Source organism: Vigna angularis, chromosome 8 (assembly GCF_016808095.1).
Source record: "Vigna angularis cultivar LongXiaoDou No.4 chromosome 8, ASM1680809v1, whole genome shotgun sequence".
Classification (NCBI taxonomy): domain Eukaryota; kingdom Viridiplantae; phylum Streptophyta; class Magnoliopsida; order Fabales; family Fabaceae; genus Vigna; species Vigna angularis.
This window is the reverse complement of record NC_068977.1, coordinates 33867434-33938819: the sequence shown is the minus strand read 5'-3', so window position 1 is coordinate 33938819 and position 71386 is coordinate 33867434. Positions and strand designations below refer to the sequence as shown.

The window sequence follows — 71386 nt, the reverse complement described above, 5'->3', positions numbered from 1 at the left end:
AATACAGCAGAAATTAAATTACAGCAGTAAAATAGAAACAGTAAAACAGAATTGAAAATTCAGAAACAGTAAATGAAATCAAACTTTGAATTGAATTTAACTTGTTCACAAATTTATTACAGCAAAGAAAATAAAATTTGATACGTACATTGCTCAACCATATCCTTCCATCTTTGTACTGTGCTATTCTTCACTGTTCCAGCCCCTTTACTGTCCAGCCCTCTTGCTCTTTTCTAGACTGAAAATTCCAGCCCTTCTCTCCACTGTCCAGCCCTCTGCTGGTCTTCTTCCCCCCTCCCTTGAACCTCACGGCACTCCCCTTACTTATACTCCAAAACCAATCCATTTTCCATTTGGAAGCATGCCAACAAAATAAGTGATAGGGCCCTCCATAATTGTTGTCCGTGAGCTTCTCATCCTCTGGACCGTTCCATTCTCTTTATTCTCTCCATTCTCCAATTGCTCTATGTCACCATACACCATGCAGCAATATTAAAACAAAGAAAGCCCACTTTTAAGTTTTGTCCTTTTTTTCTTTTTGACTTTCTTATCACCACATATTTGTGATTCTACGTACTAAAAACACCAAAGGGACCCTCCAATTCTCATATTGCTCCAAAATGAAAGAAAAACCACATCATGCACGTAACAAAAGGAAGAAAGGGGGGCCCTCCATAATTTCACTTGCCAATGGGAATTGTACACATAGGACCATGCTATTCTCTTTCATTACTTAAAAGAAACCGTGAGCTCTTTCATTTTAAATCAAGTTACCAAATTGAGTTGGCAGTGTTGTGCTTATCTTCCGCATATATCTCTTGAAATTTTTCTTCAATTACTTTTGATCAAAACATGAAAAAGGAGGCCATGTGTCCGTGTGATTTGGTGGATGCTAGGATGTGATCAAATTCTTACTCAGTGCACACCAAAATAATTACTTTCGTAGTCCACATTCACGTGCATACCACACTTAGCACCCTTTCTCTCCATTGCTACCAAACATCAAAATGAAGGTCACTTGCTGCCATTGACAGTGATCAATTAAATGCTCTCCATACCCAAAATTACTGAAATGCAAATTCCTTTTAGTTTTAAAATAAAATTTATGTCACATTTATCTTGAAGTCCCAAAATATTATCCAACAATTTCCCTGCAACTAATAATGAAAATAATAAGTTCAGATAATTCGAATTAATCAAAATAAGAATTTTTGATCAAATTAAGCACAATCAGTAAAAACGGAAAAATACCGGACATTTAAGCACAATTCCCTGATTAATTATAGCACAATAAACTAAGTGAAGTGAAGTAAATAATGATTCATCAAAATAGACCACACTTAGTCTTTTGCACTCCTGGGCAAAATCAAGACGCAAATCAGGGAATAGGACATCAAAGGAGTGACACAAATGCAATCATACAGAAAATAAAGACTCACAAGAAAACAAAGATAATTTACAGAGTTCTCAAGAAGTATGGACCAATGAAAGAAGTAGAAATTTTCCAACACAAAATCAAGAAAAGCACATACTTACAGAAATCATCCAAGCAATTCACAGTATGGCAAAATAATTAATCAGCTCAAGAGGTGATTTAAAAATAACATAACCTCACAGATGCACTAATAGTGTTTCTCTCAAGTGTTTAAGGTAAATAATTTCAACTCAATGTACTCAAGAAAACAAACACAAGTAGACTTGGCAAGCTTCTAATATCAACACTTAAAACATATGCATGTTCAGATCCAAAGGTCTTTTAGGGTTGTAATGGGGCCAAGGACAATGAAGGATAAATATGGATAAGTAGGTATAGCCCAAAAGAAATAGAGGAGCAATGGGGAATAAGTGGAAATACAGTAAAATTTCGCCCAAACCTCTAATTCAATCCTCAGATCGACTCCATTCTTCACAAAATTATTTTTCATTTTTCTCTTTTTCTCATCATCATTTTTTTCCATCCTGTCTTTTTTTTTTCTTTATCACGCAACAGGATATAATTCATATTTTCAGCACAAGATGAGGAACCAACTAGCCAATTCATCATACTCCCCAATGAGACCACACTTATTCTCAAAATACTTCTATAGCTCCAGACTTTCCTAAGGTTAAGGTAATCATTTGTTTTTCACTTAGGATCAGTGTATGAGCTTCAACACAAATAAATATATACAGTATAGGCTCAAAGGGGTTATCAAAGGATAATAACAAGGTAGGCTTATTTGGCTAAAGAGGCTCAAGAACAAAAATGCCTTTATCACGTCTGAACATGCATATCAATCAAGTATATCAAAAAGAATCAAGCCAAGGCATATGTGCAAGCATTCAAGATACATATCACACACAAGAAAGAAAATTAAGTGGCTCAAATCTCACACAGGGCATTCGTTACAATCAAATCAACCTCTTAAACATTATAATCATCTTCCAAGCAGAGAAAAGCAAGGATTTCAAACCATAAGTATTAAGTAAGTGAAGGAAAAATCTACAACTTAAACATCATCCAGAAATCAAAAGAAAAATGTAAAATTTATTGCACACAAAACTCGATAAAAATAACTTAAAAGAGAAAAAATTTAACACTCAAAAACAAAAAATTTAACACATAAAATACAATCTAACAGAAAAATCAGAATTTCTCCCCAGTAGACCACACTTAAATCACACAATGTCCTCAGTGTGTTACAATCATCAGATGATCAAATTCAGAGCAGTCAAATAATATAGACAAGTGCAATAAAAAGTTAGGAAAAATGGGAAGAAATTTTTCAGTAACATCCATCAGTAGATGTTATCATTGACATCCATCAGCAGATGTCTAAATCACCTAGCACCCATCAGTAGATGCTAACTAATTTAATTAATTTTTTTTTTATTTTTAGAAAAAGGGGATGACCGGTACTGTGACAACAGTTTCGGTGGCAATGACCGGAACTGTTGCTACAGTGGAAAGCAATTCTGCTATAAAAGGGTCACTCCTCCGCCTCGAGCAACATTTCTGACTCTCACTCTCTCCTCTCTGCTTCTCTCTCAACTCTCTCTCTGCTCTCTTCTCTCTCTGCTCTCTCCTGAGCGTCTGGATCTGTGAGGAAGCTCTGTCCCCGCGCCTTCTGAAGATCTGAGGTCTGCGCAGAGCCCCTGTCCCTGCGTCTTCTGAAGAGTCTGAGTGAGATCCGCGAGGAGCCTCTGCAAGCCTACTTCCCCAGGTAAGTCCTTCTTCACTAAGGATCTCCCTCTCTTTCTGCTTGCTTGTTCTGCTTCTCTTTCCCTTGTCCATTTCTTTAAGCTTTCTGTTCTTTCATTTCAGTTCATCCTTCCTTTTCGCTTTCCCTGCTTGCTTGCTCATCTTTATTATTATATTTTTTTTTTTCTGCAATACTTGTCCTCTCCCCCTGCCCGATCTATCTTCTTTCTTCTCCTACAATTTGTTTTTCATTTTTTTTTAAACTTAAAACACTTAAAACACATAAAACACAATTGTCATAAAACTTAAGGGGTATATCGGCTGGAAACCAGACGTTAATCTCCCTTCGATTGAAGGTATGGCAGAGACAATCGGGTAGAACAACGCCACGTACCCCACTTAAAATTAAATAAAACACAGAAACATAAGAACAATATGGACAAGGACAACTGGACATAGATCCGTTTAGGACCCTTTGCAAGGACCGTGAAACAGATCTGAGACCAGACACAAAAACAATCAAAGACAGACAGGACAAAATAAATCTAAAAGGAAACAAGAACAAACAATTAAAGAAAATACTGAACTAAGAATCTAATATATTTTTACGCTTTTTTTTTTTATGTTTTGTTTTTCTTTTTTATGTTTTTGTTCTTTTTATTATTATTATTTTTTTTTTATTAAGTTTTAGAATATTTCAAGAGGAATGATGACGAGTGAGATGGAATCAGAGAGATACACTAGTCAGCGATGGCGTCCTACAGATGATCAGATCAAGATGATGACCAACATCTACAACTATGGGGTCACACACCCAAGCCGAGCGCAAGTCGTCGAGATCGCGTCTCGACTAAGGACCTTCGCAGATGCCACCGAATATAACGTGCACTGCTGGTTTAACAACCATGGCAATCGGGTCAGGCGCTGGCAAGCGGAGATAGACCCCACTGGCACTCTCTTTTCACAACTGCCGCTGTATATGTATGGTAAGAACTCTCATCATACCTCCATTTTTATTGAAATTTTTTTTTTTTCACTTCCTCTTCTATAATTAACACAAATTTTTTTTTTTGTTTGAAAGAAAACAACTGGGTGATAATGAGGGCACCGAGGCTGCTGGATTTGTTTCCAGTTCCGATCATTATCGATCCAGAAACAGAGTTTCCTCCGCCTCCGCTCGTGACTTTTCGAACCAGAGCTCCCTCAACGGAGCTCTCCCTTAGACCACCACAACCAGCTCGTGAATTCTTTCATTATTAATGTTTTTTTTTTATGTTTTCGTTGTGGTCTGTAATATTAACGATCAGAAATGATCGAACCCCGAACATCTTTGTTATGCTTTTTATGTATTTTATTTTTGTTATTATTATTTTTTTTTGTTGGACTGTAATCCTTAACGATCATTACTGATCGATCACTGCCCGAGTTTTATTATGTTTTTATGTATTTTTATGTATTTTTGTTATATTTGCTTTTTTTTATTATTATTAATAAATGCACTCAGATTAGTATCTGCTCAAACTACACATCTCTGCCCTATTACTGCAACTTTACTCTCTGATTTTTTTTTTTTTATTATTATAACAAAAAACTAAATAAATAAATAAAAACAGAACACATATTAACGAAACAAAAGACCTAATACTGAATCAAAATATCAAACCAAATAAAACACATATTTCAAAAATAGCAAACAAAACACATATTTACAAAATATAAATTAACAAAATAACAGACCTAAAACAGAACACAAAATTTTTTATTTTTTATTTTATTTTTATTTTATTTTTATTTTATTTTTTTTTATTTATTTTTTTTTTATAAAAAAAAAATCATAAACTAAGAAGATCAGAATTCTCCCCTAATTCGCAAACCAAGAAAATTAAGGGAAGAATGAACAGGAAAACTCCCCTGGTTATGGTGGCAGTTGCCAAACTTGGACGAGCAGGGAGATGTTCTTCGCCTTAGGATCCAGCAAAGGAAATTTGAGGAAGAACTGCTTCATCAGTATTTTTCTCGTAGCAATTTGTTTCAGCAGTATCTCTCCTTCCACTAGCATTTGTTGAGTGTGTGACACCGGAATAGCTATCTCTGGCTCGCTCAAAGAAGTAGCAGTATACTCTTCTTCATTAATCATGCATTCCTTAATGTCAGCACCTGCATTCTTTTTGAATTCTGCATCCTTGTCATCAAACTCACAATTAATAGTATCTGTTATAAACTTAGAGTCTGGGTGTAACGCATAATCAATTTCAGCACAAATGGAGCAAGAACCAGATTCACAGTCACATTCAAAATTTTCAGAAAACTGTGTTAAATCAAAGTTTAGTCCTAACTTTATAAAGTCATCAGATTGCACAGTTTCTCTTTCAAAATTAATATTGACGCTACTTTCACCAATGGGTTCAAAGGCTGACACTGAATTAAAAATTTTAGAATGGTCAATCAAATTTGTATTAGTATCAGTCATAAACCCTATAAAATCAGTGTGCGTCAAATCACATGCATTTGAATGTGTAGGTAAATCAGGCAAAATTGGAATCTCAGGTTCAGAATAAACCTGGTTTTGCTCACTGAAAAGTTTCTTACCAAACTCCAAGTTATCAGCTGCATCCTCAGGGCTATCAGTGTCAGAATCCAGAATAGGCTGCTCAGGTTCTTCCTTTGTTAACTCAATTGGACTTTCACCAGCCAGCTTGCAGAACAACTTCCTCGCTTCTGATGGGGTTATATCCATCAAACATCCACCAAAAGCTACATCCACAAGTATCCTTTCACTGTCCAGGAGCCCTTCATAAAAATAAATCAAGAGCAAATGCTATGGAATTTGGTGGTTTGGACAAGTTATGCAGAGCCTGTTAAACCTCTCCCAATAATCTGCTAGGCTTTCTTCTTGAAACTGCTCAATAGCAGTGATCTTCATCCTAATGCTGGTCACCTTTGCTGCTGGAAAAAACTTGTCGAAGAATTTTTGTTGTGTTTCCTGCCAACTATTAAAAGGATACTGGTATATGAACCAGTCTCTTGCTTCATCTTGAAGGGACATAGGAAACATTTTTGTCAACACTGTCTCCTTTGAAATACCAGCAGGTCTCATAGAAAAACACACCAAACAAAACTCCTTGAGGTGCCTATATGGATCTTCATGTGCCAACCCATGAAATCTGGGAAGACTCTTGACTATCTCATACATCCAGTCTTGAGAATCTGTCATCTCCTCTAGTCTAGTTCAAAACCTCTCTCAGACTTGGACTTCCTCTTCAAACAAAGATTGTATAGAAAGAAATATACAGAAACATAACATGGAGGGAAAACTAATATTTTTTTTATAGAAACAAGAGCTAAATACAACACCCAACACATGTTTTTTAAATTAACAAAACAAAACAAAACTCATACGACATGCATGCACAAAACAAAACATTACATCACAACACAAGATAAAACACAACAACAAATATTAACAAAACAAAAACTAAAACATATATCACATGTACACAAAAACACACATAACAGAAAATAACAAAAGACCCAAAACCGAACCGTTATTGGTCCCCGGCAGCGGCGCCATTTTGATACGACTATCGCGGTCATACAAATTGATTGCACGAAATTAATGCAGTATATTTTACTAGGAAGTGACTCCTAGGTCGTCTCTCAAGGACCAAATTTGGTTCAGTTTCAGATTAAACACGAAAGGGGGGGTTGTGAATGTTTTTGTTTTTATGCGAAAAAATTAAAACGAACTGGAATTTAAATAACACCAAATTAAATACGGTGAAGTAAAATGCAGTACAGTAAAAACCCAATGGTAAAAGACATCAAAATAAAATAAACGCGGGAACATTAAACGTATAAAAAACGTTAAACATTAAACACAAAAATAAAAGCATAATTAAAAACAATACGTAAAATTTAAAACTAAAATGGTAAAAACGAAATTAAAACAGTAAAACAAATTTAAAACAGTAAAAATGATTTTGCTACAGTAAAAACGAAAATACAGTAAGGTAAAATAGTAAAAAATAAATCTGGAACAGAAAACTAAAATACAGAAATCGAAAATACAGAAAAACGAAAATACAGTACATAGTAAATACAGAATACAGTAGAAAGAGTAAAACAGTAAATTTTAGAAACAGAAAACGAAAATACAGTAACATGAAACAGTGAAAATAAATCTAAAACAGTAAAAACGAAAATACAGAAAAACATAAAATACAGAAAATGGAAAATACAGAAAATAGTAAAAACAGTGAAACATCAAAAACAAAAATATGAAATTACAGCAGTAAACAATAACAGTAAAAACAGTGAATACAGAATTTCAAAATCAGTAAAGCAGTAAAAGTAAAATACAGAAAATAAAAATACAGAAAACAGGAAATACAGAAAAACAGTAAATTTCAAAAACAGTAAAAACAAATTCAAAATTACTGCAGTAAAATACACAGAACAGAATTAATCAACATGCAAAAGATAAACAGCAGCAGAAATTAAATTGCATAAAAAATGTAATACAGAAATTAAAATACAGCAGAAATTAAATTACAGCAGTAAAATAGAAACAGTAAAACAGAATTGAAAATTCAGAAACAGTAAATGAAATCAAACTTTGAATTGAATTTAACTTGTTCACAAATTTATTACAGCAAAGAAAATAAAATTTGATACGTACATTGCTCAACCATATCCTTCCATCTTTGTACTGTGCTATTCTTCACTGTTCCAGCCCCTTTACTGTCCAGCCCTCTTGCTCTTTTCTGGACTGAAAATTCCAGCCCTTCTCTCCACTGTCCAGCCCTCTGCTGGTCTTCTTCCCCCCTCCCTTGAACCTCACGGCACTCCCCTTACTTATACTCCAAAACCAATCCATTTTCCATTTGGAAGCATGCCAACAAAATAAGTGATAGGGCCCTCCATAATTGTTGTCCGTGAGCTTCTCATCCTCTGGACCGTTCCATTCTCTTTATTCTCTCCATTCTCCAATTGCTCTATGTCACCATACACCATGCAGCAATATTAAAACAAAGAAAGCCCACTTTTAAGTTTTGTCCTTTTTTTCTTTTTGACTTTCTTATCACCACATATTTGTGATTCTACGTACTAAAAACACCAAAGGGACCCTCCAATTCTCATATTGCTCCAAAATGAAAGAAAAACCACATCATGCACGTAACAAAAGGAAGAAAGGGGGGCCCTCCATAATTTCACTTGCCAATGGGAATTGTACACATAGGACCATGCTATTCTCTTTCATTACTTAAAAGAAACCGTGAGCTCTTTCATTTTAAATCAAGTTACCAAATTGAGTTGGCAGTGTTGTGCTTATCTTCCGCATATATCTCTTGAAATTTTTCTTCAATTACTTTTGATCAAAACATGAAAAAGGAGGCCATGTGTCCGTGTGATTTGGTGGATGCTAGGATGTGATCAAATTCTTACTCAGTGCACACCAAAATAATTACTTTCGTAGTCCACATTCACGTGCATACCACACTTAGCACCCTTTCTCTCCATTGCTACCAAACATCAAAATGAAGGTCACTTGCTGCCATTGACAGTGATCAATTAAATGCTCTCCATACCCAAAATTACTGAAATGCAAATTCCTTTTAGTTTTAAAATAAAATTTATGTCACATTTATCTTGAAGTCCCAAAATATTATCCAACAATTTCCCTGCAACTAATAATGAAAATAATAAGTTCAGATAATTCGAATTAATCAAAATAAGAATTTTTGATCAAATTAAGCACAATCAGTAAAAACGGAAAAATACCGGACATTTAAGCACAATTCCCTGATTAATTATAGCACAATAAACTAAGTGAAGTGAAGTAAATAATGATTCATCAGTTGGGCCAAAGCGCGAAGATGAAGCTATGGAGATGGAATTTGTGCGGAAGTAATGGATATGGTGGTGGGCTCACAATATTGGTGAGGTTTTGGTGAGTATTTGTGGTAGGATGGAGGTGTTTGATGGATCTCCGGAGAGGTTGGGCCAACTCTAGAGAAGGGTGGTTAGAGGGACCTCATGGGATGCTCTAGCCTTGACTTGAGACAAGATATGTTTGCACACATTTTGGCATAATAGCATTCAAATTCATCAAGTGATTTTACAAGGAAGGAGACCCTTCTATTTATAGAGAAAGGTGTCTCCAAAGTAGACAAGAAACTCTAAAAACTATCCACTCTTAAAGAGACATGTGGCAATCCTCTTTTACAAAGTTTCTCCACTCTTAGAGTGCCATGTGGCAATCCACTTTTGTAAAGTCTTCTCCACTCTTGAAGTAGCATGTGGCAATCCACTTTTGCAAAGTTCCTCCACTCTTAAAGTGGCATGTGGCAATCCACTTTTGTAAAGTTCCTCCACTCTTAAAGTGCCATGTGACAATCCACTTTTGCAAAGTTTCTCCACTCTTAGAGTGACATATGGCAATCCACTTTAGGAAGAGTTTCTCCACTTAGAAAATGACACATGGCCACTTCCTTCTTAAGAAAAACTCTTCACTTAAGAGCTTGCCATGTGGCCATCATGTCCCATGGTGGGACACACTCTTTAAAATTAAGATTACAAATCATACAATACTTAGCCCTTAATACAAGGCCTAAAATTAAATACTATACTATTTGACCCTTAATACAAGGTCTAAAATACACACAATTTTACTAAGAACATGTTGATGGCTCATGATGATTAGAGCTCGAACCCACCTTTCATAGATGAATCCAACTCTTCTTAAGTATGCTTAACCATGGCTAGGGCATATGCCATCATACCCTCCCTCTTAAAAAGGATTTGTCCTCAAATCTTTAAGTTTCTTCAAAAACCCTCTTCTTCATATTGATCAACTTATGTATCAACAAAACCCTCCGGGGTCAAATAACTTTCTGCAAAAAACAAGAGATAAAGTAAGTGTTATTAGAATAATCAATCCAATTATGTAGTTTCCTTTTAAGTCCCAGCTTATCTTGTGTTGAATGCATATGCATTTGGAGTGACTTCCTTTTTTATCACCAAGTCTCATTTGGTCTTGTCTTTCCAATCTACTAAAGGAAGATGGAAAGAATACCCCTTTTGAATCTTCACACAAGCCTGTGGCCCTTAACATGAAGACTCTTTTGTTGGGACATTCATTGGACATGTGTGTATTGCTTTGACACTCTGAACATTTGATTTTGTATATGTTAGTGTCATCTCTTTCCTTTTCTCTCTTTTTTTTCATTTGTACTTGGTCTGTTTCAACTTGAGATGGAGTGAGAGGATGAAGTACAAACTTTCTATCTTTATGGTTGAAGGTTATCTCATTGGTACGACCATGATGTATGGTTTCCTTTTCAAAAAGCCAAGGCCTTCCTAACAAGATGTGACAAACTTCCATAGGTACTATGTCACATAGCACACTATCTTCATAATTCCCTATGGAAAACTTAACCTTCACTTGTTGATTAACTATCATGTCTTCACCATCATTAAGCCATTGAAGTTTGTAAGGTTGGGGGTGAGGCAATATAGTTAATGCTAACTTTTCAACCAACCTAGTGCTACAACAATTGCAACATGAGCCACTATCCACAATAAGAGAACACGTGTTTTCTAAAACTTGACATCTTGTATGAAAGATGTTCTCTCTTTGGGTTTGGACTTGGGGACTAGGTTGATTCTTCAAAACTCTTCTCATCATGAGGAGATCTCCCTCGCATGGGTAGGAATCTTCTCCTTCACTCTCATCCTTACTTGTGCCTTTCTCCTCCTCCTCTTCACTACTATATGAGTCAACATCTCTCAAGATTATGGTCCTTTTAGTGGGGCATTGTGATGCCATATGACCTCTACCTTGACATTTAAAACATTTAATTTCACTAGTGCGCATGGATGATGATGATCCTTGATTGGGTTTCTCTTTCTCTTTCTCAAATTTCCTAGGGGTTTCCTCTCTTCTCACTTGTTTTCCCTCCCTTTTGTAGTCTTTATTAACATATGAGTTTGAGTGGTCAATTTTCAAACCTTTTCTCAAATGTTGCTGCTCTACCTTTATGCAAATTTGTACCAAATCATTAAGATCTTGATAGGGCAACAATTCCACTCTATCTCTAATATCAAGATTAAGACCACTTAGAAATCTAGAAATTGTGGTTCCTTCTTCTTCCCTAATTCCCGCCCTCATCATGTAGAGTTCCATCTTTTGCCTATACTCTTCCACACTCATGGTTCTTTGTTGGAGTCTTTGGAGTTTATCCATAAGCTCTCTATGGTAGTAGGAAGGTATGTGTCTTCTTCTTAGAGCACTCTTCAAGTCATTCCAATATTGGACTTGAGGGGAATTGGAGAGTCTTCTTTCTCTCACTAGGGCAGTCCACCAATACATGGCATTCCCTTGAAAGCTTAAGGTGGCTAGGGAAACTTTCCTTTCCTCTGTTATTTGATGACACTCAAAAAGTTGTTCTACTTTCATTTCCCAATCTAGGTATGCCTCAACATCTTCTTTCCCATGGAAATGAGGAAGGTCTAGCCTAATCTCTCTTGGTGGTTGTTCACTCTCCCTTCTATACCTTCTAGGTGGAGGATGTTGGTAGAATTGGGCAGCGGTCCTACTATCTTGTTCAGGGTATGTGTTTTCTGTGGGAGTTTTTTGAACTCCTCCTTGAGTGACTCCTACTCCTACTTTTCTTTATCTCTTCTTGGACCTTTTCTTGTTTTTGGGCTAGAACTCTAAGCTCTTCTTCTAAGGTTTCAAGATATTGTTCTCTTTCAACTCTTTCTTTTTCTTTCAAAATGGATTCTTGCTTTTGCCAAAGTTTTAGTGATTTTAGTTCCTTGGCCATTTGTTCTAAATTTGGTTGGGCCTCTTCACTATAATCACTATCAATTTGGTAAGAAGGTTCCTTAGACATTCTTAAAAAAAATTCAAAATATGTAATGCACACACAAACTTGTATTTCAAAAGTAAATTCCTTTAGAGATTTAAGGAGGCAAAATAATCTCAAGTTCACTTCCAGGAAAGAGAGGAGAATCACTAAGGATCACTTAAAATCCAAGTCTTTCCTAGCCAAAGTTTACCTCAAGTTCTCTTGCACCAAACTTCTCAAATGGAATTAGGTTTGATATACAAGTAAACACACAATAAATTATAAGCAGTTAAAGACAACAATTAAACTAGACTATGCGGCCTAATGGTAAAGTTAGAAGGCACTTTGGAACCTTCAAACTTTAACCAACTAAAAACGTTTTCAATATGGTTTACAAGTCTTTGTTAGGATATGGGATTGAGTATCACAGACTACCCCAAGATACCTAACAAGGTTATGAGTTACAAATCCAAAAGCAATACAATTTTACAACTCAAAAATGCGTAATACAAATAAATAATGTGTGTTCCTCTCTAAAGTGTTTCACTCCTTTTCTTCTTGTCTCTTCCTCAAGGTTTCAAGGTCCAAAGAGGTCTCCGATCACCCAATATACTATGTCCAATTTTGTTTTTCCTCCAAAAAAATATCCTACACCAAATATCAAACCAAATCCGAAAGGTAGGAATCCAAAGAGAATGCAAATCAAGGGCCAATTTGAACAATAGATCTTCAAAAGGAGTTATGTTGAGACAAAACAAAGAGTAATGAACAAGACAATCAAGAAAATAAAGCTTAAAAACAAAGGCTAGGCACTCAAAAGAATTACCTAAAGAAAGGCACTAGAATAGATGAATAAAACCAAAAACAATTAGAATAGAGAATTATTACTTCTTATCCTTACAAACACTTAGCTAATGGTGCAATGTAGGTAGAGACAATATTTTGTCAAAAGTGTCATGTCCAAGTCTCATGTCCAAGGGTCATGTCCAAGTGTCATGTCAAGGTATTATGTCCAAGTATCATCTCCAAGTGTCATGGTAAAGTCTCATGTCAAAGTCTCAAGTCAAAGTAACTTTTTTTTTTCACTTTTGCTTTTGCTTGTACTTTTACTTTTTTTTTTTTTTACTTTGGCTTTTTACTTTTGTCTACACTTTTGTTTTTCAACACAAATTAGATCTGGACAATTTGTTTGGGTAGCTCAAAGTTCATGACTAAAAAAACAATGGAAGAAATCTTACTAGAATCAAAAATAGAGTATGAAACTCAAAGAAACACAAGAGAAACTTAACTCTAAGAACTTGACAATGATCTAATGACAAGCATGAACTCAAATATGAAAGAAAAAAAAAGCACTCAAATGGATGTATATAGTGTAATTTCGAAATCCCAATGGGACATATTTTTTTATGATTTTTGCAAAGCCCGAACTAAGAGAAAATGACATAAAAATGACTACACATGACTCTAGACAACATGGATGGAATTAAAAATAAAAAAATAACCCAAAAATGACATTAAAACAGAACCAAATATATGAAGAAAGACTCAAAAAAAATATAAAAGCACACCACAACACATGTATATGGAAACTTAGTGGTAAAAACCGAATGGTTCCGCTAAAGAACAAACTAGAACCATAAAAATAACATATATGGATGTAAACAATGGAAGACAATAAAGAACAACACAATAACAACAAGAAATACACAAAGATAGGTAAAGGACCAAGATACTTAGCTCTTGTAGACCCAAAGCTCTTGATACCAAATGATAGCGTCCTCCTCGAGCTAGGTTGGGCCAAAGCGCGAAGATGAAGCTATGGAGATGGAATTTGTGCGGAAGTAATGGATATGGTGGTGGGCTCACAATATTGGTGAGGTTTTGGTGAGTATTTGTGGTAGGATGGAGGTGTTTGATGGATCTCCGGAGAGGTTGGGCCAACTCTAGAGAAGGGTGGTTAGAGGGACCTCATGGGATGCTCTAGCCTTGACTTGAGACAAGATATGTTTGCACACATTTTGGCATAATAGCATTCAAATTCATCAAGTGATTTTACAAGGAAGGAGACCCTTCTATTTATAGAGAAAGGTGTCTCCAAAGTAGACAAGAAACTCTAAAAACTATCCACTCTTAAAGAGACATGTGGCAATCCTCTTTTACAAAGTTTCTCCACTCTTAGAGTGCCATGTGGCAATCCACTTTTGTAAAGTCTTCTCCACTCTTGAAGTAGCATGTGGCAATCCACTTTTGCAAAGTTCCTCCACTCTTAAAGTGGCATGTGGCAATCCACTTTTGTAAAGTTCCTCCACTCTTAAAGTGCCATGTGACAATCCACTTTTGCAAAGTTTCTCCACTCTTAGAGTGACATATGGCAATCCACTTTAGGAAGAGTTTCTCCACTTAGAAAATGACACATGGCCACTTCCTTCTTAAGAAAAACTCTTCACTTAAGAGCTTGCCATGTGGCCATCATGTCCCATGGTGGGACACACTCTTTAAAATTAAGATTACAAATCATACAATACTTAGCCCTTAATACAAGGCCTAAAATTAAATACTATACTATTTGACCCTTAATACAAGGTCTAAAATACACACAATTTTACTAAGAACATGTTGATGGCTCATGATGATTAGAGCTCGAACCCACCTTTCATAGATGAATCCAACTCTTCTTAAGTATGCTTAACCATGGCTAGGGCATATGCCATCAGAAAGTGTTCGCCCGTTTCCAGCGTCCGCCCGTTCCCGGCGTTCCCCATCAGCCGTTCGCCCACTCAGGGTCCGCCCGGATCCAGTCGAAACATTTGGCGCCCACCGTCGGGCCGTGTGACTTTGGTTACCCAAGGATGACCACGAGAAATGAGCACGGACAACCCCATCACCAGTATTTCATAGCCGCACGACATATGTCCTCGGCCGTTCGGCCTCCACATATTTAAGGACGTTCGGTCTAAGCATTGTCTCGGCCGTTCGCCCTCAACACTTAAGAACGTTCGGTCTCAGCATAGTCTCGGTCGTCCGGCCTCCTAATATTTAAGGACGCTCGGTCTAAGCATTGTCGCGGCCGTTCGGCCTCAACCTATTCTTGGCCATTTGGTCATAGCATATTTTCGGCCTTACAAGGTACGGACACATCTTTCTTTAAACTTGAAATTCGCTATGTTCCCTTCATGGTACAGGTAACCGGCAACAATAGCGACGAAAGGAAAGACCGTCCGCCCTACCAAACTCCAAGCTGGTGAAAAAGAGTGTTCCAACGAGAACAACTCTCAGCTTGGTTGGGCGACGAAGCGAAAGACCGTCTGCCCTACCAAACTCCAAGCTGATAAAAGAGTGTTCCAACGAGAACAACTCTCAGCTTGGTTGGGCGACGAAGCGAAAGACCGTCCGCCCTACCAAACTCCAAGTTGATTAAAGAGTGTTCCAACGAGAACAACTCTCAGCTTGGTTGGGCGACGAAGCAAAGAATCGTCCGCCCTACCAAACTCCAAGCTGGTGAAAAAGAGTGTTCCAACGAGAACAACTCTCAGCTTGGTTGGGTGACGAAGCGAAGGACTGTCCGCCCTATCAAACTCCAAGCTGGTGAAAAAGAGTGTTCCAACGAGAACAACTCTCAGCTTGGTTGGGCGACGAAGCAAAGGGCCGGCCGTCCATAACTTAGCCAAATCTGGCATTCAGCAAAGGGCCGGTCGTCCATAACTTAGCCAAATCTGGCATTCAGCAATTGGCCGGCCGTCCATAACTTAGCCAAATCTGGCATTCAGCGACCAGCCGGCCGTCCATAACTTAGCCACACCTGGCATTCAGCAATTGGCCGGCCGTCCATAACTTAGCCGAATCTGGCATTTATCATCAGTCTGAAGTAGGCGGACGTCAATCAACCGCCCGGCCACTTGTCCTGCTAGGTACGCCAAATCAACCTCCACGACAACCCAGCAATTCGGGGGCCATCTAAAATACCCCTTTGCAATATACAATTATGCTCGGGCTCGGGAGGCTAATGTACTAGGTCCGCCCGGCATAGGCCAAGCGCCCAACCGTGCAGTGACGTCCCCCCGAGATAGAACGACCTCCCAAGGTGAAAAACAGGACGAGCGTCCCGCCATTTATACGTCCGCCCAAGGACGACAATCTGGCCGAGCGTTCCACCATTTAGACGTCCGCCCAAGGACGGCAACCTGGCCGAGCGTCCAGCCATTTGGACGTCCACCCAAGATGGCACGTCCGTTCAAGATGACGATCGGCCACCCGTGTCAGTTACCAAGGCTGAACGCCCAAAAGAACAGTTGTCCGAGCTTTCATAGATCCAGCGGTTTTCCAAATGGCGCCCATCCAAGCACGGACAAACCCCTTCGCATAATAAAATTATGCTCGGGCTTGGGGGGCTTATGTACTAATAAGACCTCCCGGCATAAACCGAGCGCCCAGACATCTGATAAATGCACGTCCGCCCAATATGGAACGTTCGCCCGAAGCAGAACGTCCGCCCAAGAAGGGATGTTCGCCCATGAGCTGGACGTCCGCCCAATATGGAACGTTCGCCCGAAGCAGAACGTCCGCCCAATGTGAGACGTCCGCCCAAGAGCTGGACGTCCGCCCAAGAAGGGACGTTCGCCCATGAGCTGGACGTCCGCCCAATATGGAACGTTCGCCCGAAGCAGAACGTCCGCCTAATGTGAGACGTCCGCCCAAAAGCTGCACGTTCGCCCAAGAAGGGACGTCCGCCAAAGAGCTGGACGTCCGCTCAAGAGCTGGATGTCCGCCCAAGAAGGGACGTCCGCCCAAGGGCTGGACGTCCGCCCAAGAACTGGACGCACACCCAGGGTAACATCCCTGGCCGACCACCATTCCCAACCGATCCGCACGTTGCTGATTACACAGTTAAGTGCTAATGACACGTTAGAGTCCTAAATAAAGATTAAGGCATTATTGGGCCGTTCCCAGGCCCCCAAAAGGTAAAAGCCCATTACAATTCACTATAAATAAAGGTCTCAGGTATGAACTCTAGACTGACTTGAATAACGATGCATACACGCATCACAATCGCTCTGTCATATCACTGACTTGAGCGTCGGAGTGCCTTTAGCAGGTACCCGGCCCCTCCCCAACTCGGAGTGTGGAGCAGCGCCAGGAGAGGAAGGACGCCCGTCAAACTTGAAGCAGAGAGCGAGCGTCCGGAGTAGGAGGACGTCCGCCGGGCTTGGAGCAGAGAGCGAGCGTCCGTGAGTAGGAGGACGTCCGCCCGGTTTGGAGGGTGGAGCCGCGATCGCCAATCTTCTCGTCCGCCCGGTCCATGCGTCTTCATCGGATACCTGCCCGCCAGAGCGTCCGGAGTAGGAGGACGTCCGCCGGGCTTGGAGCAGAGAGCGAGCGTCCGTGAGTAGGAGGACGTCCGCCCGGTTTGGAGGGTGGAGCCGCGATCGCCAATCTTCTCGTCCGCCCGGTCCATGCGTCTTCATCGTTCACCTGCCCGCCAGAGCGTCTGGAGTAGGAGGACGTCCGCCGGGCTTGGAGCAGAGAGCGAGCGTCCGTGAGTAGGAGGACGTCCGCCCGGTTTGGAGGGTGGAGCCGCGATCGCCAATCTTCTCGTCCGCCCGGTCCATGCATCTTCATCGTTCACCTGCCCGTCTTCGACAGTAAGCTAGTGTCCGCCCGGCCTGGAGTGAGGAACAGCGTTCGTCCAACACAAGACCGTCCGCTCGGTCTGCATCACCTGGAGAGAAAGTGTTCGCCCGTTTCCAGCGTCCGCCTGTTCCCGGCGTTCCCCATCAGCCGTCCGCCCACTCAGGGTCCGCCCGGATCCAGTCGAAACAGAATTCATGTCTAATGGTTCCCTCGACAAGTTTATCGGTAATAAGGGACTAGAAAGCACTTCATCTTTGAGTTGGGATAATCTGTTGCAAATTGCGAAAGGGATAGCCAGAGGATTAGAGTACCTGCACAAGGGATGCAACACTCGTATTTTACACTTTGACATAAAACCACATAACATTCTTTTGGATGACAACTTCTGTCCCAAGATATCAGATTTTGGGCTTGCAAAACGTTGTCCTGGGAAAGAAAGCACTATTATTTCCGTTTCATATGCCAGAGGAACAATAGGATATGTAGCTCCAGAAGTGTGCAACAAACATTTTGGAGTTTCACAAAAATCTGATGTGTATAGCTATGGAATGATGCTACTAGAAATAGTGGGAGTGAGGAATAATAGTAATGATGAAGCCACTCAAACAAGTGAATACTTCCCAGATTGGATATACCGAAAGCTGGAGCAAGACCAAGATTTGAGAATTGATGATGTGACAGCCACAAAAGAAACAGAGACAGAAAGGAGAATGATTACAGTTAGTTTGTGGTGCATTCAAACGTTTCCAAAGGATAGACCTACTATGAGTAGAGTAATCGAAATGTTGGAAGGCAACATGAATTCTCAAGAAATACCCCCAAAACCTGTTCTTTCTTATCCCTCAACTGGATTGGTGGCAGAATGGACCACTAGTTCCTTGCAGTCTGAGTAGATCTTAAAAGTTATTTTTTTAAAGATCACTCAACACAGAAATGTTTCAGTTGTAATATCTCAAATCAAGGTTTGATATTGATTTTTATAATATAGATTAATCAGTTGGAATATTCATATGTATCATGTTTAGAAATGAGCATGTGATTTTAAATTTGTATAAATGTGTATATATAAAAACAAAATTAGAATGGCCGGAGTATTTCTGACAGTCATGTCTTGACAGGGGGAAGATCACAACTTTAATAAAATGTCAGAAATTTGATAAAATTTGAGATCTTAAAAACAGAGGAGGCATAGAACAAGGTAATGATAACTAACGAAGGACTACAAATGAATTTCTGAAGAAAAATCTAATTTCCTTAGATTCTAACGTGGGTTAGAACTGTGGTGGCAAACAAAAATCACGCGTCATTAATGTGTAATGTATACTGTTTGGAGCAGAAAATATTAATATGATATGATTAGAGACAAATTTATAGAGAAGTCTAATGACAGAAAAATTATTCGAAATAAAGATTAACCTACGAGGGAAAAGAACAAAAGCAAAAGTAACCAAGAGATTCATTGGATTGAGAGAAGTTGTTGGGGGTAAGAAATGAAGTTTTTGGATAGAAATTAAATTAATTATGGAGAAATGTGATGAATGTTTTGTAAATGATTTAAAAAGTGATATAAATAATATACTGTGGTGAAATAAGTAAAAATGGGAGAGACGAGATTCGGTATGTAGAATGAAACTGATGCTAAGACCCCTGTCAACCATGTCTGATCTCCTCACTTTTTTCTCGATTAAAATAAAAACTGAAGCTTATCTAAGATAAAAAAGAATTATGACTTGGAAACTAAACACTATCACAAGTCATTATGGTTATATTTGTCATTTTAAATTTAAAAGAAAATTTAGCCCCTAAATTTACCATTTTCTATAAATATTCAGACCTCAAAATCCATTTTTCTTACTTGATTTTCAAATTTTATCCAATCTATATATTTTTAATTTTGTTCTAATTAATTCTTCAATCGTTCTCTTTATTTTATATATATACACCTAAAACTTTAATTTTATCATAATTATTTCTTAAAGTATATTTCTCATAAATAAACTTCTTTATGTTAAATATATCTTTATTAAACTGCTGCGGGTAGTGCTATTATTATTTTCTAACTCAGAGTTTTCAAAATATTATTTACAAAAAAATTACTTAGTCTTAAAATATAATTATAGCACAATTAAACTTTCATGTATTTATTAAAACAATTTAAGAATTAATTGAAACAAAATTAAAAATCAGTATATATATATATACACGGAATAAAGTTTTAGATCTATAAAATTAAATGTGCTTTTCTCTGTGAATAAGCTTTAGTTTATCGGCTTATTCATTTATTTTTTTTGTCCGCAAAATTGGTGCTGAAACCAAATTTCTGGTTTTCTCCCTCATCCCCACAAATATTGCTTGATTTTAGCACATTTCTCTTTCCAATTTACATATTCTTCATATGTTTTTAACTTACACATATTTACTCAAAAAATAACTGCGTGGTTTTTCAGTTACTTGCTTTTGTTGACCAGACTCTGAAGTGGACTGCATATTTTTCCAGGTCTTGATGTGCTTTTTTCTCTTGGTCCCTACATTTATTAGCTGGTTGTTCTGTTTTGTTTCACTTGACCCAGTCAACATGAAAATATTTAATTATTAAGTGCAGTGGAAATATATAAAAGATAATCAATTATGTTATAAAAGTTATATAATCTGAGTGATTTGATAAAACAAAAATTGACAAAAGAAATACGTCTTCATCGTCTTTAAACAAAATTACATATATGACTCCACCTTCATTCTCCTCCTCTGGAAAATAAATCATCAGTTATCACTTCTTATTTTTTGAGTTATTTTCGTTTACAAATATGTGTTTGTAATCTGTTTATAATCCTTAAACTTTCACGTATTCTTCCAGGAATTGGTTTTGTTGTTTCGGTAACTAAGCTATGCCTAAATTTTAAGCACTAGATTTTTAAACAAGAATGCATCTCTTTGTATTACAATTGTCAAAATCAAAGTGTTTTGATTTGTGTTAAGAAAATAAGTACTCAGTTCATAGAATGATTCCTTTGGATATTTGGAATCTGTTGAATTCCTGTTTTCTCATCTACTTTTGCAGGAATTTGGAACCCAAAGAGGAAACTCATTATTTTAGGTAATAAATCTAAATTTCCTTTTATACTTTACCATTCAATAGTTCCTTGAATATTTATGACACATACACTATTGTCTTGTGATTCTCCCTTGTCTCTCCATAATTGTATAATCCTAATCATGGAAAAAAAATATTTACGTGTATTCTCTCTGATCAATTAAATTATCTTAATAGTTTCCATTAAATATTTGTCATCGATATCTAATAAATTTTCATAGAATTGGAATTATTAAAGTTTGTTTATATTTAACTTCACTAACCATATGTCTTTTTATTTATATTTGAGATTAGAGATCGAAAACATTCCTCAAAAGTAAAATGGTCACAGCTGTACCTATTTATGTGTTAACAGGTGTTACAAGTTCAGCAATTGCAGCCGTATTGATATTAATTTCAATTTTGTGTGTAAGACACAAGTCACCAATATGGCAAGCAAATTTTGGGTTGGCTTCAAGAAGTAATAAAAATATCGAAGCATTCCTTAAAATTCATGGCCCTCTAGCTCTGAAAAGATATAAACTATCAGATGTTAAGAAAATGACCAAGAACTTCAGAGTAAAGCTGGGACAAGGTGGTTTTGGTGCAGTGTACAAGGGAGAGTTATCCGATGGTGGTTTTGTGGCTGTAAAGATGTTGAGTGCATCCAAAAAAAATGGTGAAGAATTTGTGAACGAGGTTGCCAGCATCAGTAGAACTTCTCATGTTAACGTTGTCTCTCTTCTTGGATTTTGTTTGAAAGGTCACAAGAGAGCTCTCGTCTATGAATTCATGTCCTATGGTTCCCTTGACAAATTCATTTACAGAACAAGAGATGAAACCCTTCCACCCTTGTGTTGGAGTATTATATATCAAATTGCAAGGGACATAGCTCGAGGCTTAGAATACTTGCATAAGGGATGCAACACTCGAATTTTTCACTTTGACATAAAACCACATAACATTCTTCTGAATGAGAACTTCTGTGCAAAGATATCTGATTTTGGGTTGGCAAAACTGTGCCCTAGGAATGAAAGTATCCTTTCCCTTTCAGATGCTAGAGGAACAATGGGGTATGTAGCTCCAGAAATTTGGAGTAGAAATTTTGGAAGAGTTTCACATAAGTCAGATGTTTATAGTTACGGAATGATGCTGCTGGAGATGGTGGGAGGGAGGAAGAACGTCAATGGTGAAGCAAGTAATACAAGTGAGATATACTTCCCACACTGGGCATACAATAAGCTTGAGTTGGACAATGAATTGAGACCAGATATGGAGATGACAGCAGAAGAAAATGAGATTGCAAAGAGGTTGGCGATGGTGGGTTTATGGTTTCAAACGTTTCCTAATGATAGACCTACAATGAGCAGAGTGATTGATATGTTGGAAGGTAGCATGGATTCCTTACAAATCCCACCCAAACCTTTGCTTTCTTCTCCCATTAGATCACTGCCGGAATATTCCATCTCCCGAAATTAAGCACCCTGCATATTTGATTAATTTCCCGACTTATATCATAAAATGAATCGCTGTTTATAATTGTTAGCTCTTTCCTATCATCCAGAAAAAACAGGCAGAACCTTATCTTACAGTTACAACAGTGTGCGAAAGCTATAGCCACCAGAAAAACCTGTGTCATATGTTGCTTTCAGTTATGATAATGAGATGGTATTATTTTAATTAAAATGATGTAAAAATGTGTTGAAGTTAAAATTGTAAAATTAAACTTACATCAAATTTTAATACGATGACAATGAGTATGAAGGTTCTTTTTGTCATTTTGCAATTATATTATTGTATATATATATATATATATATGTATATATATATATATATATTATTATTTTTCTTGGACTTTACAATTAGTATGAAGGGATAAATTATAGGGTATTTATAAGGAGGGAATTCAGTTAAATGTGTTTTACTAGGGTGGTGCATTGAGGTAATGACTGTTTCATTTTGTGTGGTCATCCTGAACTTAGTTATCATTACTCACGTAAAGAAACAATTAGGTGGTGAGAATGGCAAGAAGTCCTATCATAAGAATAATCTCAGGATTCTTATGACCGTGACAAGGATTAACCTTATGTGTAAGTTCAATAGACTAGTATTTTCGTTACTACAAGTGTATGACTTCACTAGTTTGACTCAATGGCACGTATCCGAATAAATTGAGTCTCGAAGAGTCTAATTTCATATATGAATGTGTAAAAGCTATGCGATAAAATGTAACATGTAATTAGATGTTTGGATATTATTTATTTTAAGCTAGTTTACCTTGTGTATATTTAGAAATTTAATTGTTTATAAAAAACTTTTTTGCATGTTAACTTACTCAATTGTTTTTTTAGTGTCTTTTTATGTATTTGTTTGTTTATTTTATAATAACTACTTTATTAATATGAACAAATAAGTGGTTGATGATAAAATATTTCTCATGTGCTGTGAAATATTTTTTTTTATCGTTAAGTAGTTTTCTTTAACTATTTTAAATATTATATATATATATATATATATATATATATATATATATATATAAAGCTGAAGGAAAAATAAAATAAAATCCTAATCCTGGTTTTAATATTTTATAAAATAAAGATTTTTTCCCCCTAGGGCTCCCTCCATGACTATACTTGCATTGCTTTAGTGGGCAAAAAGAACGTGTGGGACAATCTTTGTCTTTTAAACATCATTAATCCTTAGAATCCCTTGCTTTCAAAATAGTAAAAAAAAAAAAGGAAAAAAAAAACCCTAACAACCACATGATTGTGACAAGAGTATATGACTTTCCACTAGTGCTGGACAATACTCACATTTGATCCACAACGTAGATTATTTGCAACTTCAATATATAATTTATAATCTTCAATATTATATTTGGAAAAAGCACAGGTTTCACATTTATCTTTAAAATTATTACGTCCGCGTCGTGTAAATAAAAGTAATTAATTTAACTAAATTTTTGACTAAAATTCTAATTTCGCGCACTTTTATATATAATAAATATAATTTATAATAAACATACCCAGTGTTCTCTGTATAATAAGCATATAGTGTTATAGGTTTAATGTTCTTAATGGCATTATAAAAATTTGTTTTTTTGAAAGACTCTCATATTGAAAGATTCTTAACATGAATGAACTCTAGGTTGACTTAATGTTGACATATACAAGCTAATTAAGTTATTTGAAACCCAAAATTTAATATATATGATAGAATGAAATTAATTAATAATGATTGCTATTACTGATAAAAATATTCCTAACCCAAAACGTAAACGATTGGGTCTAAAAAGCAAAACCACCCAAGGAATAGTTTAATACGTGTAGGACCCTTAAGACCACACAGGTAGACATAATTTATAAAGTGAAACAGTGATATATTTGACGAATCTTTATGACATTTTATCTTTTGTATCATACTTTTATTTCACTTTTCCCATGAAATTAATAAACAATGATGTATTGCTACAAGCACTATAACTCCTTTGAGTTCAAGAAGAAGCTACCTGAAATTTTGCCATTTTCCATGTGCATAGAAGCTTATGGTTTTCCTCATCATGATCCCCTGCAGTGTCCCTCTATTCCTCTTCTCTTTAACTTCAACACTTATTCTTCCAAGTAGCAGTAGCAGTCATGTCAGTTTCAACACTTGGTCTGTGTTTCAGGGTATGTTTTCCTTTGTAATCACATGTATCAGAAGCTTTTATGCATATGCAATGCAGATTTCAGGTTTTCATTTCTATTTCCGTAGCTAAAAGTTTTGCTTTGTTACGTTGCTTCAACACTTCTAAAAGTTTATTTTTGGATGCTAAGAAATAGAAGACGAAGAAGAACCGCAGGAATGAGAAAAATAATGTGTAGGGTGTGTAGAAATAAAAAGATTTGAAAAATGTTTAGATTAATTATTTATTATATCATTCTATTTCTTATATAATTTTCACCACTAATATGTTTAATTTCTCTTAGTTTTTTTTTTCATATTCTGGGATTTTTTTTCTATGAATATTTTATAAAATTTAAAATATTTACTGGAAAAAAAATCTGCAAGAGATGAAAAGTTATATTGTTACTTTATCATGAATAATGGAGGCCACCTTAAACTGGATAATGTCATCATGGTTTGTGGGGATAGGAAAAGTATGTAATTTAGTTTTTTCTTTTGTTATTTTAATTATGCGCATTTTATGTTTGTTGTTTTGTGATCGTAAAAGTTGGTTCTTGAAAGAGTAAAGAGTGCTAACAATTTTGGTAACATGAAAATTTTAGCTGTTCAAATTATATAATTTATTTTATAAAAAAATCTATAGATCAAAATAAGGTTAGACCTTATGATATATATCATGGAATATAATTTCAAACATAGTTTTAGATGAATACTAAATTATTTCTGTCGTGTACCTCTCAAACATGGAATCAGTTGCTCCCCTAACATTTTAAAATAATAAAATACCTTTCATATATAATTTTTATTTTAAAAATATAAAAATATCACATAAAAAACTAGACACATTTTTTTTATTAAATAACAAGTTTATTATTATTCTAATTTAATTTTTCACTCTCAATTTTTATACTAATGATTGCCCATCTCATAATTGTGTGTATTAGTGACTTTTTTTATATATATTTTTATTTTATTTTCTCTTTCTTTCTTCTTTTTTCTGCGTCTAATTGATATTTAGAATCTAATAAGCCATTAAGAGATGAGGTATCTTGAAAATGATATATCTTTAAACTTTATATGTATATTGATGTTACTCCTAAAATAAATTCTATATGAGATTGTGTATGATAATATATTATTTTGTGGTTATATTAAAAATATTTTACGAGAGATTTTAAAAAGTGTGTTGAGGGAGATACTATTGAGGAACTGACTATAATTATTATGTTAAATATTTTTTATAGGAAGCAATGTCAATTTCTAGTTTAAAGTTTACTTATTATCTTTCTTGAATCCCAAAATCACCCGACATTTATTATGTTAAGTGAATTATATGATTTTAATATTTACTTTTATTTTATTTTAAACAATTTGAAACCTTAATTTTACTTTCCTAACATCTTTCACGCAACTCTCTTCTTCTTTCCCCATTTTCCTTTCCTCTCCCCACTTCCCGCGTTTCCATTCTTTTTTCTTCAGTTTTATAAAATCATTACCTTTAAAACTATCACATCCAAAATTAAAAATTTAAATATAAACTAATATTAATATACATTATTAAAAATATATTCAAAAATAATAAATTAAAACATTTAAATTAAATTATTAAAATATCTAATAAATTAATAAAACAAACTCTAAAAAAAACGAAACCTTTAAACGGAGGTGACATCCTTCAAACGGATGTTCCTCTGTTTAAATGTTTCATTTTTTATTTTAAAATTTTATGTCATGGTTTATTCGAGTACGCACCTGGAGGAAGCACCACACACGCACTGCACTACTCCACGCACTGCACCACAAAAGCGACACTGCACCACCACAAGAGGGACAGTGTTTGATAATTCTTTCCACCACCATCAACTTTTGCAACTTATAGTATCTCACAGCAAACTAAAGAAAGAGAGGAACAAATATAATGTTAAAATGAAAGAAAAATATTTTACTACAATAGGTTATTAGTGAAATAGGTTATGAAATGGTAAAATTAAAAGATAATAACTCTAAAAATAAAATTTTACTGAAGGGCAAAATAGTAAAGGAGAGGTGGAGGAAGAAAGGTGTGGTGGTGGAGGGAGCAACACCCCCTTTTAACATATCTCAAAAAAATCTTTAATTTTCTCTTCTTCCATCATTTATCATAAAAAAAAATACCAATTTCTCATTAAACTTAAGCTTAATACATCTTTTAGTCTAAATATTTATAATAATTGTCCCATGTTTTCTTTCAATTGCCTTTTTATTAACATGATTTCAATATTTATTAAGAGAATATTTCTCTTACCAACAGCATAAATTATTATTATGATTGTTATTTAATATATATATATATATATATATATATATTACATCCAAAATAATAGTGATAAATTTTGTCATAAACAGACTGCAGCAGTATCACACAGTCTTCGGGAAGTGATGAATCTGCTAATGAGGCAGCTGTGAATAATACCAGTCTTAATTTACCAGTTGTTGAACTCAATGTTCATCGTGTGTTAAGTACAAGAAACCAGAGTGGTAATACAACTCCTGCTGAGCCTCATGTGTTCAGCGCAGTGCCTGCTGAGCCTCATGTGTTCAGTAATGTAACCATACCTCATGCATCAATCATATATGGCTTCTTCCTTCTTTTAATTCTCATAAATCATAGCTTTTCATGTTTTAGATGAGTTTATATTTTTATCTTGAAGGTTATTAGGAAGAAATTATATACATGTGTAACATGAGTTTTACTCCACATAGCTCTTTTATTTTATATGATATATGAGTTTTACTCAATAGGTCTTTTATTTTATGATATATAATTTTGTCACTTTTACATGATATGGATTTAAACTCACAATTAGCTTATTATCCACAATCTTTCCTTAAAAATGAATCCATTTTATATAATACTTTTTTTCTCAAATGTACAATTATGTTTATACTTTTCTTTTTGTAATTATGATATTGTTATTGTTACAGCAGTCAATAGATACATGTTGTCTCTCTTTATTATTATATTAACCTATATACTTTCTAAAATATGATAAAATAGAAATTTCATAACTATGAAATTAAATATAATGTGTTTTCTATTTTATTTGACGATAATTAATATATTTATTAAATTTCATTTATTTGAGATTTTATTTTATTTTTCATTTCCGGTTTTAATATCAACTTCCAATAAAAGATCATTTATGTACTTAATAAAATAAAACAATATTACTCAACTTTTTTTTATTTGTTTTGTATTTGAATTCGGAAGAAAAGGGTACTCAAAGCATTTTTTTTTTAATTACTTTCCACCACCATTAATAGAATATTAGTGGTGTAGGAATAAGTTAGAATATGTGACAGGGTTTATGATTTGCTTTAAAAAGTAGACCAAACCAGTCCTAAACTTTTAACAAAAATTATTTTGTTGAAAATGTCACCTCTTAAAATAGTCTTTCTACCCCAAACACAATCTATTTTATCTTATTCAGAGGTTTATTTAGTTTTTTTCTTTTTAAAAACAATTCTAAGAAATTTTCCAAATATACTCTAAATACATGCTGAATAATAAAAGCTCAATAATAGTTGTTGGGTCTGAATAATCAACCCTAATAATCGATATTTTTATGTTTTTTTTTTCATCTTAATACGTCATCAGTTTATATTTTGCTATATATATATATATATATATATATATATATATATATATATATATATATATATATATATATATATATATATATATATATATTGATTATCATCAGCATCAAAAACAAACTCTTCACAAGGATCAAATTCAAAGGAAAGTCCAGCACCATCAAAAGCACCATTGCCTGCTCCTTCATTATCACCATCATCAACACCAACACTAGCATCCCCATTAGGTCAGTTTTATTATGCTTCATCTCTCATTATTTCTCTTATATCTCATAGTGATAACAATAATATTAAGAACACCAATAACTTACATTCATTATGGTAGTAGCAACTCCACTTCCTAAACATGGTGTGCACTTTTCTTCAACAATTTAAACTACAGTAACAAAAATTATAATATAAATACTATCTCCACTAATTTATAACACAGTATCTGCAACGTATTACTGTCAAATAGGATATTTTCTTTCATATGTAATCTTCCCAGAAGACTTCTGATGATGGCTACTGATTATTACAGGTAAACACCAATTTTGGAAAAGCGAAGTCATTATAGGTAACGAATCTATTATCCTTATACTTTCACTATTATCCTTTATACTTGTGGTTTTTTATGAATCCAAATGAACTCATATTTGTACATAACCTCAAAATTCTTTCAAATAGAGAAAGTTATCCCTTTCAAAAATAATATAAACATAGTGCCTGAAGAAAGAACAGATAATGCAAAACTCACCCTATTTGTATAGGTTTAGAGGCCAGCATCATGGATGTCATATAATATCTTAAAATTGAAGAAATTGACACGAATGATTTTTGTGGAAAAGTTACACTTTTTGGAGCATATTCAAAAGGGGTTTTATCCTACACAAGCCGCATTTATTTAGGGTTAGATTCCTAGAGGTATATAAACTAATAGAATTAATTTTCCAAAATAAAAGAGATATTTCTTATATATTAACTCATAACTTTGTTACTATACTTGTTAGCGCAGGTGTTGGAAGTGGGGGTGTGGTAATGGGAGTATTCATTATATGTATCATAGTTTGTTGCTTTAGATACAAGTTATTTACTCCACTGATCAGATGTTGTTTGACCACAAAGAATGACCAAGATATTGAAGCATTCTTAAAAGTTCATGGAGCCGTGTCACAAAAAAGATACAAATTTGCAGAAGTCAAGAAGATGACGAATTCCCTCAAAGTTAAACTTGGTCAAGGTGGTTTCGGTGCAGTGTACAAAGGACAACTACCCTCAGGCATCCCTGTGGCTGTAAAACTATTGAATGGATCCAAAAGAAATGGAGAAGAATTTATGAATGAGGTTGCTAGCATCAGTCGAACCTCTCATGTCAACATTGTGTCACTTCTTGGATTTTGCTTTGAAGGTAGCAAGAAAGCTCTCATCTATGAGTTCATGGCTAATGGTTCTCTGGAAAAGTTTATCTACAAAAGAGGGACAGAAACCATAACATCGTTGAGTTGGGAGAATTTATACCAAATCTCGATAGGAACAGCTCGAGGGTTGGAGTACTTACACAGAGGATGCAACACTCGAATTTTACATTTTGATATAAAACCACATAATATTCTTTTGGATGAGAACTTGTGTCCAAAGATATCAGATTTTGGGTTAGCAAAGCTGTGTCCCAGAAAAGAGAGCATTATTTCCATGGCAGATACTAGAGGAACAATGGGGTATGTGGCTCCAGAAATGTGCAATAGACAATTTGGTGGAGTTTCACACAAGTCAGATGTTTACAGTTATGGGATGATGTTGCTGGAAATGGTAGGAGGGAGGAAGAACATTGATGCTGAAGTGAGTCATACAAGTGAGATATACTTCCCACATTTGGTGCACAAGAGGCTTGCCCTGGACAAGGATTTAAGACCTGATGAAGTGATGAGCACTGAAGAAAATGAGATTGCAAAGCGAATGAGCATAGTAGGTTTATGGTGCATTCAAACCTTTCCAAATGATAGACCTACGATGAGCAAAGTAGTGGACATGCTGGAAGGCAACATCAATTTCTTGGAAATGCCACCAAAACCTATGTTTTCTTCACCTACAAGATCTGACAGCTGAATCTTCCTCTTACATTTCATTACTACATTTGCATTCTTGGTACTTTCTAATATGTACAGCTAATGGATCTTTTATGTGTGGCAAACTGCTTTTACGTTTTCTGCAAATCAGAACAACATTGCCTTAGATGGCCTCCTTGTAACAAGCCAAATCAAAATACATATATAACTTGGGTAAAAGAGTTCTAACATACTGACAAGTGGCTATTATAGTTGAAAGTTAAAACTATCATACTGATTAGTGTAGCACAAATCTCTCCAAAATCAGACTAATTAAACAGACAATTAAACATTACCATTAGCATAAATGAAAAACATAATTTACAACAATAAAAAGAGTTTTACCATCTTTATTGATTTAACAGAGATTAAGTTAACCTTTGTGCAAAGTGGAAATCAGATAACAGATATATATTTACAAAATCATTGCGTAACAGACACTATATATATATATATAAAGGAAAGAAATAAATCAAGTAATTCAGCATTCGTTTGGAATTTATTTGTGATTAGTTGATATCAACATTCATTTGTAATTAAAACAGAGCAATACAGTCATAATTGTATTCTCAAAAAGTTGGTAATTCACGTCAACGTCAAAACCCATGCGAAAAGGAAAAACGTGTTTTTTTTACACGGTTTCTACTGTTAGACAGAGATAAAATGATCCAAACAAAAAGCAAAAATAAACTATTATATTTAAAAAAACATGAAAGGTAGTGAAAGATAATATAAATGGATGTAAAAAAAATTTGGTGTCAAAATATTATTCTCTAATTCAAAAGAAAAACGTGTTGAAAAGAATTTATTGTTTAAGTTTTCTACTTTTTATTGCTTGTATATATACAATTATTAAAATAAGTTTCAAAAACAGTTTTTATGCCAGATAAAATTAGACTATGAAAAGGTGTATTTCGGGTATGGCTCGATGTTAACTGTTTTAAACTTTAAGTGTTCAAGTTTTCGTATCTTTAAGTGTTCGTCTTTCTAGTCAGCTTGGTCAAGTTAAGAGGTTACTTAAAAGAATACTTCACCGTCAAAATCAATAAAAGTTCGGCATCTAAGATAACTAATACAGAATAAACGCAATCATTTATCTTTTTATTTCAAAGCTTTATTTATACACTTTGATTTGGACTTCCTTCTTAGGAAGACCATTTGGACCATTTCACTTACAGTACAAATGTAAGAAATATATTATAGGTTTCTATAAAGTATTTTGTGAAAAATAATTATTGTAAAAGATATTTTAAATTGGATCTAATTTTAAAAAACAAGAGTATTTACGTTAAAAATATTCTTTGAATATAATTTTATCTTTTCAAAAATTAAATGTGATGACGATAAACGAGATTAATAAATAATGATTCATTTTAGTAATAAAAATAATTCTAACCCAAATTTATATAATAACAATAGTGTCTTGGGAGAAGATTGTCAATTACGATGGTTAGAAAAATAAAAACTTGAGCTTGATATTTTGTTTACATCTGAAGAAAATTCAGGATACCTTCTAATTTGATCACTGACAGCTTAGAACGTAGATGATGGATCGAATCAAAGTGTGTAAGTTAGGAACTTGTGTTGGAAAGCATTTACTTTATTTATAATGAATAAGTTACTTTCTAATTATTATTGTGTTATAACATTGTGATTAAAGCTAAATATTATTAATTAGCTATATGTTATATGAGTGTTTGTTGATAATTGTGGAGAAGGACACTAAAAACCCTTATTTTAAAGGGTTAGCAAAGTACCGCTTAAATATAATATGATATAATGAAATCCGAAATAGTCATTGACTTGGTCAAGGAAAAGAGCTAGAGTGGTCCCTTCTCCCTTCTTGGCTTCTTGGCTTCTTTCGGCTGGAGGGAAATTTCCAGAATCTTTCAACTTTATTAAACATAATATATTAAAACCTTAGACATTATTGGATCTACTTTAATTGACTTGGAATTGACCATGAAATTTTCCTTTAAAATGTAAGACAGACACTTATCTCTTTCCTATGTATTAGCTCTTTCCTATGTATGCAAATGCATTGAAACTAAACATGTTCTGCAGATTCACCCTCTTCTTTCTGTTCTCTGCAACTGTAGCAACGCTTCTTCTTCCAACTACATGTCATGTGAACTTGAGCCCTTCGACTATGCCTCTGGGTACGTATACATCCATGCAACCACATATATCAGAAGAAATCCTGCATATACAAACACAGTTTTTTCTTTCCTTGATTCAACTAAAAGCATTGTATTGATTGTACTACTGGTTGCAGGCCAAAACCAGTCAAAAATCGTACACAAAGTTGGTGATGTCTTCATGGGGTGTGATGATAGAAAAAGTAAGTACCTTTATATTTTTTACGCAATGCATCTTCAGTGTTTAGCTCTATAATTAATATGGTCAAAAGAAAAGGGTAATGTTGGTGTTAGGAAAAAAGTAATGTTAATGAGTCCCAGCAGACACCTGAAAACAGTGTTGATGCTTTGTTTCACAAAATTTTCTATATATAAGACTGAGAAGTGATGTTTCTCTAAAAAATTACTGCAAAGTTAGGGAAGGTGCAGAACAAAAAGTAGAATTAAGTAATTCTTCAAATTATAGAAGAAAAGGTGAGGAAACGAAGGCAGAGTGAAAGAAAGAGAAAAGACAGTGAAAGAGGAAAGAGAGTAGTGAAGAAAATAGCGTGGGTACCCAAGTGTCTTTAAATATATTAATAGAAAAATAGATTTTAAGATAAATTTTTTATAACATTTTATCATAATATACTTGTGATTTTTTTACTGATTCATTATTTATTTTTAATTGTACTAACATGTTAAATCAAATAAAAAATAACACGTTGTATTAAAATATTTAAAAAAATATGTGTGAATGTATCATTACCTTTTATTAATAAACATATGACTCTTGATAATTAACAGATTGCAGCAGCAATGTGGATAATAATTCTGCTTACGGGTCACGGATACTTAATGAAGTATCACAAAATGCAAATGACGTGTCACAAAATGAAGTGACACAAAATGCTAGTGCTACTACAACTGTTACCCAGGGTAAGTATTCGTCCTTTCATCTTCGTTGTTTTATATTTATATTCCGTCAAAAATGCATTATATTAAAATGAGCAATGTATTTGTATATGAATTCTCTGTTAACGATTTATATCAACTATTAGTGAGAAGAACAAAACTCTATGTTTGTGAATTTGAGTTTTTTTCTCGTTTTAGTTTTTGATAAAAATTTATGTAAGATTATATTTGACACGTTAGTTTAATTAATTCATAACATTTTTACCAACCACAAAAGTATTAACACTACTTACTAGTCATGTTTTATAAGCAAATTTTTAGAATGATGTTTTTTTTTAAGCAGTAACTTTTAACTTAGCATAAATAAAATAAAATGGGTAACTTTATACGAGGAAAACATTGAATAATCTGAGTAGCTAAATTATCATCTTTTCTTCTATTTTTTTTTTCTATTCTAAATATACATTTATATGTATATCTTCAACAATTATTTGCTGAAAAATTATATAAGCGTGTATTAATTAATAATTTTGAACCAAAAATTGCTGAATAGTTTGCAAGGGTAAAAGTTGTGTTACAAACTCAACATCCCAGACATCAGTATCGCCTGTGTCGTCACCAAATTTAAAGTCACCCTCGCCGTCGTCGTCGCCGTTATCATCACCACCGACGCTTTCACCAAGATCATCACCATCATCACCAGTAACAGGTTTGTTTTATCATTCTTTCTTCTAATTTTTTTTATTGTCACTGCTTAGTTTTTTTACTGTCACTGCTTATTGATGTAGATTACACATACACAAATAAACACCACCGGAGAAGGATAATTATAATTATTATTATAGGTAAAAGATCCGTTATCCTTATCTTCTATTTCATTATTTTATGAGTTGCATTTTTGATAAATCTATAATTCATCTGCCAATGAAATGGAAAGTAAGCTAGTACTTTTAATTATTAACCACTTTCATTATATATCTAGATGAAGAGAATTCTACAAGAATTGTGCATTAATTTAGATATAATATTTATTTTTTATATTAACAGGTGTCGTAAGTGCGGTAACTGGAGGACTTTTCTTCATACTTTTTTGTCTTAGACGTAAGTCTTCCACCCGACTAGTCAAATTTTGTTTTACCACAAACAGTGATTCAAATGTCGAAGCTTTCTTAAGAAATCATGGAGCCATAGCGCAGAAAAGATACAAATTTTCAGAAGTGCAGAAAATGACTAATTCATTCAAAGTTAAACTTGGTCAAGGTGGTTTTGGTACAGTATACAAAGGAACACTACTCACGGGTAGTCCTGTGGCTGTAAAGTTACTGAAAGCATCCAAAAGAAATGACGAAGAGTTCATCAATGAGGTTGCCAGCATCAGTAGAACATCACATGTTAATATTGTCTCACTTGTTGGATTTTGTTTGGAAGGCTCCAAAAAGGCTCTCATCTATGAGTTTATGGCTAATGGTTCTTTGGATAAGTTCATCTACAACAGAGGGCCAGAAAATATTGCATCTTTGACCTGGGAGAATTTATATCAAATTGCCATAGGAATAGCTCGAGGGTTGGAGTACTTGCACAGAGGCTGCAACACTAAAATTTTACATTTTGACATAAAACCACATAATATTCTTTTGGATGAGAATTTTTGTCCTAAAATATCAGATTTTGGACTAGCAAAGCTCTGTCCCAGGAATGAAAGCATTATTTCTGTGTCTGATGCAAGAGGAACAATGGGGTATTTAGCTCCTGAAATGATCAATAGACATTTTGGAGGAGTTTCACAAAAGTCTGATGTGTATAGTTATGGAATGATGCTACTGGAAATGGTAGGAGGAAGGAAGAACATTAATCCTGAAGCTAGTCATACGAGTGAGATATACTTCCCACATTTTGCATACAGAACACTTGATGTGGATAATGATGTGAGACCGTATGAAGTGATGAATGCAGAAGAAGATGAGATTGCAAAGAGAATGACTGTAGTTGGCTTATGGTGCATTCAATCACTTCCAAATGATAGACCTACAATGAGCAGAGTGGTAGATATGTTGGAAGATAACATGAATTCCTTGGAAATGCCTCCAAAACCTTTGTTTTCTTCTCCTACTAGATCAGAAACATAATCTTCCTACTGAAATTGGTATCGTTGCATTTTGGTAAAATCTTTCTAGTTATATTGTAAAGAGGATTGCTCAACTAATTTGTTTAGTACTATTCTGGAAAGCAAATGCATCTCATGTGTTTGTTAAATTGCCACTACATGATTGCTGAAGCTAGACCAATTGTGTATGATAACTTTCTTTTTACAAGGTAAATTTTAGTGGATAAGTGGTAAAAAGGTTCCGACAGAAGTGTTACTGAAAAGTGAAAACCACACCGACTAGTGAAACTAAAGATGTAGCTTCAAACCTTGTAATAGGATTTATGACAAGATTATGCAACTATTGAAAACTGTTTCTTCGACTTCTTTCTTCTCTTTTTCTCTGATGAGTTATATTTATCCTCTGTTTATTTAGTTATTTCAATTCATAATCAATAGGTTTCTCCTATCTGAATTTTCAAACGTTAGTGATTGAGATTGGGGTTTTAAATAAAAATATTATAAGAAATAAAAACAAATATGAAGTATGTAATTTAGAAAAAAAAAATCAGACTCGATAAAAATACTAATAACTCCTGTAGATATAGTTTAATTACTTTTTCAATTTATTCAAAAGATCAATTTCATTGATCTATTTTTAAAAAGGTTGAATTTAATCTATTAATATTTTAAAAAGTTTGACATTATCATTTCTGCTAATTCAAGTTTCGTGGAATCTTTGTCTGCGGCGGTTTAAATTGCGAAGTAATTATATCGTAATCTTTTTCATGTATATTTTTTTTTGTTTTATATAGATTTGTATATTTATTTATAATAAATTACTTTATTAAAATCTTAATTTTTCTATAAACTTATAAATTTAAAAAATATATTTAATTTAAAATTTATAAATTAATTAGGAATAAAACATTTGAAGAGTGATTACAATAAATAAGATAATTTAAACATATTGTAATTATGGTAATAGAAAAATTATCATAATAAAATATTGTACTTATGATTATTTTTTGTAAAATGAATTTTGATAAATATATATTTATTTGGTTAAAATAATTTATGTAATAATTTTTTGTGTATAATAAATTAGAAAATTAAAATTAAATAATAATATGATTGTAGATGAAAATATTTGAAAATAAAATTAACATAAAGTTAAAAATTAGTAACATGAAAGTAAAACATTTATATTTATTTATAAAAAATAATTTAAAAAATTAGTAACATGAATGTAAAATATTTAAAAAAGTTTTATTTAGAAAAATATATAAATTTAAAATATAGAAAAACATAAAAAATTCTTGATAGAATTTTATTAAAAAATTTAAAATACAAAAAGTATAAAATTCAAAATAGATCATTATTAACCGAGCCAGAAAAAAGAAAGGTAGAGTTTGATATTATGTTTGTCTGGGTGAAAGTTCAAAGTTTGATCATTGACTGGTTAAAACGTAGACAAATTGAAGTCTGTAAGCTATGCACGTGCTTTTGAAAGAATTTATTTTGTTGGTAATGCATGAGTTTTTGCGTTGATCATCCTGATCTTTCCACATGTCTCTCAGTCTTCTTCTCTTCAATCTCTTTTTCTGCATGAACTTAGGAATTTTAGTATGAAGAACATAATATGATATAATGAAATCGGAAATAATTAATAATAGTTCATATTACTAACATAAAATCTTGTCACCACAATTTACTGAGTAAGGAACTCTTTGGAAGTGTGAACACAGTGCTAGTTAAGATGACTTTGGTCGGGGAAAAAGCCAGAGTGTGGTCCCTTCTTGGTTCTTTGCAGCCGGAGAGAAATTTCCAGTATCTTTCAACTTTATTACACGTTAAAACCTATACATTATTGGATCTACTCTAATTGAATTTGGGAATTTCATTTTAAAACGTAAGACCGACACTTAGCTCTTTCCTATGTATGCGAATCATTGAAACTAAACATGTTCCGCAGATTCACTCTCTTCCTTCTGTTCTCTGCAACTGCAGCAACGCTTCTTCTTCCAACTACATGTGATGTGAACTTCAGCACTTCGTCTATGCTTCTGGGTACGTATAGATCCATGCAACCACCAATATCAGAAGAAATCGTGCATGTATAAACATAGGTTTTTCTTTTTCCTTAGCTAAAAGCATACTATTGATGGTACTGGTTGCAGGTCAAAACCACTCAAAAATCGTAAACAAAGTCGGTGATCTTTTCATGGCATGTGTCGGTAGAAAAAGTAAGTATCCTTATATATATATATATATATATATATATATATATATATATATATATATATATATATATATATATATATATATATATTATTATATATTAAGCAGTTTTAATTATGCATCTTCAAAATTAGTGAGTAAAAAAAGGAAAGTTAGTGAGTCCCAGCAGACAAAATTTTCTATATAAAAGATTGAGGAGTGGAATATTTCTCTAAACAATTACTCTAGAGTTAGTGAAGATGGAGTACGAAAACTAGGATTAAATAATTATCCAAAATTATTTAAAAAAAAATGCTTAAAGACGAGGAAATAAAGGCAAAGTGAAAGAATGAGAAAAGACAGAGAAAGAGGGAGAAGAGTGATGCAGAAGATAACGTGCGCAGGTAGAAGAGGTCCAAGACCACTTTTTGAGTTTTTCTTACTTTAGTTATATGTCGTATTCGATTAATCACTAAATTTAAGTAGAAGTAAATTATATTTAACCTTTTTATAGAGATTTTAAATGGGTAAACAGTGTACGCAACCAAAAGGAAGTAATTTTTTATTTTATCTGACAATGCATAAATTAAATATACTATTTTTATAATAATTGTTTAAAATTTATTAATATTAATTTTTTATTGATTATTGATAGAAGTTTTATAATAATAGTAATAATAGTATATAAAATAAACTCTTTATTTCATTTTAATAAATAAACAAACCTTGTAAGCACAATTTTTTGTTCTCTTCGTGGCTCTTAATACCATGAAAAACTAATTCTGATGCAAAACTTCGGGACTTTACTATTTGAATAGTTTAAAAGATGATAGCTGGCCATTTTATTTTATCTAAAAAGCTAATAATTAATTACCTTTAAAATTGAGAGAGAATAACGAAATTCTAGAATTAGAATTTGAATATTTAATAAAATAGTTTATATATATATATATATATATATATATATATATATATATTTTAAATATTATACCGGTGATTCTATACTCAATTATTCATATACACATTTTGATATAGAACTTTATTCAAGATGTGTATTTGTAGTAGTATTTTGTATTCTGCATAATCATAAACATGAGGTTATCACTTTACTACTCACGAATCATAAACATGAGGTCATCACTATTCTGCTCACGAGGTTATTCTTTCATGCTTAAGATTAAAAGTCTAGGACAAAGATCTCCTATCATTCTTTGTCATTCTTTTCCCACTCCATCCATCTCTACATGAATTGAATGATTGGTAGAATATCAAGATATCTCATTCTAGAGTTTGATTTGTCAAGCATACACTGACAACTTTTCAAAACATAAAATTTCTTCTTGAAATTCTCTCAATATCCAAATCATACATAATCGTATCAAAGATATCATATATTTATTCATACAATCATTATACTTACCAGTAGTAATAAAAAATAATACAAAGTAATACCAAATTATCAAGAAACTCCACCAAAAATTAGAATTCAAAACTAGCATTCATTTGCAAGAATGACGCTTAACGTCATTCTTCTTGTAAAATGACTTGCTCAATGGGATCATTCTGTCACTAAATGAAATGAACTTAAATTGGTTCGAGCCCTATAGTGAGAAGAGACGCCCAGTGGTATCCTGTCATCGCTCAACACCAGATCATTTGCAAAAATGGTCGCTTAATGAGAAAGTGAGCACTCAGTGGTCTGGAACAAAATTGCTTCTAGACTTGCATAACCAAGCTTGCATTGAGTACCACACACCAGTGTCTTTCAACGTCATATCATAAAAAAGTCAACTCAAATGTGTGATTAGGGAACTAGGAACCTATTAAAAAGATCAAATTGGTATTTCATTAAAAAGATCAAATTGGTATTTCTAACTTAGTGTTTGGTTCAAAAACAGTTTTAAATGTTATAGTGTATATCAACTTACTCAAATTGTGAGATTATCAGTTCTTCAACTCAACACAAATTCAAAGAACACTGAATCGTGTATTACACACAAATTACATATTAATTCAACCATCAATGTCATAAATTAATTCAATCAATACCAAACAAGCCAAATATGCATACTCAAATTCTTAAAGCATTAAAACAAAGTAAAAAACTTTTCTCACCTAACAAATAACCAAATAGAGATCCTAAAATAGTTTCAGAAGCACAAGAAACTCTATCTATTCAACAAAAATATGATCAAGACACATCATTAAGACTACTAATAAGTTAATAATCTTATAAAAGACTCAAACTCCACATACAAACTTAAATCATCCACATTAAAAAAAACGTAAAGACTAAATTTTAAATTAAAGCTTATTTATAAAATAACTAAATTTTAGTTTTGAAGAAAGAAAATTTAGAATAATAACATAATTTTAGATAATAAAATTTATTTATAATATTTTTATTTATATTTAAATATTAAAATAACTAAATTTAATATTTAAAATACACTGTCACATCAAAAATATAATTTTCTATACTGTTATAGGAGGATACTTTACTGTTTGAATAGTTTTAAAGATGATAGTAGGGGGCAATTTTATTTTGTCTAAAAAAACATATGATAATGACCTTTAAAAATGTTACAGAGAGAACGAAAGCTTTTGAATTAGAATTTAAATATTTATTAAAATAGTTTAGAATTTCTTTTAAAATTGTATACAGATTGCAGCAGACCCCACAGGAGTCTGGCAGAAACTAGTGTTATTAACCGGAGTGTTGCTACTCACCAGAGTAAGTCTTCTTCCACTCATATTCATTTTGTTTTTATTAATATTCTGTCAACAATACATAATAAGATTAAATATGTTATTAAATTATTATAAAATATTATGATTTTTAAATTAAATTATAATATATTTAGTTTTTATAAGTTATTGTTTTTTAAAAAATATTTTACATTAATCTTTATAAACTATAGAAATTAAATGTTCTGTAATTTAATTTAAAAATAAAATACAATATTTTATAATAATTTAAAAACAAAAATCATATTTAATGCATATTAATATTTAACAATGTTTTTATATATAAACTTTTTGGTAACTTTTTGTATGGAAGTATTTATTTTTTAAAATTAATATTATTAATATAACTTACAGTTTGTAAGGTTAAAAGTACTTAATATCATTAAGTATGAGAACTTATTCACACATTTTTTATATATAAAAACTTAACGATATCGAGATCTTAAATCGTATTATTATAAAAACAAAACTATAATTAACCTATAAAACTAAAAATAAAATAATATTAACATTTATTTATATAATTTAAATTGATCTAATTTTTAGATTTGGACTTCTATCAATAAAACAATTTTTTTAGAAAAAATCAATGACTAATCTTAGTTATTAAATTACCATCTCTCTTTTTGTTTTGTCGTCTATTTTCTAAATATATTTATATGTACATCTTCAATAATTATTCGCAGAAGAAAATTGCATTTGCATGCTGTATTAATAGTTTTGAAGCAAATACTGCTAAACAGATTGCAACGGTAGTCGAGCTTGTATTATCAACGCAACATCGCAGGGTTTCATATCGCCCGTGTCGACACCAGATTTAAAGTCACCGCCACCACGGTCACCGCTGCAATCATCACCACCATATACACGACGATCACGATCAATTTCTTTACCACCAGGATCGGCACCAGCACCAGCGCCTGAATTAATGTTTTTTGGAGGAAGTGGAAATTTTGGTGATTCAGGTATATTTTATCATTCTTTCTTCTAATTTAGATAATTAAAGCTCTCAACGATAACATTACCTTTTAAGCAAATGTTATGATTAAAATGAATTCATTGTGGGAGGGAAAGAAATATAATTTTTAAAGGAATTTGAAATGTTTCATAAGAAAATAGGTTCATTTTTATTAATAAGTTTAAAAAAAATTAAATTATAGAATTTTAGGGTAGTAGTTGAACGAATTAAAATTAAGTAACTTTATAATTCATTTTTAAGAAAATATTAAGAATTCAAAACAATTTGTATTCTCAAATTTGTGTCATTTAGTTTTTTATTCTCCCGTAAACTCAATCAATATTATTATAATGTCAACTTGACTGACAAAAGCGATAAATCAATATATTATTTTAGTGTTAAATTGGGTGAGTGCAATTCATGAGTTAGTTTATTTTAACTTTGGCTCACTTTTTTTAGCTCGACTTGATAAGTAGATGATTCATTAAGGATACTTTGATCTATTTATTTTATTATATATATTTATTATTATATAATTAAAATGAATTAACTTGAATTATCTATTATGAGAGTATTCAAATTATTATAAAAATAGAAATTGAAAAATGAAAGTATCAATTTACAACAATTAACTGAAAATAATTTTAGTTAAAATTCATTGAAAAAAAATAGATTTTTTTTAATAAAATTTAATTAAAAAATAATATCGATCAAGTTTGATTAAAGAAAGATTATCAATATTATGAAATAATTTGAGATGAGATAAATTTAAATTTAATTTACTTAAATATTTTAAATATTGTGAAACTTACAAGATTTATGATTGTAATTATGAGTAATATTTATCTTCATTATGGTCATGATTGCTGTAAAATATGATGTTTTCCTCATATAACCTTCCAAAAAGACTCATTACAACAGTTTAAGAACTGTTTTTTATTATCACTAAGCTCTTTTTTATTTTTACTACTTATTGTTGCAGATGGCACATATAGCTCACATGACGACCAGGTCAATTGGATAATTATAATTATAATTATAATTATTGTAGGTAATAGATTCATTATCCTTTTATATCTTCTATTTCTTTATTTTATCAGTTACATTCTTGATAAATCTTTAACCCATTTGCCAATCAAATACACAGTAAACTAGTTTTTAATCATTAATATTTTTATTATATATCTAAATGACAAGGAATCTACAATAATTTTGCATTAGTTTATATACAAGAGTTGTTTTCTATATTTACTCCAAGCCAAAAAAAAAATGCTAATACACTTCTAAATCAAAATCAGAAAGATTTTTCTTAGATTTTGCCTGTAGATCAGGGATCACCTTACCTTATCTTGAGTGAGAGAGGCAAGTCGCAAGGCAAAAAGCTTAGTCGTTTTCAACTCTGAGAGTGACTTCACTTACGGGATTTCTATTTCATTCAGAGCCTGTTCCGGGCATTGAGGGCAGACGAAGACTAAGAATACTTTCGGATAGCACGTGAGATCAACTACTTAGAATACGCTACCATCTGTCTTCGATTATGCTCGTTCTACTTTGAGGGAGAGATCGCTAAAATATATAACAATTATATATCACTCCTAAATAAATTAGTGCACAAAAATAATAGATGTCCAACTTGATCATTAAGAAAAGAAAATGTGATTTACCAAGAATTTGAATAAAGTATCAGTTAATTGTGTATAGGTTATTACATATAAGTTGGTTTCATTAAAAATTTCATCTCAAACAATGTAATAATCAATTTCTTTGTCCATTCATGGAAGACTAGGTTTTTAACAAAATAAAGGGTTACTTTATTATAACAAAAAGACATACATTGGCTAGGAGTGTGGGGAAGATAAAATATTTTTTAACCATTTAATTCATTAATAATGGTTGCCAATGAATGAATATTGATAATAGAGTATCATTTGTTTCTTTATCAAACATATCTTACCCATATTTTAACTCTTAAAAAGTAGCTAATAATGCAAACAATATTTTCTTTAATATATGCAACAATTTCACCTAAAGCTTAGACTAAAAATAGATGGATTATATAACAGTAATGATATCAAACTAAAAGAAATATTGTATATTCATTTGTATTAACCTCACTATTATTTAAAATAGAAAATTAACAATTGTATTTTTATTCTTATCCATGTTAAATGTAATGAAGTCTTTGTTAAGAACCAACCATTCTAAAATGTATGCTATTAAAAAAGAAAGTGTTCTTTTAACATTTTTTTTTTGACAATTTTTTACAATAATCTATGTGATAACTCATGATTGGTCAATTTCAACTATACGAGGTGAGATATAATCTATTGTAAAAAAGTTGTTAAAAAAAGTTGTTAATGCATCATGGTCAATTGGAAATGGGTGTAAATAATTTACAGTAAAATAGACCCATAAAGGAATTTCTTGTGCTTGTAATGCATGGTCACATATCACGACACACAATTGACTTTAGTTTATCAGAAAATGACTGTAAGGTTGGAAATTAGGGTAGAATGGTTATATAGGTTAAAGTTATTGTGAGTAGTACACAATCATTAAGTCGAACAGTTTCACCATTCAACTTCAAAACAGAGCATTTGGTGGAGGTTTAGAAAGCATTTTATCATTAACAAACATGAAGTTAAGTTTCATAGAAAAAGATCTGCATGTTATAAAAGGATATCTATGGTTTCTTAATATCTTATATTTCTTAACAGGTGTTGTAAGTGTTGTAGTTGGAGGATGTGTCTTCATATTTTGTTGTTTTAGACGCAAGTCTTCAACCCGACTGGTCAAATTTAGTGTTGTAATTGGAGGATGTGTCTCCATATTTCGTTGTTTTAGACAGTATTCAACCCGACTGGTCAAATTTAGTGTTGTAATTGGAGTGTGTGTCTCCATATTTCGTTGTTTTAGACAGTATTCAATCCGACTGGTCAAATTTCGTTTTACCAGAAACAATGATTCAAATATTGAAGCATTCTTAAGAAATCAAGGAGCCATAGCACAGAAAAGATACAAATTTTCAGAAGTGAAGAAAATGACCAATTCATTCAAAGTTAAACTTGGTCAAGGTGGTTTTGGTACAGTATACGAAGGAAAACTACAAACGGGTAGCCCTGTGGCCGTAAAGTTACTGAAAGCATCCAAAAGAAATGGTGAAGAGTTCATCAATGAGGTTGCCAGCATCAGTAGAACATCTCATGTTAATATTGTCACACTTGTTGGATTTTGTTTGGAAGGCTCCAAAAAGGCTCTCATCTATGAGTTTATGGCTAATGGTTCTTTGGATAAGTTCATCTACAACAGAGGGCCAGAAAATATTGTATCTTTGACCTGGGAGAATTTATATCAAATTGCCATTGGAATAGCTAGAGGGTTGGAGTACTTGCACAGAGGCTGCAACACTAAAATTTTACATTTTGATATAAAGCCACATAATATTCTTTTGGACGAGAATTTTTGTCCTAAAATATCAGATTTTGGACTAGCAAAGCTCTGTCCCAGGAATGAAAGCATTATTTCTATGTCTGATAAAAGAGGAACAATGGGGTATTATGCTCCTGAAATGGTCAATAGACATTTTGGTGGGGTTTCACAAAAGTCTGATGTGTACAGTTATGGAATGATGCTACTGGAAATGGTAGGAGGAAGGAAGAACATTAATCCTGAAGCTAGTCATACGAGTGAGATATACTTCCCCCATTTTGCATACAGAAGACTTGATGTGGATATTGATGTTGATAATGATGTGAGACCATATGAAGTGATGAATGCAGAAGAAGGTGAGATTGCAAAGAGAATGACTGTAGTTGGCTTATGGTGCATTCAATCACTTCCAAGTGATAGACCTACAATGAGCAGAGTGGTAGAAATGTTGGAAGGTAACATGAATTCTTTGGAAATGCCTCCAAAGCCTTTGTTTTCTTCTCCTTCTAGATCAGAAACATAATCTTCCTCCTGAAATTGGTATTATTTCATTTTGGTAAAATCTTTCTAGTTATAATGTAAAAGGAGGATCGCTCAACTCATTTGTTTAGTACTATTCTGGAAAGCAAATGCATCTCATGTGTTTGTTAAATTGCCACTACATGATTGCTGAAGCTAGACCAAATATTGTTGATGATAACTTTCTTTTAACAAGCTAAATTGAAGTGGATAACTGATAAGGCTCTAACACAATAACAACTTGACAAAGATATAGCTGAAAAGTGAGAACCACAGAAGCTAGTGAAACTAAAGATGGCTCCAAAGTTGTAATGGGATTTATGGGGAGAAGGAGGACAATACTAGGCAACTACCAAGAATTATTTCAACTTCTCTTTTCATCAGATGAATTATATTTAGTCTTTATCCATTTAGTTATTTTTCTTCGTAATCAATACTTTTCTAACATCCCATTTTAATAGTTTTAACAAAAAAAAATTACATATCCAATAATAAAAAAATGGTTAAATATGTTTTTAGTCCCTAAACTATTGATCGTACAAAGACCAAATTGTACCTTATTTTGAAAGAAGGATGAAAACCAAAAACGACCAATAATTTAAAGACTAAAAACATATTTAACCCATAAAAAAACAATTACTTAAAATAAGACATATTACAATTATCCAAGCATAAACATAACACCAAAAATATATAAACAATATCCTATATTAGGGTTAGTTTTATTACACTGATCTACATGTGTAAAACTAGAATTTCAAAATAACAGATATACAAAGAAACTAGAATCTTACTCTATGCCATAGTTTCATCACCACCTAACACTTGCTTCAGGCAACTAAGAAGTTGATACAGAAAGGGAGCGGTGAGGAGTGTCCCAAACAATTTTTAGAATTTTAATTTTAATTTTTTTGAATTTCTTCATATTTTACATGTCGTTAGTGGTTTGAAATGTTTAGATGAAACAGCTGACAATGATTTTTTTTTAACTTGTATAGGATTCAAGTTTGAAATTCTTGGAGACAAGCATCCTAAGTAATTGATTAATTTTTAAACTTAAATAAATTTTAGATATTTAATAGATTATTCATTTTTATTTTGAATGCTTAATAAATTAGTTTCCAAATTAAGTAACTAATTAATTCTAAAAACTTCTGAAAAAGATGTTTATGTATATTTTACTGCAAATATTGTGTTATCTCTTTTAATTTATCTTTGAAATGATTTTGAATTCTTCTTGACTTCCTACTTTATTTATTTTACCCTGGTAATTGAGGTTTTTTTTTATCATATAATATTGAATATTAAATAGATAACTAAACTGATCGAAGTATATTATTACAATAAAATGATTAAATAATAACTAATTTAGAAATAAAATAGTTATTCCATTAATTAAGTTAAATATTATTTTATAAACTAAAAATTATTAATATCTAAACTAATTTTTATTATTAATAAAAATTTATGATTGATTTATAAATCAAAATCTAAATTAACTTTTAATTTTAAATCTTGACAATGTCAGAGACTAATTTAGATTTCAATTCGTAAATTATTTATAAATTTTATTTAAATAGAAACTATTTTAAATAGTAATATTTTTTAGTTTATAAAATAGTATGTATCTTAATCAATATAATAAATAATTATTTTTAATTTTTAAATTAGTTGTTATTGTAAGATATACTTTTCCAATACTATAAATCATATAATATATATTTGAACTTATTAGATATGTTATTTAAAAAACATTAAATCTTTAAAAAGAATACTCATTAATATCAATAACTGGTTTAAGTCTAATTTTTACATGCTTCTTGGTGTAGGACAAAAATGGATGGTTTTCATACTGAAATGAAAAATGGTGCTATAGGTGCAGGGAATACATTTTTAATTAAACCAAAACAATTTAATTATATATAGCTATATTTATTAAAAAAAGATGAAATTTCATACCCAAAGCAGCTTTGCAATCTATATTTACATCTCAATCTTAAAACTTATCCTCATTAGAAGATGACAAAATGAAGGTTGTAACAGGTGGATGCTGCCAGTGTGATACTAACTCTGCTGACATAAATTTGGACAAGGTTATTCAGATGAAAGTGAGAAAGAAGGTCCTCTCATCCACTAGTATTTGGTGTTGTTGTCTTGCTTATAGCATTAGAATCAGGTGACGGTGGAGGAGGATCATCCTTCAGCAACACAACATCATCAGATGTGCTTGAGATATCCATTACCTCAGGCTGGCTTTTGCTCTTTCCATCACTCTGTATATCCTTCAGAGTCTCCAACACTTCTTCCATTGAAGGTCTCATCTCTTTCGAACTCTGCAAGCACTGAAATGCTAACTCAGCCACACCACTTATCATTTTCCTTACCTTGAAATCTGATTCAAAACCAAGGTTTGGGTCCACAAGCTCTTGCAGTGTCTGATTGTGAATCTTGTTAATGGCCATGTTGGCCAAATTGATTTCATGTCTATGCCTTGTGATGTCAACAGCAGGCAGGGATGATATCAGTTCAACCAGCACCACTCCAAAACTATAGACATCACTTTTGTTAGTAAGCTGGTAACACTCGTGGTACTCTGGATCCACATAACCTGGAGTCCCTTGTGGAGCTGTTGAAACATGGGTCACAAGTTCTGGGAAAAGACGCGAGAGTCCAAAATCTGCCACTTTGACACGGAAGTTGCTGTCAAGAAGAATATTGTTGGTTTTAACATCTCTGTGGATGATATCTCTGAGATGAAGAAATTTCAGTGCACTTGCTGTTTCGACGGCAATATTCATTCTGATATGCCAGGGGAGTGTTCCAGGTTTAGATCGTTGACCATGAAGATGGTCTGCAACAGTTCCATTAGGAATGTACTCATATACAAGCAGAAGTTCACGACTGTGGCGAGAGGTGCATCCGTATAACTTCACAAGATTTGGATGAGCTATACCAGTTAGGATTCTGATTTCATTCATGAACTGTGCAACTCTCCTGTAGTTGTTCTCATACAACCTCTTCACTGCAACAGAACGCCCATCTCGCAGTTTGCCTAGACAAGAAACATCAGAAGGTAGCAACCTTTGTTAATGTTCATTCGAGGCACAAAAACGACAGATATACAGTATAAGCTGCATGTTCTTACCAAAATACACTGTCCCAAAGCCCCCTTCTCCTAGTTCTTTAGATGGGTCAAAGTAATTCGTGGCCTCTTCCAGTTCTTCATAGGAGAAGAGATGAACTCTAGGTATAATGCTTTGAGTGAAGCTGTGACTTCCCTTCTCCGTGTCTTTTGAAGATGGATCAGAAGAGAGGCTCCGAGATTGTATATATGACATTACATAACTGTTCTTCCTTCTACGAATAAAAATATAGACGCAAATGCCCACTATAAGTGCTCCCACTACACCAGAACAAACACCTAAAGAGAAAGCATAGCAACTTGCAATTATTATATGACTATTAATGAAATAAATCTGAAAAATAAAGAAAAAAATGAAAGAAAACTGAACTTGTTACCTATAGTGATTTTCGCTTTCCAATTTATTCCTTCTGCTACAGATAGAAGGGAAAGCAAAGAAGGGTTAACATTCTCCCAATTCAAGGATGATAATATAGTAAACATAGACACACAGTCACATACATACAATTTCACCAAATGCGTCAAGAAGAAAGTACGCGCTAAGGGCTATGGCATGATAAAATGGCATGACATCCTTATGAGGCAAAATGGGAATTACCAATAAGTGTAAGCTGTACTGGTATCAGACAACTTAGAAGTTAGCCATACTATACTTGTTTTCCGGTTCAAATTTATGATGACTAGTTTCTAACAGAGTATAAAATTTGGTCCGTTTTCTTAAAGTCCAAGTATAAAGAATACTCAATTTCACTATAGTTCTGCATATTTTGATGATAAGCATATAATGCATGACAACTGATAAAGATATCTTCACATCCAGACAATGAAAAGATTATACGTAGCTGAACCTTTTCATGAGACAGTTAATAATTATATCAAAAGAATTGCACGCCTGATTTGATTACTGTGTCCACCACACAAATAGTTATCGTGGCTATTAGTGTGGCTAGACACATTTATGTAAACCAAATACATAAATATATTGTGGAACCATCATCATCTGATCCATGAAGATACTTAGCCAAAGTTCTGGTATTCTAATTTGGCTAGCATATTCTGAAATGGCATTGTAGGATTGAAATTGCATCTGTACCCAAAAGAGGGCAATGGGGAAACAAAACATGAAAGGAATAGAAGCGTCACACGGATCTGAATAAGCAACAACAAAAATGATCAATATTTCAAAATATATTATTACCACTACCACAACTTCTTAAGTAGGACTTATCATTGCAGAAACAGAGAAACTGATTGCCATCAAATCCACAACGTCCACCACTTTTCTCACAGTACTTGCAATCAAGTGCAGTCCAATTCAAAAGAAACCCCATCTTCAAAATCTCGATGTAATTCATTCTCAATAAGCCAGTGAAGTTAACAGAAGCATTCATGATAAATGGCGCATTAACCATAAGCTGACACTCATCCAAGGAATAGTTTTTGTTCTGTAGTGCCTCCTTATGAAAAACCGCAAAAGAATAAAGTGAAGCATTTTTAGCACAATCTACTTGGTAAGTGGGGTAATCTATGGGTTCTGTGGTACAGTTGTAGAAGAAAGAGAGATTCCAATTTTCTGAACTGTAGGTAAAGGGAGTTTGATCAAAGCTGTAATTAGATAAAGGAACAGGACAATTGTCCTCGTAGGCAGCCATGTTGGCCACAGTAAATGAGGAGTTAGAATAAGAGATATCTTTCACTAGAAAATCTTAAGTAGGAGTTCTGAGAATTGGATTTTTATCCATGCAAGTGATCTCAAAGTGGGGATAGCCACAAAAAGATTCCTGTTCATAAGAAATCCAGAAAGGGTACTTAATGGACGGGCCATTTCCACAACTTTTAGGTGTGCAGGCCTTAAATTTTGGATTAGAAGATAGAACAGTGGTGGCAAAGAAGAAGATTGTGGTAATGATACATAGTTGAGGCTTAATGTAACGGAAGGAGATTGGAAGGATCATTTGGTTCTGGGAATTTGAAAAGAAGGAAGAGGAGAGAAGAGAAGAGTATTAGTGTGGAATGTAAGAATGACATTTAGAAGAAACTTCAAAGTCGTTGGTAGGTGTGTAGTGTGGAAATTCTTACACAAAAACATGCTACTATGTTATAATGGGGTTTATGATTGAAACTTGAAAATATAGATGAAAACAAAACGAAGGTTCAAGCAACAGATAACCAGTTATTGGCTCGTTTACAAACACAAGGAAGTTGGTGATCACCTTATATTTACTTTCCTAAACAAGTGACTAGCAGTTTTGCGAACTTATTGAGGATGTTTTTGTAATTTCATTGTGGGCTTGTCCATACCACATTATTACTAGTCAAAAGTTGAACGCCCACAAACGAAAGTAGGTGAAGTACTTTCCCATGGAAGATTGCAGGCTTCATTTTTTGTAGTTATATAATAAGCATCAACACAAATGGAATACCACTGAGGATCAAAACCACATCATCCCCAGTAATGGTGACATCACTATGACATTGCAGGTGGATAAATAAATCTACAGGCAATACATACATACATATATATACATATACATACATACATATATATACATATACATACATACATATATATAGATATATATATCAATCATTCATATTTCCATAACAGTAGAATGCATAGTACTGTAGTTGTTCTATCTACATGCTGTTGTATATGAATGCAACCGTATGTATATAGCTCCATTGAATAGATAAGAAATTAGATATATAGTCATGTATACAAATATTGCAAGGTCATGACTAAAAGCTATGAAAGCACTAAAGAGTAATATTTTAAAATTGATTAATGTTTCGTTACTACAAGGGGAAAATCAAAATAGTGGATGGTTTTGTTTGAGGAACCATATTTTATTAAAAATAAGAACAAGTGGAGAAATCAAAGTCTGCTTCGCAATTTTGATATGTACTTTAAAAATCTCAAAAGTAGAATAAAGAAGAAAATGATGTCCACGATGGTGAAAGACGTGTTGGACCGCAAAAGAAGGAAAAGATCTCTACATTTACTCACAAATGCAATCAACAACTCTCTTCAAAACTAAAATCATAATTATACCCTTAATATATATATATATATATATATATATATATATATATATATATATCACTTACGATGCTATTTACTTTCAATAAAGGTTTTTCTTTGACGAATATACAATTTCTTCATAACTAATTATAACAATATAGATATCTAAGTTAATAAATAATTTTTAAATATTATATCATCAAATTATTATTATAATAAATGTGCCAAATAGTTATATATGAAATAAAAATAGTCAAAGTATCATTGTTCATTTAATTTTTAAATGATCACTTGTCCAAGATGAGCTGCTAAATTAGAAAGTATATTATTAACGAAAAAGTTTTCCTCTTCTGAATGATTGGTGTTACATGCACATGCATCCGTAAAATCAAAGTAAAAGAAGGAAAAGTAGAAAAAGGATGGATCATACTTTGTTGTCGTGTATGATGTTAAGGACGGGTCCCAAATATTTTAGACCACAAAAAATAGCTAATGTGACTGCCAAGTGTTTTACAGCCAAAAAAACAAGACATATACATCATTTATGCTCAGACTGTGAGTTACATATGAATAATTATTTTATAATAGATCAAACTTTGTCCCTCTTAAAAGGATATACAAGAAATTTTGTCTTGATTTATTCTCTTTTCCATATCTTTCCTTAATAATTATATATCTATAATATATTCGGAAAATGCATGGCATTATATATAATATGCTTGAAATTATTTGGCAAACAATTTTTTAGATAGACGAACAATCAGAATTACAGTTAAAAACAAATTTAGGCATACAAATGGAGCCAAACAGGGATTGTAATTCATAGAGAAACTGCTTGATAAGATTATTCAATGGTTAAAAAGGAAAATTTCAGGAAAATGGTACTAAAAGTCAAAGTTGATACATATTGAGAGAGGTGATTGAATTGACGCGTATTGGAAAAGGAAGAAAAAAATGAGAATTTGAGAAAGAAAGTAATAAATAGGTGGAGAGAAAATAGAGAGATGATTTTAATTTGGTTATTGACCGAGTCAAAGCTGAAGGATGGAAATGAAGGTGTGAAGAAGGAACCCCATATCAGCAAGACTTGGAAAAGGTGCAGTCAGTGACACTTGTTTTTCTCATGCTCATCAGGTCAACAACTTAGTTCTCATCGAAACCTCCGTATACTATTCAGTAAATTTGAATTATTAATAATTATTTTCATCATGATTACAATGGCTAACTTCAATCTTTACCAGTACTGTTTATTATTAATTCATATCTATGAAGCAACACGTGTTTTGTTTTTGTTATAGAAGTACTTATTTCATTAAAAGAAATCATCAAGGTCTGCAAAATCCAAAACTTTACACAGGTGGAATTAGAAATAGACTACAAAAACCAAGTAGCTTATTGCTATGAAGCATCACATTTTTTTTTCTTCTAAACAAACACTGCCAGACAGAATCCTGTTATTCGTAAAGAACAAAGTTACCTTCTCTTATACTTGATAAAGTACCGCATATATGTGTTATCTAAGCTGATAATCTCTATTTGCAGGAAGCAACACAAGTTTAACAACATAATATTATAATATTAATATGACAGAAGAATTAAAAAATAATAATTATGCATGCAAAATACTCTTTCTTATAATACTTTAATTAAAAAAACTCTTTTAAATTATTTTCGTAAGTGTCCCAGACTCTGATAACCAAGAACCCAATTGAAATTGATGCTAATCAACTCTGTTTTTGTTTTTGGGTGTATGAACCCAAACCCCAAAGTTCTATAGGACTTGGTGGGGGAAAGAAACCGTGGGAGGAAGGAAATAAGTAATTGTAATAGAAATACTATAATTTGTCAAAAAAAACTGGAATTTAAAAATAAAAAATGAAGTGTAGATTGGTTAGTAGGTGGTGGAGATGGAAAATTTGTGGATGGGAGTAAGAGTTGGTTGGTCCAATTGCAGCTGTTCCCATACTGCACTAAATTTGTTGTGCTAATTTTGTCCTAATTGTTGCATCAAATGTGTGATGGTTAAATGATAGGAGTGGATTAAAGAGAGAGAAAAAGGGAAGTGAGTAGTTAAAAAGAGGATTTTGTGGGAATGATATGTAAGATATATATGAGAGGAGAGAAGACATACCACTACTCTTGGGAGAACAGTATTGATTTGGGCAATAGTAGTTGCATGAAACTACATGTCCCTCATAACCACCGCTCCAGCAATTTCTGATACTTTGGTTGCATCCTCTACAGTGTTGAGGAGGACTATAGGAGACCTCAAACCCATCCCTCAGAGCTTCTTTCAGAACTTCAGCTCCGTTATCTTTATGATCATAATGATCGAGAGGAGCGGCAATAGGCACCAACAAACTTTTCTTGCAATCCTTAAGCCATTGGATCTCATCCTCCTCCTCCCCAAAATAGTACACACCATCCCCACATTTAAAGCTGCGTACTAAAGGGAGATATGGGTCGTCGAGAGGACAAAAAAATACGATAACTTTGTGCGCTGACTCGTAATATTGTAACAGACTGTTGTTCAAGTTGTCGTAAATGTGAAAAAAATCAGGAGAACAAACATCATTGATAGTGTGTGTCGGCACTACCGTCATGGTGTGAGTGGTGTGGTTGACCTTCTTCAGTGTGAAATTTTGAGATTCATAAGGATCAGAGCAGCTGAGCTGGGGTAATGGGTCGGTGCCGATACACTGAGAGGTTGGAATCTGTTTCCAGACAGGATCCAAGATGCCGGAAACGTTTATGGTGCACTTGTATGACTGCTCAGCACATGTATGACTGCTCCAAGATGGCGGTGGAGGTGGAGGTGGCGGTGGCGTCCGTGGCGATGGTTGAGAGTGGGAACGTGGCAAAGCGATGCAGAGGAAGCAAGAGACGGTGAGTGCGAAGGCAAGGGGAGTGGTGTGGATGTGATTATGTTTATCATCCATTCTCACACTTCTTTCTCAGTTCCCTCCCAACCCTCTCTCTCATAAATCAAAGTTACAGAAGCACTTCTTCTCACTGATTATGAACACACTTCTCCCACGAAGCTACCTCCTTCTTTCCTTTTACTTTCTTCACTCCCAAACCATTTACTTTTCAACATTCCCCAAACACGACCCAGTCTCCCTCATTCCCAAATTGAAAGAATTAGGGAATAAGCTCTGTTAGTTACTTTTGTTTTTTCCCTTGTAGGTCAATGCGTATTGGAATTATTTTTAGTCAATTTTTTTAATTAGATTTCTCTGTATATTAGTATAGTACCAAGTTAATATGTTCTGTTGTTCCAAAGAGTATGAATTACACATCAGCCACGCGTAATTTCTGTTTGTTACTTTAGTTCTAACCTAAGTTTGGAAATTAGATTATTCTACACAGATTCATCTGTAGTAAATATTTAGGTATGATTATCTTGTTCTAGGCCTGTCTTATTTTCCAGCTGTCCAATTTTCCCAAATCTGTAACATTTAATTAAAGTTGTGACCCACCCTCTGTCAAGACGACTATTAGAAGTCCTCAGGCCATTCTCATTTTTTATTCATATGCATCAAATGCTGATTTGATTTTGAAGCAGTCTGATGCATGTGAAAGGGCATGCTTCTTTTCTGATGACGGAAACTTTTTACGTTAAGAAGTCATTTCTCGATCAATCTCTCAAATCTCAGCCATTATACACGCAATGAAGAAATATATATAGGTCATCTTGATTCATGATATTAGTCCCCAGCATTTTCATGCGATGGAGCATTGGATTAATATCAAGCATGGTGAAAATTTGAGAGCTAACTTAATGGGGATGATTACCAAGGCACCTGTCCTTGAATACATATATGGCCATTTGGTCATGTAGGGAAGAGTTACATGTTGCAGAAACATGTGTGGCTGTTAATGGAGTTGTTGCATGAGTTGTTACTGTTACTGATGGACACAACACATCGTATCTTCAAAAATATGTTGCCGAAATTAATTTATTTTCTTTACAAATTCGCTAAATTGTAATTTTCTAGTCCCGGGCCTACTCTATGTACTGAGATGTCTTATTTTTCCCAAATACCTACCGTTTTAAACTTGTGGTTAGTGACTTCTACAATAAACCAGCCATTCTAATTTTCCTTATTTCTATAAATCAAAATGTATCCAACAACGTGTGAAAGGATGTGGTTGTTCTTTATAATGGAAACATCATCTTTATTCTTTAAACAAAAAGCAAAGCTCTTTTAAGTTCTTTCTCGACCCATCTCTAAAGTCTAAACCTTTATACTCAGTAAAGGTCTATGACCATTGACCTAGATTGGACCTTATATTCATAATCAAGACTCTAGCAAATTCAAGGAAATTGAGAATGAGAACAGAGAAAAGAGGGGTATTTGGAATCAAGGGAATCACCTTGAAGAAGTGCTTCCATTGCAAAATTATAATAAAAAAGGTCGTGAGCTATACTGTTGTTAGGTAACTGTTGCTGTCATCTTTCAATGACAATTCATCGTTGTACTGTAGCATCTAATCACCAAAATTACCATATTGTTATATGCAGACTTTTAAAAACCTATACTCGTTATTATCCCTTTGTTATTATATAAAAGTCAACAAAAGGCAAACACGCCCTTAGGGAACCGAAATATGGCATTATAAAATTTGACACGTTATCTCATAACGCAGTCTTCAATAGTTCGATCTATATTATAAAAGTTTTGAACAGAATGAAGGAAAAAAATCAAAGGGAACTATTCTGACCAAACAACTATTCCTAAGACGCAAACCAAATTAGCAGATCCATTCCATGTTTAGAATGTGAAACTAGCTACATAAACCAGAGAGGATGAATAACTTGTTTGATTCCACCTTTCAGATATGATTTTATTACGCTTATTAAGAAGCTATGGTATTTATAACTCTGCTGTCTTTCACATCCTAAACGCGAATTTAACTTCTCAACTTGTATCTAAACAAGCATGCAAGGTATTTGGATGCTCAGAAAAAGTTGAATGCCACCATTCAAAAGAATAAGATTATATAGTTGGAGAACTTAATCTAAACAAAAGATGGAAGAAAACATACTCGGAGCACGTGGAGACTCTGGAGACTGTTCTGGAAATGTTTGAGAGTAAGGGGGTGACTGTGATTTTGCTGGTGTTACTCTGGGTGTTGGTTCTGGAGACCTTGCTATGATTTGTTTGCAAATCTCAGCATCTGATTGCTGATTTGGGCAGAGACAGATAAATCCACTCGTAGATGAATTGTATCCACATCTCCCACTAGTTTTTGTGCAACCATCACATTCATCTTCGTTCACACCACTCCATCCAACCTCAAATCCCCTTGCTAAAACATTTCCCACAACCGAATCACTCTTCACAGCCTCTCTTAGAACAGAAACATTGATGCTGTTCTTGCACCCCAGACTAATGAAATTAACCACTTCAGTATTCTTCACAAAAAATGCATTTTGACCACCAATGGAGCAATTAAATACGATTGCTCCTCCAATATTCACACTACCAGACGTATATCCAAGAGAAGGGCAGTCATATAACAAAGTGTAATCATCATCGTTAGAAGTGTAGTTAAAGAACTCAGGATCCAACTTCACATTCACATAATCTTTAGTACAAGGGTCGGCCAATAAATCCAACCTTGCAATCTTCAAAACCTTAGATTTATTATTCATGTCAATGACTTGGAATGTCTGTGACATGATGTCAATTGTCGCGTTGTCTTGTTGGCAATCAAGCTTGAACTTTGGATGGCCACAGTAGCCTGGCTGGTCCTTACTCCAAAATGGGTAACTAATATTGTTGAATTTCCCACAGCTAAAAGGCTCACATGCTGCGTACTGTTCAGCATCACTAGATGCATAAGTTGGGAATAAGAGCGAGAAGAAGAAAAGGGTGTTTATGAGAGAAGAAGAAAGTGGAACAAGAGAAAGAGGAACAAGAGAAAGAGGCATGACAGAAATCTGAGAGGGGCCTTAATTTGCCGGAGAACAATGTCAGAGGCCTTGTTTAATGATCAACTACACAACAACAATCTATATATCTTAGTCAAACTAAATGACGTATAACTAGCATGGTGTCTTCCATAAAAATGGTGTTGACAAGTCGCTAAAACATTAAAAGAAAACACTCCAAGCCTTACATTTTGATTGTGTAAACATGTTAACCAGTAAGATTTATTCACTGGATGCGGTTTCTTTCTCACGTAAGTGATGTCATGATTAGATTTTTTTTTTTGTTTATGAACTTTATTCAATGAATAAGACTAACTTCACACAGGGGAATGATAAACTAGAAGAAAAGTACAAGATCAGAATAAAACAATGGATCCATGTCTGTAAAATGGTTTGTGTATCTATCTAGATATACAGTTTTCCCTTTGATAATCTATATTATTAAAATCATTATCAAAGGTTAGAAAATCTTAAAATAGAAATTGTGCTACAAGTTATATGCAACGAAGGTGGGAAGAAAAATTGCTCTATAAAAGGTTGAACGGACCAGAACAAATAATAATCTGTGCTTTGCTGGAAAACTGTTGTAAAAAATATTACATTAATTAAAGTTAAGACTAAAACCCTCTACCTACACCTTTTAAATATTATAATCTTTCCCCTTTATTAAAAGAAAACCATTTTGGATAATGTTATAAGCGAATGAGTCTCTCTACTTTTCTACCTTTTTCCTTTTGATGTTAAGAGTTTATTTAATTTATGTTCGTAGTATGCTCTTCTGAAAGAACATGTTTTTATTATAGAAAGGATTTTAGAAATATTAATACAGAGTTAGGTAAAGGAGATTAAAATATAGCAGGGTTTATGTCTACACAATTTCTATTACTATGTCAGAGGAAGAACCAAAATCTTTAAACTAAATAATTATTCTATAGTTCTGATTTTAAGTTCTGAAAACTATTGAGCCCAAGCCCAAATATAGTTCCATGTTCCCAACCCATATACCTAATCAGGTCTATTTTCTTACGAGCTATAAGATTAGTAATTTATAATACAGGGTTTAACTATTGATGATAAACAAGTCAATTTAAAAATAATTTATTTATCACTCAATTAATAAATCAAATTAAACAATTTTCTTGGCTGATAATTTTTAAATAACACGATAAATTATGTACCATATTTTAAATATCATAACTAATTTTAATAATGTCGATGGGGCAAAAATGTTTAGTCGGTTTGGAGTCAGTTTTCAACTCAAATTCAAAGGATAGAATATACCCCAAATATCAATTCCTTGTTGGAATAATTAATATTATAATTTTAAAAAATATGTAAACATTTTTTTTTGTAATGGTCTCATAATGTCATTAAAAAAAATTATACAATCAATAATAGAACTATCTTTAGAATAATTATTATATATATATATATATATATATATATATATATATATATATATATATATATATATATATATATAACAACAGAATTGTCACATAAATTAAAGAAAATAAAATATCATCACGTAGTTGCAGATATATGTATCATAGTCATATAAACGATGTCTTTTCCATTAAACGATATGTCTTTTCCATTTCTGGCTTCAGAAATCGTGGTATCTTTGAATCTTGGCATTACTTTGTTGTTGTAAATCATATTTGTTAATAAATGAAATGAAAGGAAAGAAAAAGAAAGAGAAAGAAGTAACAGAGAAAGAGAAATATTGTTAAGTTAAGGTGGCAATGGTGAGGGTTGACATGAAAGAGTTGCTGAGGAACACTCTTGGAGTAGTGATGACAAAGGGAATGAGAATTACTGGAAAAATGACTCTTTTATTTACCCTACAAACACTGACTTTTTCCATTATAATATCATTTTGAATTCACAAATTTTATACTCAATCTGTGGTCGACTAAAGTTACAATAAGATGGGCCGAGTAACCAGAAGAAAATATAAAATCATGAAATATTTTAAACAAGTAGTACAAGCACAATTGCATACGTATTCAACGTTACAGTAAATGAACACAATCAAAAATATATCAGATAAAGCATCCACGCAATATAACCAACAAGTTGTAAGTATAATATTGTTATAAATCTATTAAGCAAGCAGATTTTCGTGTAAATTTGATGAATAAAAGAATGTGCAATTTGTTTCAAGAAGCTTAAAGTGTACCTTTTTTGCAACTTTTGGCAACAGTTCTGCCATCTCTGCATAAGCAACTTGATTGCTTGGTGGTATGATTGTATCTGCAATAGCCATCAGAATCCTCACACGCTGCACAATCCTTAGCACTCACCCAATCAAGCACAAACCCTTTCTTCATGGCATCACCAAAACCAGTGATCAAATTAGTACCATCGATCTCTTCTTGCTTCACTGTCACCACAACATGCTCATCGCACTGCCTCACCCAACCGTATCCATTTTTAACTTCATCCCCAGCCAGAAACACATAAGACTGATTCTTATCATGTTGCTGCATGCACTTTATGTGCTCAACAGATGCAGGATAAGAGCTGCAGTTGAAATAGAAACTCAGATTCAAATCTAGAGAGCTGAAAGACAAAGGAAGGTTTTGTAGGGAAACATTGTGTCGTGCCCTAGGACATGGTTGGTCCAAAACATCTATGTCAAGAAGTGTAATTGAACGAACATCATAGTTTATATCTGCGACTTGGTATGTGTCAGTTGGAAATTTAATGATGGCTTGGTCGTCCGAGCATTCAAGACCAAATTCAGGGTAGCCACAAAACTCTCCAACGTTGGTGTCGGACTTCTTCCAAAAAGGGTAACCGATGGAGATGTTACCACAGTTAGAAGAAGCACATGCTGCTGATGTGTTACTATCAGTTTGAGCATGACATGTCACCAGAATGATGAACACTGCAAAGAGGGAGTAGTAGGGTTTTGGCATGCTTAGAGGACTAAGAAACGTAAAGCTAAGGAACTGGTTATGAATGAGATGATGATAGTTGTATATATATATATATATATATATAGCCATAGATTTTCTTCATGTGATGAACCAGTCAAAGAAAATTTTCTAAGAGTCAAACTCTTCGTTTAGAAAATATTATATAAGGTGTGCTCATCTGTCAGTGGGAAAAGAATCTAACACTTTTTCTACTTCATATACGTAGCTTTATGCATATACCAAATATTTTTTTACCTCAGTAAGCTATTTCTAATAGAATTTCCTCTGCATAAGAGGGTGGTTTGATGCATTAAAGTTCATAAGAGTCTTGGACTCGACGCCCAAGTTTCAACTTGAGATGAAATATAGCTGAAATTGTACTAAAAATTTGGTGAACGATGACTGTTTCCACGAAGTTCAATGGATAGTTTTTAACTTTGAAGTCCTTTTGGGGTCAGAAAAATGTTAGAGATATGAATATTAAAAGCATGTTGAAGAATATTAAATTGAGAAACGCGTGGCTGGCACGTTCCTTTCATATTATAAGGTTCCTACATTGCATCTGTTCATGGCTTTTTAGCCAAGTGGAAGTTTTTGTATTCATTTCATGGGGATGTCTCGTTTCTGTCACATGAAAGAGGGACACTAATAATAGCAAATATATTCGTAATTTATAGTAAAATAGGCTTAGATATATTGCCACTATTTTTTTCCAAAAATTTTAGCATCTTAACATTTAATTATATAAATTTGATTCTTGATTTTTTTTACACAATTTTAATAATTTAAATTTTAGTTGTTCCTAACTTTTGAAACCAAAATAATAAAAAGTTTAAATTTTTTTTTAAAAATCGGATTTTATAAAATATTAAGAGAAACTATCAAAACTTTGCAATTTGCAGTCAATGGTATTTAATTAATTAATCATTCTGTGGGCGGGTAACATAAACCTTCTTTCAGTACATTTATTAAATTATTAATACGAAATACTAACATAAATAATAGTAATAACTTTATTGTGTCTTACAGCTCAGTCCTTGTTTTCTTTCTGGTGGGCTTACTATGCTTTATCTTTTATTCTTGAGCTTTGAGATAAACTTGATTCACGATTAGAAATTTAAATAAACTGAAATATAAGTAAACTGAATTATTTGAGTTATTTAAATTTAACATGATACAAGTTTCATTGATTTTTTATTAGTTAAGTTAAAAAAATTAAAAACTGAAAATGATTTTGATTATTTAAATTAAAGATTAAATATACTTTTAGTTGTTAAATTTGAATGTAAAATTATAGTTTGCTTGTGTCTCAAATTTTAATATATTTTAATATTCAAACTTTTAAAATGAATGCAAAATAATTTTTTTTTAGGTTTATAACTTTTTTTTCAGACCTACTAAAACAAGTTATATTAGATAAAAGAATTCAAACGTTATCTTAAAATATGTTTAAAAACGTAAAAGAAATTAATGTAATTAAATTAAGAAATTACATTTATTGATTTCTAAAGTTTAATAAGTTAAATTTTAATTTCATATCAAAATTTTAGAATTAAAAATTTTAACCTTTAAATTAATCAAATTCAAGTTTTACAAGTATAACATTATTTGGCCATGAATATACAACTTATTCTTTTAAAATTGTATAAGATGAAGATCTTAAATACTTTTATCGTTTATATGTAGAGTGATATCTACATGAAAATGTTTTTTTAATAATGTTTTTTAGTTCGTAATTGGTTTATTTTAAAGATCAATAAAATAATAATACATAATTTATTATAAAAAAATTTGTTAAAAAAATTTAATATATAGTCTATATCTATATTTGTATATAATATTTAGGATTTAAATTTTTCATAAAATTAGATATTTTATTTGAGATTTTATTATGAATTTTGTTGTATTGAATATCTTAAATTTTTTTTGTCTAAATATTTACCATTTGATTTTATTGTTAATAGAATGACGTCGATTTTCATTTCTAATTTATTGGTCAATTCATTTTTTTAATAGGGTTAAATATGTTTTTAGTCCCTAAATTATTGGTTGTTTCTGGTTTTCGTTCCTCGTTCAAAATAAAGTACAATTTGGTCCTCATTCTTTTCGAAACTTTGGTTTTAGTCCTCGTTTTAGTTCTTGAAAAGTTCGTTGACTAAAAAAAATGTTTCGAAAAGAACGAGAACCAAATTGTACCTTATTTTGAAAGAGAGACGAAAACCAGACGGCCAATAATTTAGTGACTAAAAACATATTTAACCCTTTTTAATATCTTCTAACTCGTGATCAACTTGTTCTTTAAGAAAAAAAACAAAATTGATTATCTTAAGCTTAATTTATTAAATATGATATTCCCTTGTTTAATTTCTTTTAAACACTGTAAGATGATTTCGTAGTTCTTTTTAGTTTCTACAACTACAGAAAAAGAGGGATTGATCATATTTTTTTTTTATTGATACATCTAATATTTTAAAACTCTTTTTAGCAAAATTTAATGAAGTAAGAGTTCAAAAATAAAGAAATATGGAAAAAGTTAAGTTAGTCAAGCCAACATGGTCCTTTACTTAATCAAACTAATTTCTTTCTTAGTCAGAATTAACTTCATACTTAGTGTTAAAATTAACTTTATACTTAGTTAGTTTTCTCTTCTCTAGCCAAATCATAAACCATAATAACATAACTTCAAGCCTATAGTGAGAACTAATCCTTCCCCAACAAGATCTATAGGTAAAAGGCATGTTTGTAGATCACACCAAACAAATCCAAGTTTTGATTTGACGAATCACTTATGAAATATTTTCTTTTTGATTTCAAATATTATATATGAAGTGAATAAGACCCATAATTTCAAAGAGAAGAAAACCATATAGGAAGGCTACGATACAACCCATAATTTCCACCTTCAATTATTTTTCATCTTTTTGTATAGATTTTATATTATTCAATTTTATGAGTAGTTAAATATTTTTTTGTTGAGTTAGATATACTCACCAAACACTCTTGTATATTTTTTTTATTATATTCATATATAATATTATATTATTCTTTTACATGTTTAGTCTTTAAATTATTGTTTATTGTAACTAAATTAACTCTAAATTAGTGGAAGTTGTAAAATGTTGAAATAAGTTCTTGATATCAGATAATACAATTGATAAATCATTTGTTTGAGAAGAACGAACAATGATTTATTAATCATTTTTAAATCTTTTAACTCAATGTGAGTTTATTTTATTGAATTAATAAGAAATTGTAATTTAAAGAGACGTCCATAAGTTTGTTTTAAGAGATAGGAGTATAACTTTTCATAATAAAGATTGATGACAATGAAAAACAAAACAATAATTATTCTTGAACTTAACGAAGAGAGAGAAGTAGTGAAATCTAATCCTAATAATATTCATATCATATATATTTTTATTTTTCTCATTTCAAAAATACCAAAAATATAATATTTTTTAATGTTATTTTTTCTTATTTAATCTCACTTTATATTTTATCATTTATTTTATGTTTAGTAGTATAAAATTAATGTAATCTTTTATTATATTAAGTTCACGTATGCAATTCTTTTACTTTTAAGACCGTTGATAATAATAGTATACTTGCCAGAAAATCAACAATCAACCAGTTAGAGAATATTAAAATACAATGAACAATTTTACTAATAAATTAAATAAAAAATAAAAAATAATGATCACATCATCATGTCATTAATAATAAAGATCAAATAATAAAATATTTGGACTAAAATAAAAAAATATAGTAAATAATCAATTGAACGAAAATTATTTTAATAAAAAATTAAATAAAATACCAAAATTAAATAATTTTAATTAATTTTTTATTTAAAAAATGTTTAATTAATTATTCACATTATTTTTTATTTTAATCCAAATATATATATCAAAGTCTCGTGTATGAATTTAAAACTAATCCAGAGAGTTGTAAAATATAATTACTAAAAGTCTCATTTATGTTAAAAAAGAAAAACTAAAACATAAATGTTTTAAACTAACAGAAGAGAATACAATATGTTTTAAGAGAAAAACAAAGTACATGATTGCATTATCATTTTCCAGACCTGAAGGTAATGTAATCAAAATATCTTATCATAAGAAAATAGACATTTCAGAGACTTTTCCATGCTTTCTGAAGACTCATTCGTGTTCTGCAGTTTCCTTCTTCCTTCCTTTTTTTCATCTCTGTACACATCTTCCATTTTCACTGCTGTTCGTTTAAGCTTATATTTTCCTCTCAGAGACTTTGCATGTCACTAAGGTTGCTTTGCATGCTGTGCTGGTGACTGCATCACTTCATCTCAATGGCAGAGCACTCTTGGAAAAGTTTAATTCATTCAACAATCCAAAAACTGTTGAGGGCACCTTCGCTTTCTTGAACTTGTTTGTGTTACACTTGGTAAGAACTAAAAAACCTTGTTTTGGTACTGCATACTCCATAATTGTGATGAATTCTTTTGCACAGATGATAGTTTTCAAAGTCAACTCAAGAATCTACAAAAAAAAAACCACTTAAACATGAGAGTATTAGGCATAGGGAAATCAAAGTTATCTTCTGTTTTCTACATAATGTTTACCTAGTAACGAGCAGTTTCCTACTGTAGGGACTCAAACCTAAAGATTGTGCAGATATAGGGACTAAATGAGTAACTAAGTATATTTGATTTAAACATGACTTGGAATGAAAATTTGCCTGCAGTGATTGTTTTCTGATTACATGATAGATGTTCTCCTTGGCCACAAAAATAGGTATAGGTAAATTTATTTTCTTCCTATGGTGTGTGTGAAAAAAAATACTCCTCTTATGGAAAACTTGACCATAGTTATGAAATTACAACTCTGCGCTTTGATGAAGATAAGCAGTTTAATGCATGTTTTAGTTCAGGTATTAATGACCAATGAGTTTATTAGAATGCCCTGTTCGTGTTTTTTGTGGATTAAGTATATTAGCACTTTAAAGCATGTTTTTTTCAGCCAATAAACCTTTTCTTCATCAATGTGTTTATTTGAATGTTCTGCTTGTGTTTTCTGATGGATTAAGTGTGTTGTTAGTCCCTCTAATTATGGTCTCGTTAATTTGTCTTTTAGTTACCAAGAATTTTTCCCCCACACCTAGTTTAAGTCATTGACTTAAATATGTTTTCTTCCCATACCTAGTAGAACACAAATTAGACTTTATAGAATTCAATGTACAAAGTAATTTGCAATTCTGATGAACCTGCTTTTTCCTCACTCACATTCAGCATCCCAATGAAGTTTATTGATTGCCTTATGAGAATGAGGTGTAATCTCTTTGAGGGCTGCTTCAGTAGCACTTCTGACACATTTCAAAAGCAGAGTAAATGGAAAATCTTGCCCTACAAGAAACTTGCAAAAGTCACAGATAACTTCGATCAGTCTCATTGTCTTGGGAAAAGAGGCTTTGCCACTGAATATTACGGTAAGTGACTAAGCTATGGCCATTTACATGAACAACGTAAATACAAAAAGGAGAGAACTTAGATACAATTGCTCAAGCCATTTTGGCGTGGTTCTCAAATCAAATTTGGAGTTCAGCTTGGTAATACAAATAATGAAAATTTGCACTGAAGTTTCTTCTGTTCATTTCCCTTGTTTTAGGAAAACTTGCAGATGGGCGTGAGATTACAATCCAGTGCTTCAACGAAGACAAGCACCACATATTGCAACAGTTTATCAATGAAACTACTATCCTAAATTACTTGCCCCACAAAAACATTGTGTCAATTTATGGATGTGCTTCTCATCACGAAGAATCTATGCTAGTCCATGAATACTTATCCAATGGAAACCTTGCTGCTCATCTTAAAACTGAAGACGAAAACACCACACTACCTTGGCTGGCACGATTTGACGTAGCCATTGATATTGCAAATGCATTGGACTATCTTCACTGTAATGGCATCATCCACCGCAATGTGAAGTCCAGCAATATTCTCCTAGATGTGAACTTTTCTGCTAAACTTGCAAACCTTCATTTATCATGCAAACTTCCAGATGGAGTTCCTGTCTATGCAGCCCATGTTACTAATGATATAATTGGAACATGTGGTTACATCGACCCAGATTATTTGACAAAAGGCCAGCTTAGTGTAAAAAATGATGTTTATAGCTTTGGGGTGGTGCTGTGTGAGCTTCTATCATCAAAGCTGGCAAAATCCTGGGTTCTGAATGAGGAGGACGATCTCGCTACACTTTTAAGAACAAAAATTGAAAAGCAAGCTGTGGTGGAACTGTTGGATCCAAGACTTGGCTTCCAATCTAACCATAAGATCAAGAGGATGATGACTGCCACAGCTGAGCTTGCACTTTTGTGCATGCAATGTCCACAAGAATTAAGGCCAAGCATGGAACAGGTGCTAGAGATTCTGAAAGGTATAAAGCAAGGGAGACATGAAACAAACGCAACAAAAGGTATAATAAAGTCAGTTTTGGTCCTGTTTCATTACTCATGCTTTTCTAGCTTCTGTGTGTTTTTGGTGTCAACAGACTGAGGATAAAAGCTTTTATTCATGTGTGATAATCCATACATCTCAGCTTTGAAAATCTTCCACCATGGTGAACTCGAAGAAGCTACTAACAATTTTGATACTTGCCTTGGAAAGGGAGGCTATGGCACCGTGTACTATGGTGAGATCCTAATCAGTCCACATATTTTAAATCAGTGTCCCTGCAAGTAATATGCATAGATATATATCTGTATTTTTTGCTGACAGTGTGCCATTGTATTAGGAAAACTTAAGGATGGACGAGAGGTGGCAATAAAATGTTTCCATGAAGAGAGTGAGACGGAAAAGATCATTGAGCAATTCATGAAAGAAACTGAGGTCTTGGTTTGGTTGCAGCATAAAAATCTGGTTTTACTTTATGGTCGCACTTCTCGCCATAGCAACAAACACATGCTAGTGTATGAATACATCTCCAATGGCACTCTTTCTAAACATCTGCATGACTCTTCCTGTGATAAACTACCATGGCATACTAGATTGAACATTGCCATCGAAACTGCAACTGCATTGGTATATCTGCATGACTCAGGTATCATCCACCGAGATGTGAAAGGGAGTAACATTCTGTTGGACGAAAATTTTACTGTTAAAGTTGCAGATTTTGGATTCTCACGGTATCTCCCAGATTATGCCACGCACGTTTCCACTATCCCAGTAGGAACTCGTGCTTACATAGATCCTGACTACTATGAATCTGGAAGGGTCTGTGACAAAAGTGATGTCTATAGTTTTGGGGTGGTCTTGTTTGAACTCATATCTTCCAACTCTCCAAGTTTAGTTGAGGGAACAGATTACGTTACTCTTGCACAGTTTGCAAAGAGAAAAATATTAAACAAGGAATTAAACGCGGTAGTGGATCCAAGCTTTTGGTTTGGTGTTGACAGAAACATGATGGAAATGATAACAGCAGTGGCAGAGTTAGCATTTCAGTGTGTGCAGTGTCCCAAGGTACTCAGACCTTCCATGAAACAGGTGCTGGAGACACTTGAGGGCATTAGCAAAGGAACATGGGGATTCAACCAGATAACATAGTCTTTGTTCCTTCTGCCAACAAGACTGATTCTTCCAAACCATTCTTTTGGTTTTTGGTATAGTAATTGGATTTTGGTTGAATAGATATGGAGTTTTTTTGCTTTAGTGTAGTAATTTGAGGTTAGCCATGCATCTTGCAAATGATGTGCATGCAAAATAGTAGGTTGAAAAGAAGCTTTTGATTCAGGGTGTGTATTCTCTAGCTTGATTACTTCTTTTGAGCCACATTGAACATGTATCCTCGTCTCATTGAATTCATGTTCAATGTTTACTGTAGTTTCAACATGTATATATTCCCAATCCCATCTATATTACACTTTCAATCATCTTTTCCTTCATTTGTTCAGAGCCATATTCTTCATGCACATTTGTTGTTGGCAGGAAAAATAACTATCACCATTAAAATTTATATCAAAAGATAGATTTTTCTGAGTTTTACTTTGATACAATGGTGCAAAGAATTTTGTTTTTGTCAATTGAAAATGATATTTTATTAGAAAATTTGTCTTTTTCCTTGACGCGGTACTAATGGATAACGGATATCAGCTAACAATATATTTTTGAAACATTTTTCTTTGCTCGTTTTATTAATTAAAACTATAAAATTATAAGTAAAGTTTATCTAATAAATATAAAATCAAACTTTATTACGTTAATGACAAAAAGAATGCTTTAAAAATTTATATAACCAGTTTTTTCTTTTCTTTCATAGTATTATGAATACAATTGAATTGAGTTTTTTTTTTATTTAAGATTTTAATTTTTGTGAACAAAAATTATAATAAAAATACTTTATTAAAATGGTAGTTCAATTTTTTTTAAAAGTTATATAATATAAAACCAACAAATACTTCAGTCAACAAAACACTGTTGTAGCAAAGTCATCCTTAATAAATGGAAGTTCATGTAAAAAATCTGAAGGTGTTGTGTTGCAGTTCCTGTTTCCTTCCTTGCTTTTTCTTCAGCTTCTCTGTTCATTCCTTTCCAATGCCCCCTTTTTGTTGATCTTTAACTGAACCTCAATACCGATTAAAACTTCACTTTCCATTACTCTCGATGCTAAAGTTCTCAACTTCATAGAACAACACTCATTAAGAAGGGCCATATTACCTTGGAGAATTTCTTTTTCTAGATCACTTGTTAGTGGCTAAGTTGAGACTTTCTGAGCCACTCTACCTGAATCAGTGCCTCAGTAGCAGATCATTCTTTGAAGGGGTATACAATTTATTCTCCAACACTGTTTTACATATAATATTCTTGATTGTGATGAATTCTTTTGTGTAAATGACGTTGTTCATCTCATTCAACCAAAAGTATAATCTCAGCACACAAAGATATGCATAAAAACCATCTGTACATGAGAATAGTATGTATAGGAAAACTGGTATTTATCGAATTCTCTGTTTATTAGTGTTTACAAGGAATAAATTTTGGATACTATCACACTCCCACATCTGAGGCTAAAAAAATTTAAATATTTCTTCTTTCTTCCATTGAGATGACTTTTAAAGACATTTTTACACTCCAAAACGGACAATACTTGACATAAATAGCATTCAAATTCAGGTATTATCACTAACCATGTAGTTCAATTAGTACAAGGTTGTGATAGCGTGATCAGGTATCATAAACCCAAGTCGTAAGTATGCAACTATGTTACACACAGAGAGAAAGATGTTTTATTGCATATAGTGCTCTTGTCCGGTTCAAGTAGGATTTTCTTCTTCAGAAAATTAGTGTAGTTTCTGCCAAAAATATTGGGAAGGAACATATGCAGAAAAGTTGTTGTTTAGTCTTTTGAGGGAATTTAACACCAATAAGTTGTTAGCAAACCCATTTGAGAGATCTGACAATCATTTTTATCCAAAACCTTAAAAAATTATATTTATAATTCTTCTTCTTTATATAATGTGGACTTTATGCATGCTTGAAACTTGCTTGGATTTTCTAATAGGAACAATCCCTTTTATTTTAGCTGATGCTCACATTTCTCATCTCATTCCATTAACTTCCAATTCTTTGATCTTATTTGAACAGGAATTAGACTATGTAGAGTTTAACATGCAGAGACATTTTTATTTCTAATTAGTCACCTTTTACCTCAGTCACCATCAGAATCCCAACGACCCTGCAACTTGTGGTAATTACCTCATGAGATTTAGGTGGGATCTCTTTCAGTGCTGCTTCCCTAGCACATCTTCTGACACATTTCAAAAGCGAAAAAACTTGAAGTGGCCAATCTTTCCCTACAAGGAAATTGAAAAGGCAACAAATAATTTTGATCAATCTCGTCATCTTGGAAGTGGAGAAAGAAAGAAAGGCTTTATCAGTCAGTACTACGGTAAGAGACTGTGCCATAAGCTTCTATATAGAGGGATTTTGGACAATTTTCTGTGACCGGAACAAGTATCAATGTATAACTTCAATTTTGATTAACATGAAAAACAGTTAAAAGACTATACCTCATGATTTTGCTCAAAACATTTTCTTGTGATTATTTATATCAATTCTTTTAGGAACACTTGAGGATGGACGTGAGATTACAATCACGCGCTTTACAGAAGACAAGCGCTACATATTGCAACAGTTTATCAATGAAACTGTTATCCTAAATTACTTACCTCACAAAAATATTGTGTCAATTTACGGATGTACTTCTCATCATGATGAACCTCCGCTCGTGCATGAATACCTATCCAATGGAAATCTTGCTGCACATTTTCAAGTTGAAATGGAATTAAACATTTTCTTTCCTAAACTACCTTGGCTTAAACGATTGGATATAGCCATTGATATTGCAAATGCATTGACCTATCTTCACTATTCATTAATCATTGCAAGATACTCCTGTGGTGATTGAAAATAAGCCAATCTCGCAATCATTTCCATTTCATTTTTGAAGATCTTTGAAAGTGAATATAATTTTTTTAAGAAAATAGTAATTAGTCGTAATGTGGTGTTGGATGAGGGTCTGTTTTCGGAATTACTGTAGTTTCAACATGTATATATTCCCATATATATTACACTTTCAATAATCTTTTCCTTCATTCGTTCAGAGCCATATTCTTCATGCACATTTGTTGTTGGCAGGAAAAAACACTATCACCATTAAAATATCCAAGTTTACTAGACAAAGGCTGATATAACAGACAAACTCTTTATATAGATGGTTATATCTCTAAGATTGTAAGAAAAGAAAACAAAAATATAGCAACAAATAGGATTGGAAATGCAAACTAATATTTGTTGCCAAAAAATCTCACCATAACTCGGATTAAAACCCAGATGAAAGAAAAACAAAAAGTGCAAAGACAAATTCATGCTTATTCATTAGTGTTTCACATACACTTTCATAGGTTGAAACAAGGTCCAAGAGCTTATAGAGAGCTAGAAAATCATTTGTTAAGGATTGATTTTAAAAAGATGTAAAATCAATGCTTATGTCTGATAGATTTTAAATTTATATCAAAAGCTAGATTTTTCTGAGTTTTATTTTGATACAAAGGTACAAAGAATTTTGTTTTTGGCAATTGAAAATAATATTTTATTAGAAAATTTGTCTTTTTCCTTGACGCGTACTAATGGATAACGGATAACAGCTAACAATATATTTTTGAAAACATTTTTCTTTGCTCATTTTACTAATTAAAAGTTATTTAAAACTATAAAATTATA

The 71386-nt window shown here is 32.7% G+C and overlaps 8 protein-coding genes across 14 annotated transcripts; 7 read left to right on the top strand and 1 right to left on the bottom strand.

The window, feature by feature from the left end:
* The first annotated feature begins 17855 nt into the window (after positions 1-17855).
* Positions 17856-18554, top strand: LOC108343997 (LEAF RUST 10 DISEASE-RESISTANCE LOCUS RECEPTOR-LIKE PROTEIN KINASE-like 2.5). The gene has a single exon (XM_017582459.1). It carries the CDS (start codon positions 17856-17858, stop codon positions 18552-18554), a length of 699 nt encoding a protein of 232 aa, XP_017437948.1.
* Positions 18555-21073: 2519 nt separating this feature from the next.
* Positions 21074-22327, top strand: LOC108343998 (LEAF RUST 10 DISEASE-RESISTANCE LOCUS RECEPTOR-LIKE PROTEIN KINASE-like 2.5). Its single transcript, XM_017582460.2, has one exon. It carries the CDS (start codon positions 21074-21076, stop codon positions 22208-22210), a length of 1137 nt encoding a protein of 378 aa, XP_017437949.2. The 3' UTR covers positions 22211-22327.
* A 1892-nt stretch (positions 22328-24219) lies between these two features.
* Positions 24220-27212, top strand: LOC128193540 (uncharacterized). Its single transcript, XM_052867199.1, has 2 exons — positions 24220-24399; positions 26783-27212. Exons 1-2 carry the CDS (start codon positions 24276-24278, stop codon positions 27064-27066), a joined length of 408 nt encoding a protein of 135 aa, XP_052723159.1. The 5' UTR covers positions 24220-24275; the 3' UTR covers positions 27067-27212.
* A 923-nt stretch (positions 27213-28135) lies between these two features.
* Positions 28136-30286, top strand: LOC108345307 (LEAF RUST 10 DISEASE-RESISTANCE LOCUS RECEPTOR-LIKE PROTEIN KINASE-like 2.4). The gene is made up of 3 exons (XM_017583898.2): positions 28136-28260; positions 28554-28589; positions 29028-30286. The coding sequence occupies exon 3, from the start codon at positions 29051-29053 to the stop codon at positions 30116-30118; it is 1068 nt and encodes a 355-aa protein (XP_017439387.1). The 5' UTR covers positions 28136-28260; positions 28554-28589; positions 29028-29050; the 3' UTR covers positions 30119-30286.
* Positions 30287-32122: 1836 nt separating this feature from the next.
* Positions 32123-35619, top strand: LOC108343960 (LEAF RUST 10 DISEASE-RESISTANCE LOCUS RECEPTOR-LIKE PROTEIN KINASE-like 2.5). Of its 2 annotated transcripts, XM_017582419.2 has the most exons (6): positions 32123-32276; positions 32393-32458; positions 33042-33173; positions 33703-33858; positions 33938-33994; positions 34197-35619. In XM_017582419.2, exons 1-6 carry the CDS (start codon positions 32144-32146, stop codon positions 35273-35275), a joined length of 1623 nt encoding a protein of 540 aa, XP_017437908.2. In that variant the 5' UTR covers positions 32123-32143; the 3' UTR covers positions 35276-35619. The 2 variants fall into 2 exon arrangements, with proteins under 2 accessions (XP_017437908.2, XP_052723157.1); XM_052867197.1 differs by lacking the exon at positions 33938-33994.
* Positions 35620-37094: 1475 nt separating this feature from the next.
* Positions 37095-45519, top strand: LOC108344000 (PR5-like receptor kinase). Its single transcript, XM_052867196.1, has 6 exons — positions 37095-37302; positions 37413-37478; positions 40094-40186; positions 40944-41165; positions 42141-42209; positions 43876-45519. Exons 1-6 carry the CDS (start codon positions 37197-37199, stop codon positions 45108-45110), a joined length of 1791 nt encoding a protein of 596 aa, XP_052723156.1. The 5' UTR covers positions 37095-37196; the 3' UTR covers positions 45111-45519.
* Positions 45520-47017: 1498 nt separating this feature from the next.
* LOC108345674 (LEAF RUST 10 DISEASE-RESISTANCE LOCUS RECEPTOR-LIKE PROTEIN KINASE-like 1.2) lies at positions 47018-60185 on the bottom strand. 6 transcript variants are annotated; one of them, XM_052867194.1, is made up of 4 exons: positions 59391-60185; positions 48626-48661; positions 48252-48527; positions 47018-48158 (listed from the first exon to the last, which is right to left on the bottom strand). In XM_052867194.1, the coding sequence occupies exons 1-4, from the start codon at positions 60130-60132 to the stop codon at positions 47233-47235; spliced, it is 1980 nt and encodes a 659-aa protein (XP_052723154.1). In that variant the 5' UTR covers positions 60133-60185; the 3' UTR covers positions 47018-47232. The 6 variants fall into 6 exon arrangements, with proteins under 6 accessions (XP_052723154.1, XP_052723155.1, XP_017439826.1 ...); XM_052867195.1 differs by having other exon boundaries at positions 48626-48658; XM_017584337.2 differs by lacking the exon at positions 59391-60185 and adding an exon at positions 56320-57496.
* A 4044-nt stretch (positions 60186-64229) lies between these two features.
* Positions 64230-68049, top strand: LOC108343962 (uncharacterized). The gene is made up of 5 exons (XM_017582423.2): positions 64230-64551; positions 65396-65592; positions 65772-66584; positions 66708-66800; positions 66903-68049. The coding sequence occupies exons 2-5, from the start codon at positions 65403-65405 to the stop codon at positions 67709-67711; spliced, it is 1905 nt and encodes a 634-aa protein (XP_017437912.1). The 5' UTR covers positions 64230-64551; positions 65396-65402; the 3' UTR covers positions 67712-68049.
* The last annotated feature ends 3337 nt before the right edge of the window (positions 68050-71386 follow it).

What these genes read in the sequence shown, in the direction of transcription:
- LOC108345674 (XM_017584337.2), bottom strand. Translation starts at nt 57,208, where the DNA reads ATGCCTCTTTCTCTTGTTCCTCTTTCTCTTGTTCCACTTTCTTCTTCT. An exon ending in AGAGTCTCCACGTGCTCCGA is followed by an intron (nt 48,662 to 56,319) that starts GTATGTTTTCTT and finishes TTCTATCTGTAG; the next exon opens with CAGAAGGAATAAATTGGAAA. An exon ending in GAAAGCGAAAATCACTATAG is followed by an intron (nt 48,528 to 48,625) that starts GTAACAAGTTCA and finishes CTTTCTCTTTAG; the next exon opens with GTGTTTGTTCTGGTGTAGTG.
- LOC108343960 (XM_017582419.2), top strand. Translation starts at nt 32,144, where the DNA reads ATGTATGCAAATGCATTGAAACTAAACATGTTCTGCAGATTCACCCTC. An exon ending in ACCATCATCACCAGTAACAG is followed by an intron (nt 33,859 to 33,937) that starts GTTTGTTTTATC and finishes TTATTGATGTAG; the next exon opens with ATTACACATACACAAATAAA. An exon ending in AATTATAATTATTATTATAG is followed by an intron (nt 33,995 to 34,196) that starts GTAAAAGATCCG and finishes TTATATTAACAG; the next exon opens with GTGTCGTAAGTGCGGTAACT.
- LOC108343962 (XM_017582423.2), top strand. Translation starts at nt 65,403, where the DNA reads ATGAAGTTTATTGATTGCCTTATGAGAATGAGGTGTAATCTCTTTGAG. An exon ending in TGAAACAAACGCAACAAAAG is followed by an intron (nt 66,585 to 66,707) that starts GTATAATAAAGT and finishes CATACATCTCAG; the next exon opens with CTTTGAAAATCTTCCACCAT. An exon ending in CTATGGCACCGTGTACTATG is followed by an intron (nt 66,801 to 66,902) that starts GTGAGATCCTAA and finishes CCATTGTATTAG; the next exon opens with GAAAACTTAAGGATGGACGA.
- LOC108345307 (XM_017583898.2), top strand. Translation starts at nt 29,051, where the DNA reads ATGGGAGTATTCATTATATGTATCATAGTTTGTTGCTTTAGATACAAG.
- LOC128193540 (XM_052867199.1), top strand. Translation starts at nt 24,276, where the DNA reads ATGGTTTTCCTCATCATGATCCCCTGCAGTGTCCCTCTATTCCTCTTC. An exon ending in CACTTGGTCTGTGTTTCAGG is followed by an intron (nt 24,400 to 26,782) that starts GTATGTTTTCCT and finishes TGTCATAAACAG; the next exon opens with ACTGCAGCAGTATCACACAG.
- LOC108344000 (XM_052867196.1), top strand. Translation starts at nt 37,197, where the DNA reads ATGTTCCGCAGATTCACTCTCTTCCTTCTGTTCTCTGCAACTGCAGCA. An exon ending in TGGAAATTTTGGTGATTCAG is followed by an intron (nt 41,166 to 42,140) that starts GTATATTTTATC and finishes TTATTGTTGCAG; the next exon opens with ATGGCACATATAGCTCACAT. An exon ending in TATAATTATAATTATTGTAG is followed by an intron (nt 42,210 to 43,875) that starts GTAATAGATTCA and finishes ATTTCTTAACAG; the next exon opens with GTGTTGTAAGTGTTGTAGTT.
- LOC108343998 (XM_017582460.2), top strand. Translation starts at nt 21,074, where the DNA reads ATGGTCACAGCTGTACCTATTTATGTGTTAACAGGTGTTACAAGTTCA.
- LOC108343997 (XM_017582459.1), top strand. Translation starts at nt 17,856, where the DNA reads ATGTCTAATGGTTCCCTCGACAAGTTTATCGGTAATAAGGGACTAGAA.